The sequence below is a fragment of the Hydra vulgaris genome, chromosome 08 (genome assembly GCF_038396675.1).
Source record: "Hydra vulgaris chromosome 08, alternate assembly HydraT2T_AEP".
Taxonomy (NCBI): domain Eukaryota; kingdom Metazoa; phylum Cnidaria; class Hydrozoa; order Anthoathecata; family Hydridae; genus Hydra; species Hydra vulgaris.
This window is the reverse complement of record NC_088927.1, coordinates 38,798,757-38,860,000: the sequence shown is the minus strand read 5'-3', so window position 1 is coordinate 38,860,000 and position 61,244 is coordinate 38,798,757. Positions and strand designations below refer to the sequence as shown.

Genomic DNA, 61,244 nt, shown 5'->3' with positions numbered 1-61,244 from the left:
ATACTGTAAATATTTAATTGATAAACATTAAGCACTCCAAGCTTTCTAAGCAGTGGATTGGCACAGGTGTATTTATTAGCATTTAATATAAGGCGGCTTGCTTTTGTTTTTATTTAAGATACGCGTTAATTTTGATGGGTAAGTGCTAGCCCACGCAATATTACAATAACTGATACAGCTATTGATAAATGAAAAGTAGATAAGTTTTAAGCAGTTTTTTCCCAACATAGGTGAGACCGGGGCTAGTTGGCCGCAGGGGTAAGTTGACGAACTGCGTTTATCTTTAGAGCCTTTCATCAGAAAATGACAAAAATTACTCAGAAACTTCCTTATTGACCATTTCATCATTCACTGTAGTATTGTCAGGATTCGCGCATGCGCATGGGAGATATTGAGGTTTATGCGTTTTTTGGATAAAAACGTAACTTTTAGAACATCGCTTCCTTTTTACTTTACAAAGAAAATAGTTAGTCGTATGAAAAAAAAATTATTGTAAAAGCTCCAGTCACAATTGGTTTACTATATCCAGTCAGACTTTTTTTTCAAAGCTGCCGTTTTTCAGGATCTATAGATTGTTTATTAAAAAAAAAGCTTTCGGGGTAAGTTGACAAATTTTTCACGGGGTAAGTTGACTCATAGCATTTACTATGGAAAAAAATAAATATTTTTATAAAATTATTATTATTTTTTTATCTTATTTTTAATAATATTGAAAAAAGTTATGCTTACAAAAAAATTAAAAAAAAAATTTTTTTTAGTTTTTTTCACAGATAAAAAGTGGGCTACTGTTTGGCTTTTATACGGACAAATATTTGGTACCAAATAAAAGTAATATTAAATTTTGGGATAAAATTGTTGCAAAAATTAATAGTAAAAAAAGTTCTATCAATTTTGCACTTAATGGTGCATTAATAATCATTTTTATAGTTTGCGCCAACTTACCCCGTGGTGGGGTAAGTTGGCGCATGAAACTTACCCCGTGGTGGGGTAAGTTGGCGCATGAAACTTACCCCGTGGTGGGGTAAGTTGGCGCAAAATTTTTTTTTTTTTTTGAGGGCCCGGAAAGGCCCAAAGAATTTTTTTTTGTAAATGAATGCAGATTTTATAAGTTACCCTAATCCATACTCTTTAAGACTACACTTTAATATTTTTTTAAAAATGTACTGTTAGGGCAACAGAGCTCATAGAGTAAAAACCGAGCCAACTAGCCCCGGTCTCCCCTATATCTTGTCTTATACATAATTCTAATACTCTTTGAAATTTTATTTTCTATTAAATTAATGTGGTCTTTCCAACTTATTTGTTCGTCAAGTAAAACGCCTAAGAATTTAATGCAGAATGTCCGTTGTAAGTTAGTTTTTTCTATTTAAATATTTGGAAGTTTTAGGGGCAAAGTTTCAGATTTGGAGGATTTAGAAAAAAGAATATGTTTGCTTTTAGTTTTGGTTCAGTGATAGTTTGTTGACTCTCAACCATTCATTAAGGTTGTCAAGCTCACGATTCATAGAGATAAAGATTGACTCGTTTGAGTGGGTATAAAAAACCTGAGTGTCGTCAGCAAAAAGATTGAAGTTTAATACACTAGAAGATAAGTAAATATTGTTTACATAGATAATGAATAATAAAGGCCCTAGAATAGATCCCTGTGGAACTCTGTAATAAATATTTGCTAGTTTAATACAGATTTTGTCATAAGATACACATTGTTTGCGATTATTAAGGTAGGAAAAAAACCATTTATAGTTATTATTTTTGACTCCATAATTTCTAAGTTTGTAAAGAAGGATATTATGGTCCACATTATTGAAGGCCTTTGAGAGGTCAATAAAAATCCCAAGAGTATATTGGTTGTTTTCAAATCCGTTTAAAATTTCATTAACTAATTTAATTACTGCATGTTGTGTCGAGTGCCCTTTTCTAAATCCGTACTGATTATTATTAAGCAATTTATGTTTTATAAAATAATTGTATAGCCTATTATGCATTATTCTCTCTAGAATTTTAGAAAAACATTGAAGTATTGAGATAGGTCTATAATTAGATAATTTAAAACTAGCAAGAATAGTTCCAATTTAAAAATTGGAACTATTCTTGCTAGTTTTAAAAGGTCAGGAAAAATTCCATTATTAAATGAAAGATTAAAAACTAATTAGTAAGGGATTTTCAATAGTATTAAAAACTTCTTAAACAACCCTAGTGCAAATGTTATCAAGACCTGAGCTTTTATTTGGTTTTAACATATTAAAAGCAAACTAAAGTTCATCAGGAGATACTTCAAGCTCATCCATCACACAGTCTTCTTTTTTCATATATGATTTAAAGTTTTAACTTCCGGGAGTTATTTTATTTGCTAGGTTTTTACCGACTTTTATAAAAAAATTATTAAAACTCTCTGCAATAACTTTTCCCTCATTAATTACTGTCCCTGTCATCTTCAGTGTATACATATTTTGGTAAAGTATTACCATGATCTTGTTTATTTTTTCCTATCATTTCCTTTATTATATTCCAAGTTTTTTTGTTATTACCAATATTATTTTGTAGTGATTTTGAGAAATAATTTTTTTCATCTTTTCTTTTCAGGTTTTCACCACAAAAACAGGTTTATGAAAATTTTATATTTTTTTCGTTTTGATAAGTTTTATTTTTTAAGAATTTTTTATATAGTCTTTGTTTTTTCTTTGAAGATTTAATAAGCCCTTTTGTAATCCAGGCACTTTGCAGGCTTTTAAGCTTAATTTTTATTTCCTTCAACGGAAACGCTTTATTGTAAGCATTAATGAACTCATTGTAAAAAAAATCATAAGCTATATTAGCATCTTTGCAATTATTGAGTTGTTTCCAGTTTAATTTGAGTAAATAACTTCTAAACGCCTCAATATTAAATTGATTAATCTGCCTTTTTACTTCTCTCAGTACTTTTCTCTTTTTTCCTTTGAAATGAAAATGATTGGAAAGTGGTCGTTTATAATGCTTTTTATGATTCCACTTTGAATGTTGCATGTTGTAAAGTTGTTAGTAAAAATATTATCAATGAGAGATTTGGTTTGAAGAGTTACGCGAGTAGGTTTATTAATTAAGGGAATAATATTGTACTGAAATAGAGTGTTTGAGGAACGTTAAAACCATAAATGCTTGAAATTAAAATAAAAAATAAATTTTTTCTTTCAAGAACATCACAAAAACAAATTTACTTTTTTTATGTCTAAAAGTATTTTTTTTTTTTAATGAATAAAAAATTAAGTCTAAGATTAGTATATTTATTTGAAAAATCGTCAACTTTTAAAAAATATTCAGCACTCAAGATCGACGATGATCACAGCCACACTTTTCATGGTAGCTGTAGACATTATCAAAATATCAAAAAAAAGAAAATAGAATTGAAACAATATGTTAATCCTCCATCGAAGTTGAAATTTACGATTTCTGTAATGAATTTTTTACTTTCAATGTATAAAAAATGTAGTACCAACTTTTTGAAGAAATTATTTTTTTAAAAACCTCTTTTATAACATTTCTAATGATGTATATATTGTCTATTTTTCATTGGTTTATATATCAACAAAATAGTAGATACTAAAACCCTGCCAGTGGTGCCATTGGAATTGGCATCACCCACGGCTGTATACTCTTGGTTTCACCCCTTTAGACAAATCGCCTTAGGCAAGTGTTCCTGTACTATAAATAATCATTTATAAAGTATTTGTAAAACAATTCAGAAGGTTATTAAAGTACATAAGAAAAAAAAAAATTTAGTGTATTTGAAAATATTGGGAGAGACAAAATGAAGTCCCATTCAGCTATGAACTTCAGAACATCAGGTAGTGACCAGACTTTGACATGGTGAGTATCAATATTTCGTGTCTTTATGTGTCTCAGCCTTCATATTTATTTAAAAGCTCAACTTCAGATAATTCTTTTTAGAAAGTGATTAATTTTGGAACCACCAGCAAATCTTTTTTGCTTGCTGATGGAAGACTCTTAATTTAAACAAATACTTCCTTGATTGCTGTGAATGAAAACAATCAATAAAGGTTAGAGCAATAAGTAGATTAAATATTTTTTGTGTTTTAAGTTTCATAGTTTTAGCGTTCAAAAAGTATGCCCATACAAAGTATGATCATACAAAAAAAAAACCTCAATTTAAAAGGGCTATTTTGTTTCCAGGCATCAATCAATTATTTTGCAAAACATTCTTATTCGACATGAGTATATACATACGAATGTTTGAAGTTTGCTCCATCTCATATCTCAAAGACCAAAAAATGCTGGATCCGCCCCTGCTTGTGCGTACCTTTGAGTCCACATTTTAAAGAGGATCAAATAGAGATTTGATTGCCGTTACATATTCATCAAACTTGTTTTTTACCGGTTTAACATTAGCATGCACCGAGTGCTCCTATCAATAGCACGATAGAGTGTTCAGATTTACACTCTAGCGTGTTGTTGATTTTTTGACTGAATTTGCAATTAAAATATCCCAAATATTAGAAAAGAAGGAATACATTCTTTCAAGAGTTTTGAAAAATGTTACTCATTTTCAGCAAAAGAATGTTGACCGCACTGTTAAGCGAAAGTTAAGCAAATTTCTTATTCTTTCTTTTTAGAACGGCCTGAACAACCTGACATTATGGCAGCATTATTATAATCTTGAGCTTTACACATCATCATGTCAAGTCCATCACTTTCTAGATTTTACGAAATTTCAGAATTAGGAAAATTAACTTTTTTCTCCTTTAAAGGGAAAATTTCTAAAAACACTTCTCTCCCTTCAATTTCAACCAAGAAAATTAATAATCAATAATTTTTCTATAATCAGATGAGCAGTAATTTATCATATAAAGAAGAGTTATTAGTAAAGTTTGTAATTTTTATAATTCAAGTACTTTTTTAATGATGTGTGGTAGTGTTGGGGAGTAGGGGGCATAAAAGGACGCTTTTGAAAAAGACTTTTGTACTGTTTGGTATAAAGTTGTAATTTTTGTTGAAAAAGATATTTATAATAATTATAGTTGCTTTTTTTTTAAAACAAAGCTACATATCGTCCAAAAATATTAAAAAAATGGGCAGTTTTGGACAACATTAGGGCAGTTTAGGAAATATAATAAGTCGGAAAATAAAAATTAGAAGATTTAACAAAATTAAAGTAATAGAAATAAGAACAACAAAAATACCTATCAATCTAATTTCATATACATACCTTTAATTCCTGCAAAAAGGAGCCATACCCCCTTGCCAAAACCAAATCAGAGTTAAGATGGTCCCGAATTTGAAGATTGTTCAAACTTCTTAAATATAATTTTTAACCATATTTAAACTTTGCTTAATTTTTTAATTTCTAATCATTTAATTTGCTGATAAGATTGTCTAGAGACGCGTATCCAAATGTGCCCCATGAAATTACAAGACAAAAAAACTTTTATATATATATTTATGTCTTATCAAAGCAGTTTACTAAGCAGACTAAAACAAGTTCTTGATTTTTTAGTACCTCTAAAAAAGAATAAACCAGTATTCTTAAAATATTTTTGAACTTGTTTTTAAAATTGTGAAGATTAACATTAGGAAGTATAGCCACTTCTTGATAAAATGAAAAATTGAGAGACCAGCCATCATTTAAATGCTTTCAAATTGAAAAAACTTCACATGTGTCAAAACGAAAGTTAGCTAATAAGAAATTAATATATATATATATATATATATATATATATATATATATATATATATATATATATATATATATATATAATATATATATATATATATATATATATATATATATATATATATATATAAAAGCAGAAAAAAGTGTTTCTTGATATGCGACTATATTCGAACAAAGAGTTATAATTATATCTCACGTTTGTGCATGTTTAACTTTATTTTTACACTTTATTTAAAAATTTCAATATACTTCATCAGTAAATATTACATTAGCATAATTTATAAATGTTGAAACATAATCTCTATTATTCACTTTTTTTTTCCTTCGTAATAAAGAATTCCTATTGTTAAATAATTAAGTTGTACTTTGTATCTTTTCATTTTAAAAACTTTTTTTTATTACTGTGGAATACTTCTAGTTTTTTATTTTTTGGTTTGAAAGAAATGTTATCCCAAAAAAACTTGTCAAGAATCTCAAATGGTTTACAAAGTAGTTATAGTAGACAAAAAGTTTCAACAGTTGAACTTGATGGTAAGAAATAAACATTATTACTTTTTATATCACACGCATAAATTTATTTTATATGGATTTTGCTTGTTATATTATAGAAAATCGTCGATATCATGGTGATAGCTTCGAAAGAAAAGAACCATGGAGAGACTTTTTTGAAAAACTTATTATAGCAGGCGAGCTTGACAGAGAACTTGAGAAAAGAAAAAATGAAGAAATGCTAAGAGAAAAACAAAAGAAAGAGCATCTCAATGTCTACGTGAAAAGCGTAATTAATAAAAATGATTTTTATATTAAAGAAGTTGAGGCAAAATGTTCAAGCCAAAAAATAATTGATTCAAAAAGAACTAATGCAAAAAAAACAGATATAAAAAGAACACCAAACAAAATAAAAATACAAGAACTAAATAATTTTAAAACTAATAATAGTTCTAAAGATTTAACCAAAGACATTAATAATATCAGCTACGAAAAAAATAAAAAATGTATTGGTCTGACAAATAAAAATTTAAACAATAATCTTAGGAGAAACAGTGCTGAAAAGATTATAAAATACAATATTAAAAGTTATAACACAGTTATAAACAATCCTAAACCGTCTAATGAAGCCGATAGTGAAGGTAATGAAGCCGATAGTGAAGGTAATGAAGCCGACAATGACCACATTAGTAATGATAAAAATAAAAAACAAAAGACAACAAATAGTAAAATAAATTTATCAGCTGAAACAATCAAAAAGCGCAATAAAAGTCAACAAAAAATAATAAAAACTGACTGTAAACTCGACAGTAAACTCGACAGTAAACTCGACAGTAAATTCGACAGTAAACTCGACAGTAAACTCGACAGTAAACTCGACAGTAAAGATGACACTAACAGAGAAAACGACACTAACAGTGAAAACGAAACTAACAGTGAACACGACACAAACAGTGAACATGACACTAACATCAAACACGATATTAACAGTGAAAACGACACTAACAGTAAACACGACACAAGCAGTAAAAACGACACAAGCAGTAAACACGACACTAACAGCAAATACGACATTGAACACGATAGTACAGAAGATAAGAAAGACAAATCTGAAAGTCAACGAGAGAGTATTTTAGTTGAGAATAACTTTAGAGAGACAGATTGTAAATTAAACATTGAGAATGTGAAACTAAAACTAAACACGTTAGACACAAATAATCAATGTATATATGAAAAATCTTTAGATAAATTATGCATAAATGAACAATGTAAAAATAAAACATGCGCAGAAAAACAATATGAAGAAAATAAGCAAGAGTTGTGCGAAGAAGAGTTTGAGAATTTAGTACGACGACATACAAAACGTGAGTTAGTAATACAGCAAGAAGAAGTTAACAACCTAATAGATGAACTCAATGTTAAAGTTTAACATAATTTTGATTTAAACATAATGTGATTATTAAAATGACGATTGTAAAAAAGAGTTTTAATTTTTCTCAAGTTGATATTTAGAATTATAATCTAACAAACGAGTAATTTCATGTTTACTCAGTACATTTTTCAAACTATTTTAACGATAAATATTTGTTTATTTAATTCTGTTTGGTTCAAAAACTTAATGAATAAATTATCTTGACCAAACCTGAACAGTAGTTCTCAAGATAAACAACTTTTTAATACTTTTTACGGCAGGTTTACATTGTAATGAAACAACTAAAGTAATTAATCTGCAGAATTCGGTTGGAAATGAGCTAGCGATTAGCTAGCAACTAGCAAATTTTTTTTCTCACGCTATTTTTATTATTTTATCTAATATATTTATGATAATAATTGAACTTGTAACATTGTGATTTTATTAAGGTACCGCATTTTTGTAGCTATCTCGATATTACTACAATAAATCGTTAGTTGCATATTGTAGCATTATAGCTAGCTACAACATAACAACAAATCTGTTTCCCGTTAATGGCTACATATCGCAGAATTTTAGCTAGCGATATTATTTTTATATATTGATAGCTACATTTTGTATGTATGTAACTAACTACTACGAACCCGGGGCTGATGCAGTATTTTTATGAAGCTTGTGATAGCTGACTTCCAGACATGGTAAATATTGTAAATATTTGAAGTTTGCTCCATGTCTGGAAGTTAGCTATACCAAACTTTAAAAAATGTGGCATCTGCACCTGCATCCGCGCCGACAAATCTTAAACTAATTGATGGCTACATATCGTTACTTTTAAGCTAGCGACCATATATTAATAGCCACATAACTTAGCTTTGTTACTAGCTTTTAAATAACGACAATTCTATAACCACTATCTATTGCTGTAGCGATTGCACTACCTATTGCTGTAGCGATATGCTTTTACATTAGGTTTTACATTAAGGGTAATCTGGAAAAAAAAAAATAATTTAAAAAGCCAAACCCTCTAGATATGAAGCAAATATCTTAATCTAACTCCCAAAGTATTTAAGTACCATTGAATCCACTCTTTCCTTACCCTCAAGAAATAAAAAAGGTCCTGAAAATGACTAAAAACGGCCTGTTTTAAGAGTCTTAAGGACAAGACTAACATAAATATTTTTAATAAATATTTATTTTAGGGCATATCTATTATTGTTAACACTACAATTTTATCATAATATAAGTTTTTCTAAAAGACCATATTAATAAGCTATAATTATAGTTATATTAAGCTATAACATGTTATTTATGTTATTTATTACATAAAAATACATAATATAATACCTTAACATATATTATATATTAGGCAGTGCAATGTTGCATTAATAAGCATTACAAATACTAAATTTAAAGTTGATTGTTTGGATTTTTACAATGGTTTCTTAACCTTCGCCAAAAAAAAAAAAAACATACAATTAAAAAAGTAAACATACAATTTAGTTATTCGTTATATGTCGAAGTAGGCATATAATTAAATTAACCTTTTTAAATTGCAGGTAAGATTATTGTAAAATATTGAAAGTTGAATCTCTAAACAAAATTATTTTATATTGAAATAATTTAGATAAGACGTCTTCATCTCTCTCTTTTAGTGAATGTATCTATATATATTTATATACATTATATACATATAAACATTTTAAAGATAAAATTAAGGTAAAGTATGACATCAGCAAAGAGTTATAGAAAAATGGCAATACTGAAAAAGATTGACAGGCTTAGCTTATTTAGTAGATGTGTTTTTTTACCTTATGTTTAACTTTAGCGGTTTAACAGAAGAAAGGATAAAACAGTGGCTTTTATTTTTTTTTATTTATTTTTTTTTAAGGTTATTTAGGTGCTCCCAGAAGTCCTTACGGTCTTATCACGGAGCACTGCGGAAGAGCATTTAACTGGAAGTTCACGCCTCCTTCCTTACTAAGGTCGCTTATTGAGCTAGAGCCGGCGTCGAACCTCGGACCTCTGGGTTCTGAGCCAGAACACTAACCACTGCGCCACGGCTGCTCAATTTTATTTTCACTGCTGTACTGGCATGGTCAATCTTTGTTTAAAGTAAAAGGTAACCTTTAAGACATCAATGACTATTCGGAGAGAGCTGTCCATATGATGCAGCAATATCTTGATTGTCACAAACGATTGATAAAAAACTGAACAGACTGCTTTCTGCGCACAAAGTTTGTTATGCTTTCAGAATCTCCAGAAGAGCTCCTCCAGAAACTCCACCTCCTAAGCAATAAAACACTCTTATAGTCTTTTCTCTTTAACAAAGAAACAAAATACATAATATGCTAGATAAATTATAGAAAACAAATAAATAATATGCTATATAAATTATAGAAAACAAATACATTATATGCTAGATATATTAAAGGAAAAAAAGTTAAAACTTCTAGAAAATCTTGTTAAATATTTAAATTTTTTTTGTTAAATAAATTGTATTGATAACTTAAGTTAAAATATTAGTAATGTTAAACATGCATAAAATGAGTAATTTATATCTGATTCTGACTAAAAACATTTGCAAATCTTACTTTGAATCTAAACGAAAACGCCGTTTCGCGTAACAACTAAATTTCAGCCATTTAAAAATGTAAATTATATTATTTTTAGAGGAGAAAAAAAATCATACCATTTTAATTGAAAATTTAGATATTTATTTATGTTCTAGAAATAAAAATTAAGTAAATGATTAATGTTAGTCTGGCCCTCAAAACCCTTAAAATAAGCCATTTCGAGGACTTTTTTGTTTCGAAAGTATGTTCTTTTAGGACCAGGAAAGAATGTTTCAATGGTGCCTAAAATCTTTGGAATTATTTTAAATATTTATGCTTCAAATCTAGAGGGTTTGGTTTTTTAAAATTCAAATTTACTTTTTTTGAACACCCCTAATTTACATATCGCGGGCAAGCAATTTTAAAACAGTATATTGGTAGCTACATACCGTCGCTTAATATACTGCTAAACATAACTGTAAATCTATAGGTTGTTGATAGATATATAGATAGGTTGTTGATAGATACGTAGATAGGTTGTTGATAGATATATAGATAGGTTGTCGATAGATATATAGATAGATTGTCAATATCGTTTTCGTTTCGTTATCGTTTGCTAAAAGTAGTGTGTATAAACACCACTTTTTAGTTACCGCTTTTATTTTCTTCTTCTTTTTTTTCTTTCTCTTCTTATTTTTTTATTATTATTATTATTAATTTTATTATTATATTTACGTAGCAAACTATAATATAACAATAACTCTATCTATTTGATAGCTACATATCGTAACATGCAGCCATCAACATGGTTGTTTTCGATAAAACTACAAAAGTAATCAAATTTAAAATAGAAAATATCGCAAGCAAAAAATGGTACAAGTTTGGGTGCTATGAAAAAAAATCTAAATTTATCTGGGTTTTACTTTTAGATTTATCTATAAGCGATAAAAAGGATCTATGGAAACGGGCAAAGACTTCTCGGCAAAGTTCCGGTGTCGTGAAATAAATTAACCCCCATAATAAATTAACTTTCGTAGCGTAAAAAATTACCCGGGGAATTAATATATTTCAAAATAGATTAACTTCCCTTGAAATAAATTAACCCCTATCGGCAAAACGAATTAATTTTCCATAATATTTTAACTCCCTTGGAACAACAACTTAAACGAATTACAAAAAAAGTATTTCAACTTGATGTTTTCCTGTTTGTTTTTAAATCTGTTAATTTGCTATTGATATGGATATATTAACGGTAGTACTATATATATCTTAGGCATTCTTAAATACTTATACATTGGATATATATGTAAATGTATATACATATATATCGAATACTTTTATACCACTTTTAAAACTACTCTTGATCGATTTTTAAATCGATCAAAAGTGGTTTTCTTTTTATTTGTAATATCTAAAAATGAATTCCATAAATATGGCCCACTTAATTGAGTATGAACTCAATTTTAAACTAAATCTTGAGACAGCAAAGTTGTTGACTGAGAATCTTGTGCTGTATTCACAGCAGATTTCACTAAAATAGGATTCAAATATTTTTGACGATATTCCTAGCTTAGTTCTATACATAAAAACTAAAACTTCATGTAAGTTTATTTTATTAATATTTAAAGTAAACACAATAAAGGCTCACAGGGTTCTGCTCTATTTGCTCCAAATATAATTTGGCATGCGTGTTTTTGTTTACAATAAAGCTTTATATGAGTATGATTGGTACTTGCCCAGGTGATATTACAGTATGTTTATGATTATATATTGCTATAAAAAAAACAACCTGTATAATGAATTCGAAAACGTTTTAATATGAAAGTCTTTTTAAAAACATTTCAGATAAGGTATTTAAAATAATTAATCAAAACACGATCGGACATCCTAAAACGTCTAACAGACGTCCATTAGATGTCCACTCGACGTTCGTTGTATGTCTTCGGACGTCCAATGCCCACCTGAATATGACCCTTAGAAAACTTTTGTGGATAACTTTTAATAAAGAATTTGGAAACACCTTATATGTTTCCAAGTAAAATTAAAAAAATATTATAAAGAAGTTGAGCCTTAATGAGAGCCTGTTTCTTCTTCATCTAAGATGATAATAATATAATAAGAAAAGTTTGGAAAACTCTACAATATTCTTGGAGGAAATCAATTTCATTTTAAATATTATTTGTTTAAACGAAACATGGTTAATTTAGCGAAAACATGCGTTTTCAATTAAATACTATGGAGTGCGTCAGCAGAAAAAATCGAAAAATTGGTGTTATAGTTTACATCCAAAATAGTTTGAGGTATAAATTACGAAAATATTTATGCATACGTGATTACGACAAGAATTTGTTTCTATTGATATCATTAACAACGGCTCTAAAAATACCTTAATATTATACTGTTATAAACCGCCACAGACATCAACTGAGATATTTTTAAATCATCTTCAAAATTTTATTTTTGAAAAAAAAAGATCATTTGTAATGATCTTTTTTTTTCAAGAGATTTTAACGCTCTAAATTATGACAATAATAAAAAAACACAATATTTTTACAGTTATATATTCTGATTCCTCATACAGATTAAGTCGCGGTTGCCACGTGATTGTAATCTTAAAACCGTTTGAAATGCAAGAACCCGAGAAAAAAAATTTTTCTGAGTACCTAATTAAGCTTTAGCAAATGATAAATTTTTGTTAATTTGTAAGTAACTTTTTTAGTAAAATATTTTAAATGTTGAATGGGTAACTTGTATGTTTATAATGCATATATGTTTATAAGCGTGTCATAATTTAGCAATAATAAAAAATAAGCGACATAATTTACGTAAAATGTCATCTATACCTTCCTATAAATAGTTTGGCAGTTATTTTAAGCAAAAAAGTTGTCTAGAAATCAATTTAAATAGTTCGAAAAAAGAAAAGAAGTGTTTAAAATAGAACTTAACATAACTATCTTTTATGTCAATTTTCAGCACAACAGATTTCAGGCACTTTTATTATCAATTCTTTTACATGGCTCTTATATACCCACTTCTTCGCGTGATTCTTAAATTCTTAAATTCGTGCTTTTTAAATTCTTTTATAACCTCTTCTTTACGTGAAACAATCTTTCTGAACTCATTTATAACCGCTTCTATATGTGATATAATCTTTTTATCTCTTATACAGCTAATTAGCTGGCGACTGTTTTCGTTTGACGTCGAGCGACTTATTAAATAGGCCAATGCAAATTACACGAAATTCAGCAACATTATTAAATAAAATTATAGTATATATACAACAGAAAAGAGTATTAAATATAAATATCAGATCGTTTTCCGATATTTATTTCACTGCCTCCCTCGTCAAATTCAAAGAAATTTGAAGTTTGAATACCTCAAACTGCATCGGCTCTGATAAATACTTCAAATAAAATTAAAATAAATCATTTCGAGGCGGCATATTTCTTTGGTTTTTCTGACAGTCAGGTTTACTTTAAAAACTAGTTAGTGAATATTGACTGGTCAGATTTAGAATCCTTAAATGATAACAATTTAATGTATAAACAGTTTATCGATTTTTTTATAATTTTATAAAAAATACTTCCTCAAAGTAACAAAAAAAAATTCAACTCAAAGACTTTAATTTCACCTTGGTTAAGCTTTGGTCTAAAAAGTCCACTGGCGTACCTGACCCACGTTCGTTGCGTGCACCGCACGCAGGCGGCTGAATTAAACGGCGGCCAAAAAACTATAAGAATACATTACATTTACTCCACATAAGAATACATTACATTTACTCCATTTACTCCACTCCAGTATAAAACTGCGAAATAAAAATTCATATTATTTTAAACTTTGTTGTATTTACTTCATATACAGGAATGTTTTTTTAAGCGTTATGTATAATACCAGTATCACCACTTTCTTGCTCGTATTAATTTTTTTCTTTACGTGAAGAAAATAAACAGTTTAATTAACGTAATTACGTTAATTAAACTATTTATTTTGTTTTGTGCACATGTCACTAAGAATGCTGCCGGCATGGCGCGGCGCCGACGTCTATCTATGAAAGCCAATTGCAGCGAATGTGTTACACACACTAATACCAATGAATTTATATTTGTAAACTCGATGCTAATACTATACCATTTCTTTAATTTTACTCCACATGGTCTTTTCTGTATACTTAGTGTGTGTAGTTTGCATCATTAAAATGTAAGTACTAATAACTAAAGATATTTATTTTTTAAATTCTTTATGTTTTAGTAAAAACAATAATTTTTGATATACATTTTATTAATATTTAATCAAAAATAAACCAAAAAATTAATAAAATAAGTGAATTACTTACTAATTGGAGCGTGTTTGACACAAAACCCTTGGCATCCATTGCAACCGACGTATTGGCGAGAAAGAGTCGCAGCTTTGCTTTTTAAGAAAACATGAGCGAACGTGAAACTCGTGCGTACGTAAACTTCATATTATGTAATGTTAAAACAAACTTAAACATATATCAAGTTTTACAGTTTGACTTCAACTTAAAAACTAGATTGCGTCAACCTCTTCTTAATTTTTGATCGACAGCATTTATTTCCGTTAAAAATAATTTTTATATAGTTTTAAAATTTCAATGACTAACGAGCCAGCATGGTCGGGTGGTTAGCGCGCCAAGCTTCTGAGCATAAAAGCCGTGGTTTCGAGTCCAACCACCTGTGATTTCTTTTTTAGATTTTTTTAAATACAAATTAGTTATGAAGTTTTATAAAAGTTATAAACAAACATATCTAACAATATTATACACTTTAACAAACGAAAAGATTTTTAAAAAAGTTAAAAATTCTGAAAATATTAAAAAACGAGGGGATATTTGTTGCACATGTGTCATGATTGAGATACTTATGTTATTTTAGTTTTTCATTTCAAGTTTTTTTCCAACTAAGTTGAGTTTGCGCAAGAAAAATGAAATATTTTTTTCTAAGTAACGAATAGAAATCAAACAAACAAATAGTAATTCTTAGGCCTAAAAGCAATATATATTATGTGTTTTAAACTTTTAAATTTGAAAAAAGTCAGTAATTGTAGATTGTCTTTTATGAGCTAGTAAATTTATGTCAAAGACACGATTTATATCTTTAAGAGCATTTGTCAAATTATCTCCAAATTAGTTTGCTGTTTCTTAAATTAGTCATCCTTAAATTAGCCATCCTTCCTTTAAGTACAGCTTTATTTATTAGGTAATACTTTCAGCCGTTTAATCAAACTTCTTTGAAAAAAAGCGTCAAAGATTTTATCTTTATTCTTTTTCTAGGTTGAAAGAGTGTTTGATGGAATATCAAAAATAATCGAAACCTCTTTATTTGTTTTTCCTTTCTTTAATTCTATTAGAGTTTTTTTATTTTCGCCTCATATTGTTTTCTTTATGTCTCTTTGATGCCATGATTTTTTGTAAACAGTATAAAATAATTTACACTTATTCTTTTTTCAAAAACTCACATTCAAAATTTGAAAATTTTTTTTGACGGTTTTATGAGCTTTTAAGGTGGTAGACCACTATTAAAAATCGGAAAAATCATTTTTTCAATTTTAAAGTTTTTAAGTAATATAATTATCGTAGATTACAAATTTCATATTTGTTTTAGATAAAAATAAAGTTAACCCTATTAAAAATCAGTCTTTAATAATGCGCTTTTGGCATTTTCATAAATTAGTTCCTAGCAACAGATTGTTTATACCGTTGCTATGTAGCTAAAAAGGAAGTTATCTCACAAAATACCATAAAAGTTAATACAAAAAAACTTCATTTGTGGTGACCGTTACTCTAAAACTACTTTTTATTTATTATTAAATGCTTTTGGTGCAGTGTGTTACATGGTTTTCAGCGGATTTCTTCAGTAAATGTCTAATTACTTTACAACGACCACAATTTTCTTAGGCTAATTTTCTGTCTTCTATACTTTGGTTAAATAGTAACTAAAATAATGGGAAATAAAGATAAAAGAAATAAAATAAGGTATAACAAGAAACGTAGACTCTTCAGAGGAAACCAACATAAATCATCAAACGTTGTAGCTGAAGAAAATCTATCTAATTTAGAAGAATTACAATTCAAATGTAGCTCTGCAAAAAAATAAAGATATTGTCATCCTGTTGCAGTAGTAAATCTTCCGTCGATATTGTAAATAATGATTTTATAAATAAAAGTAATTTTTCTGCTAATGATGATCAGTCCAATGACTGCTATATTTTTATGAACACTAACATTTTAGAAGAAATAATTACTGCCATAGACTGCTGTCCAAAATGTTCTGCAAATGTTAATTTTAACCATGATGCTAAACTTAAAAAAGGTTTATCACACTGTATATTTTTTTCATGTGCATCTTGCCAATGGGAGCAAAAGTTTTATCCTAGTAAAACTATAAAACGAGTCTTTAAATGCTTTGGTTTGGAAACGTTGTCCAAAAGATGTTTTTGTTGGAATTGATGTATTATATTTAGGTTGCTGTTCTGCAATCATTAATTTTAATGATCGACTTAATGGTATCAATAGAGTTTTTGAAAAACTTTATTTAAAACCAGGGCATTATTCTTCAAGTTTTTTGGCATCGTCTGATTTGAAAAGAGTTAGAAATATGGAAAAAAATGTAATAAAAAGGTAAAAAGCGGGCGAAAGCAGTTACGAAGTATTCGTAAGGGACAAAGATGAGGAAGAAGAGAGTTTATGTTACGGTGCAGGCGAATTTTAGTCTTTTTATTTATTTACAATAAACTTTTTATTTATTTACTATAAACAAATATTTAATTAAGTTTATAATTTTTATAATCGCAAATCAAAAGAAAAACTTTTTTTTTCTAACTGAAATACTACTTTAATAATAGTATTGTTTATTAATATTATCACTTTTTTTAAACTTATTTTTTTTTAATTTTACGTTAGTTTTACTCCACAACACGTTTATAACAAGATAATAATTTTCAATAGGTTTTTTTTTGTGTTTTTCTATTTTTATTTGAAGTGTTTAATGTTTTTTTTTTTGTTTAAATGTGTTTTTCTCAGTTCGTTAAAATTCACGACTTTGCGGTAATTATCTCTTGATTCTCTTAACCGATTTCCATAAAATTTGCAGGAGTTGCTCCTTTAGTTATTATGAATGTCCCCTACCACTTTTATTGCATTATGATAACTCGATAAAAAGATATTAAAGTCCAAATATGGTCAAAAATGCCCCTTTTTTGTTTTCGAAGTGTTTTTTTTATTTAAAAAAAAACTGTTTAATGTTTTTCTTTTGTTTTGGTACAGGATCTTTTTCATTATATTAAAAGCAAGCCTTAAAAAAACATCAAGTTGATGCCATACATTGTTTTTGAGAAATTCACTGCAACGAAATAACCCTATTTTGGGGTTTTCGGGACCAAATTTCTCAAGCCATTTAATATTCAAAAAAAAAAAAAAAATTGTCATTAAAATGTAAATTTTAATCAACTTATATAAAAATAGTTTCTAAAATGTAATTTTTGAAAGATTTTTGTTTATTAGTGGTCTACCACCTTAACACGTCAAAAGTTAAAAAATTTCGATTTACAGAGAGAACCTTACTGATGGGACTAAAAAAACCATTCGAAATGTGGAGGTTTTCGAATTATAGAGATTCGAATTATAGAAAGTTAAGCGTAAGAGTTTTTTAAAAGCGTTTCACGGCGACTTTGCATTGAATCGGTTTTCAAATTAAGGAAATTCGAATTAGAGATATTGTACTGTATTAATATTTTTAAACATTTTAGTCAAAATCTTTAGAACGTCTGAAAGAAAAACGAAAAGATTGTCCAGAGCATAGTATAAAAGAAGGCGAGAAGAAAAACAAAATGAAGCTAAAAAAAATCTTTGGTTCACTAACAAAATATTTGGGAAAAGCAAAACCATCAGAGATGGAAAATGCTTGTACTGGCCAAACAAACTTAAGTAGTGAAATTTCTTCTGATAAAAATGAAAATGAATTCTTAGCAGAAAATACAAATGACAATATTATTAGTTACGATAAAATAGGAGATAACAAATTTACAAATATCGACGATATCACGGGAAATGCTTAAATCCAAGTAGTGATTTTTTTCCCGAAAATACAAATGCTAATGACAATATTGCAGTTGCAAATATCGACGATATCACTAAAATTGATGAAGCATATTCTGCTATGTGTCTGGAACTAAATGATCCAACTTGCTGGCTTTTAACGCTCACCAATAAAATGGTGGATACTTTAATCGAAAAAAAATCGATGCACATTGAAAACTGCATTCGTTGGAAAGAATTGGAATTAAATTTAAAAAGAAAAACTACAATTGATAATAATATGCAACGGTATTATGATGCATGATATCTGCGGTACAATTTATAGCAGGACAGTGTTTAGCTTTTAGAGGTTCTTTCTGCAAATTGTACGAAAAAAAAATTTGGCAATTACAATGATAGAAAAATTTGATGATATAATGGCGCATCACATAAAACACGTACAAAAATCAATCGCTTTAAAGAACCACATGCAACATTACCTGGGAAATCGCTTTCAGAATGAATTAATCACTATCCTTGTAAATCAAATTCGAAAATATATATTAACATCAATAAAAAAAGCAAAATATTTTTCAGTCATTTTAGACTGTTCGCCGGATGCTGGACATGTCGAACAAATTACAATGATTTTAAGATATGTACATATTAAAAATAATAAAATTGAAGTAAGAGAAAACTTCATTGGTTTTTATCAAGCTGAAAAAAGTACTGGAGAATATTTTTATGATTTCTCAATTCAAAAATTAAATACTAACTTGAACTAAACACAACAATGGGTCTAATATGTCCGGAAAACATATTGGATTGCAAAAATGAATTTTAGACAATTATTTACGAGTTTTGTTTATGCCATGCAACGCGCATACATTAAGTTTGATGATTAATGATGCAACTAAATTTTCGTTTCCAACGGTGGATTTTTTTAGTACTGTATCAGCAATGTATAATTTCTTCAGTGGTTCACCATTTAGATGGCAAGTTTTAAAGAAAAATTAAAAACCTTTAACATTGAAACAGGTTCGTGAAACTCGGTGGGAAGCAAGAACTGAAGGGATTAGACTACTTTGACATGAATTAAGTGAAATTTACGATAGCCTTATAGAAATAGCTGAAGAATTTTCAACGCCAACATTTTGAAATGTGGCTGAATGTTTGGCAATGAAAATTAAATCTTATAAGTTTATTTGTTCAATAATAATAAGAAACGAAATCTTGAAAAAGGTAGATGTCATTAGAAAAATGATGCAGAAAGTTTCTTGGAATATTAGTTCATATGCTGAATCAATTATGGAAGTTTTGAAGTTTTTTAAAAGCATTTGAAATGATAAATGTTTCAAAAATTATTTGAATATTTCCAATGAAATTTGTAAAGCAGTTGAAACAGAATCGGATTTTCCAGCTGAAATTTGTGTACATCGCCGACGTCACCGAAATTAATTTAGCTATGAAGGAGAAGAAGATATTCAATTTACTTCAAAAGAAAATTTTCAAATTAATTTTTATTATTTAATAATAGATACAGCTATTTCATCTCTTACCACCCATTTTGAAACTTTGTCAAATTTCAAACAATGTTTTGGATTTCTCTACGAATTTATTGGTATGGACGATGAAGAAATAAAAAAATGTTGTTTCGACTTCATAATAAATTTAAAGATGGTGAATCCTGTGATATCAATGGCGCAGAATTGTATGAAGAAATAATTTCTTTAAAAATAATCATAAAAGACAAAAAGCAGCCCGAAGAACTCCTAAATTTTTTATATAAATACAACTTGGAGACTTCTTTTCCAAATATAATACTTTTTCTGACCATTTTAGTTTCCGTTGCTTCAGGAGAGCGAAGTTTCTCAAAACTGAAAATAATTAAAAATTACCTAAAAATATCCATGACACAAGAACGTCTCAGTAATGTTTCAATTATTGCAACGGAAAGTGACATTGGTGATTCGTTAAATATTCAAGAAGCGATTGAACATTTTGCTTCCATAAAATCGCGTCGGTTAATTTTTCCTTTCATTTCAATATGTAAATGTTAATGTTACATGTAATTTTGTATATATAAATCAAAAATTAAATTTGATTTTTTTTTCTTTGGTATTTGTTACCTCGAAGGGCGGCCATACATATTAACACTCAGCCGGCCAAATGCCCTGAATCCACCAATGGCACGGCCCTGAATCCACCAATGCAAGATAAGATGCAAGACTCTGTTGTATTGACTAGGGATTAAAAAGTTAGCAGCAATCCTAGGTAATAGAGCTTAAGCTTAAAAATAGGGTTTTAGTTAAAATAATAATACTTTTTTTAAAGCTAAATGTTTTGTTTTTTATTTACAATTTACAATTTTAAAATTTACACACATGCAGTGTATCGGCTGCACCAATCTTCAGTCCTACCATTTGTCCCAATTTTAATAAAGAGTATTTCATCCCTCTCATTTATTTTATTTTTTAATAATTTTTTTTATTTAATTATTTGAAATAAGCTTTACAATGTTTACAACATAACAACATAAATTTTTGAAAAATTGATTTTTGAAAAATCGAAAAAACAAAAAATTAAAACATTGCGTCAATATATAAGATATTAAATAACAAGGTTAAATAAAAGTTTTAAGAATAAGTTAGCAATTGTTTATAATCAAAATCGAATATGTGTTGTTTTATTGCAAGTTTAAAACGTAGGATGGAAGTTATTGTCATTATGTTTCTTGTTAAAATCGAGTTCCACAATCGTGGCCCTCAGTAAGAAATTGAGAAGTCAGCTTGTATAATATTATTAAACTGACCATACTATGATCTGTTTGCGTTTAATATTAGGCGACATGCATGTTTTTGCTTTTGTAAATTAAGTTTAACTTTTTTGGATAAGTACTTGCCCAGATTATGTTACAGTAATTGATCCAGCTGTGAATTAAAGTGCAATAAATATATTAAACAAATTGTATTCAGAAGATGCTTAGATTTATACATAATTCCAATAATTTTAGATATTTTCTTTTTTAATTTTTGATATGATTACTCCAGCTAACAGTTTCATTAAAAATTATACATTAAAAATTGATTGGTTCTCTTTTAAGTTAAACTTGTTGCTCCCCGCAGTGACCTTGTTCATCAAGGTTAGTGTTTTGAAGTTAATAAAGTGTTGTAACCACAAATAAAATAGCCTCCTTTTGCTTTAGTGGTCTTCGTGGCCTTGGGAAGACGGAAATAAAAGATATATAAAAAGTTAAGTTTTGTCAATAAGCAGTTCAGTAAGTTTTCAGGGAGGGTGTTTGAATCAGAAGACTTAGTAAAAAGAATATATTTGCTTTTTTCTAAATTTAGCATAAAACTCTCTAAAACCAGATATCTTTTTTATTTTGAAAATTTGAAAAGGTTTTAGCTTTAAATATTTATTCTATGATTAATTTACTATAATCAGATGTCATTAAAAAATTTCTCATAACATGTGCATACAATAGACTTAAGCTACTAAATTACTTAGTTGAATTAAATTAACTAAATTAAATTAAACTAAATTACTTAATTGAATTTGACTACTCACTATTTTTTTATAAAAAGTAGTGAAATTAAAAAATCTTATTTTTCACAAAGTAAATGTTTCAACAGATATAATGCATGTGATAAAGTAAAGCTTTAAATATATTTTGATTATTATATAGTTTATTCAACAATTAACATGCTGCCTAGATGTCCTAATTTTATCAGGTTTATTCTGATTTTGAAAACTCTTCCTGATTTTAAAAATGCTAGTTTTCTAAATAATTTAAGTTAAGACAAAGTTAAGACAATTTAATAAATTGTCTTAACTTTGGACTTATGACATCTGTGTGCCTTACTTTAGAATCTAGGAAAAAATCTAATCTGCTACATTTTTTACTAAATTTTAATAATTGCTTTTGTTTATTTTAATTTTTTTAAATTCACCTTCTCAAGGCCATTACAGTCAAGGAGGTTATTTTTTAGTTATGGTTACAACCCTCTCTCAACTTTATAACTCCAAAACACAAACCTTGATGAACAAGGTCTTTGCGCAGAGAAACAAGTTAAGCGCTGGACTACCAGGGCCGTGGTAGGGATTTAACTGAGAACTTCTCGCTTATGAGGGGAGCGCTCTACCACTACCACATTTCAATTTAATTTCAAGAATTTTAAGTTTAATTTAATTTCATTAAATTTAGTTTAAAGGTATTTCTTTTTTAAAAGCAAGTTAATCTTTATTCTAAAACTGCTTATAATATCCTGTACTTGTTTCATTAAAATTTTTTAATTTCATTGAAATTTTCAAAGCAATTAGTACAGTCTTAGCTTGGAAAAACTAGTAACTAGTCTACTAGTAAACTAGTTACTAGTCTACAAAAGACAATTTAGTAATATTAGCTATTGAGTTAATTTAGTAGCTTAATAATTAGTATAGTAGCCTAATTTTTTTTATTTGTAGTATTTAATAGCTAGGAAAATAATAGTAGCTAATTTAGTAAACAAATAGTATAATAGTTACTGTAATAGTTATAAGTATGTATAATAGTAACAACTAGTTTAATAATTATAATAGGTACAGTAGTTGTGGTTACAGTAGTTGTGGTTACAGTAGTTGTGGTAACTAAGTAGTAGCTATGAATAGAAATTTATTTATTTGCATACTTTTATGAATTATATCATTTTATATAAAAGTTCATTTTTTTTTATATACAACCAACTTATGAATTAAAACCATTTCAAATCTTAATTGCAAATGATGTTATTATATTTTTTATACAATCGTTATTCCAAAATTTCATAGTTTAGATTAGTAAATATTAATATACCCTATTTTTTTGTTTTTTTTTCATAGATATAAAAATGAGTTTTAGAAAAAAAAAAGTTCAACCGAATATACAAAATTCAAAACGAATAAATAGTGAAACTGTTGGTAAGTTCATCATGTTACAAATTAAAATTCAAAGGTAAATTAAAATAAAATATAATAAGTAATGGTTTAAATAGTATAAAATAAAGGTTTAATTTGTTGTGTACGTTTAGTTTTCTGTAATTGAGTCCTATCAGTTGATGTGTGCATTATGGGAAACCAACCAAGTTTGAATAAAATGAATGGAACTATATTTTTACTTAAGACCAAACAAAATTCAATTTGAACATTGAAACTGCTAGATACAAACCAAACTAAACAAATGGTTCTTAAGCATTGATGATATTCAAGTGTTGTTAATGTCTTGGTTTTAATTTATAGAATGCATTGAATAGGGTTGTCCCTAGTGAAGGAGGCAAATTCGGATCTTTAGTCTGCAAGTTTGGACCTATAGTCTTCAGTTAGCAAATGTCAGCAAACAAGGACCTTTTTTAATTTTTTTAGTAATAGGTACTTTATGCCCCCCCCTCCTCCTTTCCCATTTAAGATCTTTTTATGATGGCCCTAACCATGATTATACCCTTAGCTTATATCCAACTGAACTGAACCCAAATTAAAACTTTAGCTAAACCAAACACAAAAGTTAGATCTTATCAAACCAAACTTTAAAAGGCTTTCTTATCTCTAGTGTAAAGTTTAACTCTATGATTTTTATCAAATTGAAAATTGCTTAAAAAAAGAAATTCTTCATAAAATGAATATTTAAATTCTATTTAATGAATATAAAAAAATTCTGTAATATCTGTAATATCTGCTAATAATATATTTAATAATCACAAAAAATATATAATACAATACAAAAAATCTTCACAATTTTTTGTATTTTATGACAAGCACTGCAATTAATATTTAAAGTTAATCCAAATTCATTTTTTATTTGTTTTTAAATAATTTATAAAATTCTTTTAACTAAAGTTTTTGTTTTGAGACAGCACAAAAAAAAATTGAGTAATATTAAATAACTTTTTAAAATATTTTTAAAATGGTTTTTACATTCACTGTCTACTTATCTGTCTGTTCTACTTATCTCTTAAAGCAATTTTAACATGTTGATTTTCCTATACAATCCAGTATTTTGCTTTTGGGTATTTATATTTTAGAATGGTCAGGCTGCCATTGAATGCAGATTTGAAACAAATAGATTGTTTAATTGAAAATTTAGGCAACAACTCTCTAATTGTCTCAAGAATAGTAAATGATCATCAAAGTAACAAAATGCTGCAGATACTAGAAAAATGTTAAAACCTGTTAAATTATCAAAAATGTGATTTATGTTGCGTTGAAAATTGCAAAAAAAAAGTTATAGAATAGTCAACTGTAAGTATAAAAAAAAAGATGTTTCTGTTTAAATTTGTGAAATTGTTTGAAAAAAGAAATTACTTCAAGCATCAGCTAATGATTTAAAAAATTAGGCAGATAGTTATGCGCTAAAAGCAGAGGAAATAAAGAAAGTTATCAAAAAATAAATTTTTAAAACTAGAAGAACTTGATAGTTTAGCTTTATGTTTAAAAAAAGATTCTTTTGTTTAAGTTTTGCATATTTTTAGTAAAAAAAATTTATTTTTGCTTATATAATTCCATTATAGAGTGTGGTTTCATTAAAAAATTCTATTTAATTATATATAAGCTTGGTCAGAAAATGGGTGTGGTTGCACTTTATTCCTGACAATGCATATAATATTTAGTTGCAACAACTTAGCCACAAATTTTTAGATGTTTTGAGAACATTTAAATTTATGTTTCCATATATGTCAGAAAAAAATTTTCAACATGTTAAAAGAATTAACTTCCTAACATTAATTTTTTGTAATGTTTATGTATTAGCAAAATGCTTTTATAAATAGTGACAATTTACTTTTATTGGTTGTTTATAAAAAGAAAATTATTTTTTTTTAATTATATAAAGTTGAAAAAGTTTTATTAAAAATAATATAAAGTTCACTAAATTATATAAGTACAGATTAATATTTTATTATTTAAAGTATATATTTTTAATGTCAAGTTTAAATCTTTATGTATTTTTTTATGTTAAGTGTAAAACAATTTGTATGATTGATTTTATAAAAACAATACTTTCAACACTCAACATCAGTGATGAGGAGTCCCAAAAGGACTCCAGCTTTATAACTTTATTTTTTTATGGTCTCTAGTGCCCAGAAGCTCTAAACATGTTGGTTGATCAATGATCTGTTATAAGAAAAAATTTATGATATATAATGACTTAGAACTTATTGTTTTTAAACCTGGAGTCCTGAAGTCCTGGAGTCCTTGCTGCCATTTAAAATAAAATTTTATAAAACTTGTACCACGTGTAACCAAGCTTGTACCATGTACCATTTTATGTCAGCTATTTAAAACTATTAATTACAGGTGATTATTATTTTTGTAAATTACCTGACAGACACTTATAGCTGTTACAGTATAAAGCGGTATTATTCTTAACGTCATGCCTGGTAAATTTGTCTCGTGTGTGGATTATGCTAAAGTTTTTTAATTTTATATTTGTAAACTGACATTTAACAAGCTGTGTGGATACTTACAAATGATTAAATATACTAAAAGCTATAACAACAAAAAATTTGGTTTGGAAAATTTAATTTTTAATTTTTATAAAATTAACTATTGAAAATGTTACTTTTCAGGAGAAAGACTCTCATGCATATGTCGAGAAAAGAAAGAAATTTGTTAACATTTTCAAAAATGTAATATTAAATTTTATTATTTAATATTTAAAAAAAAACTAAAAGAAGATAAACATTCCCTTATAGTAATAATAAAATGAAGTTAAATAACATTTAACTAGTTTTGTGGTAATTAAAATTGACACAGATAAAATATAATATTGAACCAAAATTTTTGAAGTTATATGATTCCATAATATATACAAATTATATATCCATTTTTCCATAATATATACAAATTATATACAGCATTTTCAAAATTTTGACTTATTAATGACCTCTTATTGGTTTTAGAATTTTGTTAGAAAATGTATTTTAGTTAATACTAGCCTATACTATATTATGATTTATCAGCAATTATCAACTTTTTTGACCATTTATGTTATGATTTATCATCATTTATCAATTTTTTTGACTTGAGTATAGAAATTATTTTTATAGATTGCAGTTGGATTACTTTGACTAATGACTTATGTACAAGAAATCTATCCAAACTGATCATATTTCCTATTTCTTCAATTTCGTTCAGCAGCAAGAGCATATAAAAAGATGCGAAGTCAGCCTCCTCAGAGCATAGTTCAGTGTTAACGGGACTGGAAATCTGAAATAATTCTGCCTTGTCGAAGCAATTTTTGAGAGATGAAGGTTGAATTGATTTCCAAGCCAAATCAACATACTTAGCAGCGTCAAGAAGATGCGCAGGCTTCCCGTATTCCACTTCTGCTGCACCTCTTTGCACTAAAGACTACTTTCTTTCAGACATTTGTTTGTATTTACATCGAGGCTGTAATATAACAATATGTCTGAGAGATATAGATATTTATATTGCTTCTTGAGTGCCGCAATAATCCCCATATCACATGGTTGCTTCCAACTTGTGCAATTTGGAGGTAGGAAAACAACTTTTACAAGATTTCGCTCAAACACCTCAAAATGTCCAGGTGCATTGTCTAATAATAAAAGAACAGGCAAGCCAGTTTTGCGTTTAACTTTAGGATAAAAGACTTCATTGAACCATTTCCAACATATAGAGACATCCATCCATGCATTTTTCTGACAAAAATACGGTATAGGCCATGTTCTACCGACTATACAAGCAGGCTGTGTAGCTTTTCCAATCATAGAACAGGGTATTTTGTGAGATCCTGTTGCGTTGGAGCAAACAACTAAAGTCACTCTTTTTTTAGATTTTTTTTTACCTCTTGTAGTTACTAAGCTTTCAGTAGGCATTAACAGAGAATATCTAGGCAGCAAGCAAAAAAAAAGTCTAGTTTCGTCCATATTATATACATTTTTGGGTCTGTACATTTTAATATTTGAGTAAAGGTCCTCAAGTTGCTGAAGAAGAACAGGATCATCTTTGTCAACTTCAGCTCCTTCTTCAAAGAGATGCATTGATTTTAAGCCTCGACGATGATGAAAGTTTGCGAGCCATTGCCAAGAAGCTTTAAATTCTTCTTCTTTTATATTTAATTTTTGCGCTATTTCTTTTGCTTTCATAATTGCTAACGATGGAGGCACTTTAATCTTCGAATGATGCAATGCATCAATCCAAATATATAGCTTATTTTCTATTGCTTTAAATTTTCCAGACGATAATCGAAACACTTTTTTTCTAGCTTTTTCTGTCATTAGTAAACTTCTTTTTTCTATTTGATCTCGATTATTCCAGAAAGATCGAATTGAATTTTCAATTACATTATATTCTCTTGCAATCGCTCGTTTGCTTGGCGCATCAATTTTTTTAAGTTTAGCTATAATTTCGACTCGTTGATCTTCTGATAATCTTTTTCTTTTGCCTTTAGCCATAAGAAGTAAGGATAAAAATGTTGGAATAAGAGAACTGTGAATAGACGGCTAAATTTAAAACAATGTTTTTTTATGAAAATTTTTTCAATGAGACTTGACTGATAAATCGTTAAAACTTATTATTATCTGTTTAAAACAAGATTTATCATTTACTTTGATTCAAATTTGAATTATTTATCTATTTACATTCTGATAAAATCATTATCTCAAAATATTTATGATAAAAACTAGTTTTTAACTCAACACAGGAAAATAATAGTTATGTTTTCTGATCTAATTACACTTTCAACAAAAAACTCAGTAAAAAATTAAAACACAAATATTTTGGGCCTAAACGTGCAATTAACTGGGATGCGCAACTAATTGGGTGCGCAATTAAGCGAGAGACTACTGTACTTATGCAACTGAATTACAAACAAGTTCGCAAAAATGCACCAAAAAAACCATCAATTATTTTTGATTCTGTTACAATTCAAAATGATGTGAATCATTTAATGTGAATTTCTAATCTATACATTTAAATAAATGAACATTCAATTGATATGGATGATTTTCTAAGAATATAAAAACAGGATGCACAATATATTTCAATTTGTCATCAGTTCATTCAATATAGTTTTTAAAAGAGTGTTGGGTTTGCCATTTAGATTCAGTTTGAGTGAAATAAAAATCATCGCTGTTCCAAAAACATATGCATTATTTTCTATTTGAGTAAACTTTTTATTTCCAAAATATTTTCTTTAGATCTTGATGAATTAATTTTATAAATAGTATTTGGTTAGTTTATGTAAAAAAAACTTCATTAATGATCGTTTTGTCTTGTCAACATAGTAAATAGCATTTGGGCAATTAAGAACATACAGCAAACCATTCTTTCTTAACATTAATGATAGTAATTTATAAATAATTTTATTAATGTTTAAATAAATTAGTTTCCATGATTTTATTATAAATTACTTAAAGTACTGTAGATTAATGAAAAAAATGTCTTCAAAAAATAATTGCTTTAAAAACAAATATTTTTTCAACTGAAAGTCATTTTAAATTTTGTGAAAATATTTTAAATAAAAAAAAATTTGTTTAAAAATAAATATGTAATAATAGTTCAAAATAAATATGTAATAGTAATTTAAAAAAAAATGTAAGAAAAATAGATTTAAATGACCTGTTACATCACAGGGCTGTAGGAACAAAATTAGTTATTTGAAAAATTATTGGGGGAGGCCAAATGCCCCTGCTGCCCACCCGGTTGCTATGGGCCTGCATCATAGTACACTTGACATTTACCCAGTGAGCACAAGACATGTTTTAAATGTCTATAAATCATATTAATACATTTAAATATGTGTTTTAAACATCTTCAACTTGTTCTGTACCCGCTCGGTAGTTTCAAAGTTTATATTCAATTTCATATTACATTCAACATTCAATATCAATTTGTATCCTTAAGTATCTTAAGTTAAGTATTATATTTTATTCATTCAAAATTTTATTGAAATTTAAATATAAACTAATTTTCCTTAAATTTCAGTAGAAACTAATTGGTTGTATATATCTTTGTTGATTTTATTTTATTGTATTTTTATTATTTATTTTATTAATTATTTTATTTTATTCTTTTAGAGTTATTAGAGAGGTCAACATCTGATGCATATGATGGATACAATTCATTTAATGCAGAAGGAAAACTACAAACTACAACAAATTTATCTACAAGTTATAATATTATAGTGTCAGAACAGGCTGAGCAAATTTGCAATACAACATATCCCAAAAATATTACTGGCATGGCTCAGGAAACTCCAATAAAGTTATCAAATGAAGATGTTTCTCTTTCATCTGACATTTTCATTAAAGATTTTAAACCTGTTAAAGTTGGAGAATCAATTTTTTTAAATGATGCTGAAAAAACTCAAAAAAATACAAATGAAAAAGTTGAAAAGTTATTGAAGAAAAGGGTAAAAATAATCCCCAAGGTTTCATCAAGAAATTTATCTCGACCTGTTGATAGTTTGAATTGTGAAATGGATCTAGAAAAAACTATTTTAAAAAGTGAGTTATTAAAAAATGATTTAGAAAAAATAATTGAACAACCTGCTGTTTCTAATGACTTATTTTCAACTAATAATCCTTTATTTGTTGACAACAAGCCTGAAGAAATTCATTCCGAGGGAGAGAAAAAATTAAATAAACGAACTAAAATAGTACCTAATATTTCTTTAGCGAATAAAACTAAAACTTTAGAACTTTCAACTAAACTTGAGACAAACTATTTCTCTGAACCTGTTTTGAAATCAGAAAAATCTTCAGGAAATTTGTCTGATTCCATTGCAAGGAATGAAAATTTAAATGAAGTTATTAATTGTCAATCAAAGTTTCCTGATACTCTTGTGACAAAAAATTATTATTTGACTAATGAAGTTGTAAATAAATGCGATGTTACTGTTGCAATAAAAGACAATAATTTGAGTAATAAAGCTGTAAATAAATGTGATAATGATACTCTTGAGGTGAAAAGTGATTATATGAGTAATAAAGTTGATAATGAATTAAATACTGGTAAGTTAAAAAGTAAAATCAATAATTTAGAAAACGTGAATGATTCAGATGAATTTTCTTCAATAAAAGTTCAGCTGATTGATGCAGAGAAGTTAATCGATTTGCCAGAAAAAATGGAAATGAAAGACAGTAAAAAATTACTTACAAAAAGAATTAAAAGAGCTCCAACAGCTTGTTTTAGAAATAAATCTCAAAGCAAAGTTGATATTTCAATTACAAATGATGATGTAACTAAAAAAACGTTTCTAAAAAGTCCAGAAAAAAGTATAATAGCTATTGAGTCTTTAAATAATGTTACATCAGAGGATGTTGCATTAAAGGATGTTGCATCAAAGGATGTTGCATCAAAGGATGTTGCATCAAAGGATGTTGCATCAAAGGATGTTGCAACAAAGGATGTTGCATCAAAGGATGTTGAATCAAAGGATGTTGCTATTGATGTTGACTTTGATGTTGAAGGGCTTGTTGATCTTACTGTTCTTGAAGGACAAGACAAAAAAAAACATGTAAGATTTAATAACCATACAAATTTTGAAGAATCACACAAAGCTAATAAAGAAGCAGAAAAAGAAAACCTGAAAGATAATGAAACACATAGTGATTACAGTTCCCAGTCAGATGGAGAAGTCAGTTCTAAATTATCTATTTCAGGGAAAAAAGTGTTTAGGCCAAATTTTGAAGTACAAAGACGAAAAAAACGATTATCTTCATTTTCTGCATACTCCTCTTGTGATGAGGATGAAGATTCTTCAATAAAGAAAAAGAAAAAAAAGGTTTTAATTTAAGTTTATAAAAAGTTAATGGAAATCATTTTTAATTGATTTTAAATTGAGAAATAAAAATAATAACTAAAAATTAAAGTTATAATAAGTTATCATTATTTATACTTTTATATAACATGTTTCTAATTTAAATTTTAAAATTGTTATATAACATGTATCTAATTTCAATTTTCGAATTGTTATATAACATATATATATATATATATATATATATATATATATATATATATATATATATATATATATATATATATATATATATATAATTTCAAATTGTTATTTTAAATGTTCAAGCAGCTGTGGCACAGTGGTTAAACCGCTTGCTTTAGAAGCAAGCTCTGGGCATATTTTGGGCCATTGGTAGGGAAGAAGATATGAACTTGCTAGTTAAATGCTCTTCTGCGTTGCTCTGTGATAAGACAACCTGCCTTGCCATGTCATACATACATATATTCATACATACATGTATACATACATATATACATACTTCTTGGGCCATCTATAAAAAAATTTAAAATATATATATATTTAACATATATATCTAATTTCAATTTTTAAGTTGTTATATTATATTAAGTTGTTTTAAGTTATGTTATATTAAGTTGTTATATATCTAATTTCAATTTTTTAATAAGCAAATTAAACTTGCAATATAATTGAGTTTGTTTTTTGATATTAAAACATCAGTAAGCATAAAATAAACAGAAACAATTTCAATCACATAAGCAGCTGGTGTTTTAAAATATAATGGGAAACATTTATGTTTAAAATTTTAAGTTTGTTAGGATTTTTTTTTTGCTTTTATTTTAAAACAGTTTTTATGCTTGTTTTCAGAATTTAAACGTTTCAGAAATTGACCATTGGGAGTAGTGAAAATCCGAAATTCTGTTTTGGTTTTGGCCAAAATTTGAATTTGAATAAATACCAAAATTTCGGCTTTGGTACTTTTTATGAATTCGGTAGGAAACAAGACTTGGTTGAAAAACATACCAGAAACCAAAATTTAAGTTGTATGATTTTAAATTTTTTAAGTTTTAAGCTTTTTTTGGGCAATTTCCACAAACCATTTCTAAAAGAAGTTTTAAGTTTATCTTTGGCAAATAGCGTGCATCCATTTGCATGATATTTTGATTCTTGTACATCATATTCTTTTATTTAAAACAAATTTGGTTTAATAAGTTAAATAGAAAGTGAACAAGGATAAATATTTCATGGGTATAAGCATTTTTTTAATTTTATAAATTTTTCTATGAGAAATTTCATTTTTCTTACTATTTATTTATGACTCATAATTTATTTTCTAAAATGAAAAGAAGTCAAAAAACTTGGCAAGCCATTAGTGGCTCCAAATAATTGCAATCTCACAAATCTGTGAATCTTTTAGAATTAGATCTTACAGATCTAATCTGTGATTTTTTTAGAATTAAATCTCACAGATCTAATCTGTGTTTTTTTTAGAATTAGATCTAATCCTAAAAAATTTCAGTATTAGTTTTGGTATTAGTTTTGGTATTAGTTTTGGTGTTTGCCAGAATGTCGTTTTTAGTTAAATAGTTTATCCAAAATTTCGGTTTATTTTGGTTTCAGGGTATTTCCTGTTTTGGTCGATCACTTATTAGGAGTTATAAATAATTTTTATCTTTTGTAAAATAACTATAATATCATTTGTTTTAAACAACACGTTATTTACATTAGTTTTTAAAAATTATTTTTAATTTCAGGTTTCAAAAAATAAGCCAAAGATAAGATCTAAGAAGGTAACATTGAAAACTCGGCTTGTGTTTTGACTATTTTTAACAAACTAAAAAATAATACAGATAATCATATCTGGTTTTTTTTGTTAACAAACATGTTTTTGTTTTGTCTAGACAGTAAGTGAAATATCTTCATCTAACAAAGAACAAAAAGAACAAGAAAAAAAACAAAAAGGAGAGAATTTTTCTATTGAAAAAAACATGTCTGGTTTAACAATGCAAGAGTTGATTTCTTACAGACCAAAGAGGTAGTTTAGTTATATTAATTATATTGGAATTTACAAAATAATTTTTTTTTCTATTCTTTTTTTAAAACTTTTTAAATTATAAATCATTCTAAATTAATAATAAACCTCATCTACCACTGCTATGTATAATTTTCTCTATTTTTGATTCATTAGGACAAAATGCGTTCAAATATTCTTTCGAATCATTAAAAATCTACTTTTTAGTAATTATACAAAGTTTTATGCAAACTTTTTACTAATTATGCAAAGTTTTATATATATATATATATGGAAGTCTGCATATCAAAAATCTTTCTTCTTATTATTACATGTTGAGTATTCTTTTTTTTGTTTGTTAGTTTATTACCTACTTTAAAATAGATGAGGCTCCTTAGCCGTGGAATATCAACCAAGGAGAAGAAAAATAAGGATGTTTTATTAAGTAGCTCTGTTGAAGTTCTTAGAGTTCTGTATTGTAAGGATTTCTTAAAGCACCTATTTAACTAATAAAAAAATAAAATTGTGGGCAATGGTGACCCCTTATTTAATTGTTGGTAATAAAAGCATGTAAACCTTAAATGTTAATCTTTTTATTTATAATATCACAAGTAGTATCTGCATCACAGAATGAGCATTTGATTGTTAAAAATAGCTTTAAATCTTCAGCGTCACATTTAATTTTTTTAAAATTAACTGCAAGGACTCTTTCTTTTAATGTGCAACTCTCTTGACCTTAAACTCTGAAATACTTTTGTTAAACAAGACTGGAAAACAGGTTGGGCAAAGTAGTTACAGAGGCATAGGATGAATTTTGTGTTCATTGAACCTTTAGATTTAGAATTGAGTGTTTTATCACCATGTAAAAAAATTATGGTGTTACAGATACCATGGATGAATTTAAAAAAATGGAAATGATATAATTCCTTACTAATAGAAAAAAAACTTTGGTAATCAACAATCAAATCTTATAAATTTAGATTATAAAACAAAACAAAATTAAAATCTTTTATCATAGTAGCATTTTTTTTTAATGGTTTTTTTTTTGTTAGCCTTTACAGATCATATTAAAATACAGTTAAATCAATGCTGGCCTGTTTCATGAATAAATTTTAGGAAGTAAAAACAAAAAAAAATTTTATAAATTGCCTTACACTTAACTGATAAGTTTTTTAAATATTTTTTGAATATTTTAAAATGCATTTCCAGAGGTCAGGATGAGCATAGTTTGAATAAAAAAGCAGTGTTTGAGTTAAATTAAATATCACTTATTATATTAGAAGAGGAAATATTGCACGAGGTCAAAGTCTTGCTCCCATACAAAGCCTCCAGCATTTGTTAGATTATCAAGAGATTGATATTTACAAGAGCTTTGGAGGAATTCTCAAACCATTTGTGGTATTTCAATGCAGAATTTAGCTCTAGTGTTCTTTGATCCCTCAGTTTCAGACAAAGAAAAATAGGGAATGACAAACTAAGTCCCTAACTCAGGCTAAGGCTAAGACAGAGTAAATTTAAGAATCGTAATCTCAAGTTACGAAGAGATTAGTAGAAAAAACTTGTTAATGTAAGGATATCTGGTTTAATTACCAAGTGGATTAAGAATTTCTTTGAGCGTTTCCAGACTAATGCAGATTTTCTCAGAGAATCCCCCAAGTAGCTGGCCTAAAAATATACATTTTAATGAAGGATTGTGGATTGTGAAATCACTCAAGGTTGTTAATGATGCAGGAGAACAAGAAGTGAAATTAATTACAAATTTTAATAACCTCACTAAAAGATGACAAGCAGAAACGATATGTTTTACCATGGCTTACTTAAATACATGGCCGGACTTGCTGCTTACAAGTCCAATAATTAGCAGGCCAGTTTTTAGTCAAGTTCTTTATTTGTTTCATTTGGTTCTCAAAAGAATTATAACTCTAGTTATTAGAATAAAAATTTTTATTTTTATTTTTATATTATTTGTTTGTCTTATAAAATGCCTAAAAAGTGCTGTGTAATTGCTTGAAGAAATGGTTACAAAAAGAAAAAAATGACGATACTGAATAGGGTTTTATAACTAAAACAGTATTTAATTTTCTCTCAGACATAGATTTATGCTCCCGGTGGATCAAGTTCATAAATAGAATTAATTGAAAACCATCTAAATTATCTGGAATATGTATTGATCATTTTGAAAAAATTTACTAAACAAGGCAAACAAAATACAATAGATTTTATAAAGATTCCTATTCCAACAATTAAAATTTTTTAAAGCCTTCTTTGCTACCTGCACCTTTCAGAAAGATTCCTACAAAAAGACCTTATTCTCATTTATTGCTAGGTGAAACAGCGGTTTTCAAAAAACATGATAAGATTTGTTTAATCAATGACTTGGCAGAACAAATTTGTCCTCAAAGTGTTTTTTTATAAGAAAACGTATGGTGGCATTGTTTATTAATGTGTTATTATTGAAAATATAGCATCATCAACTAACATTAAAAGCATTAATGTTGATACCAATCTGCATATAAAATTATACCATAAAGGAAATTTAATACCTCTTCCCTAATGGTTTTGTCAAAACAAAAAATTCTCGCCATCATCACAAACAACCATTTAACCAATACACATGCATTTAAAAAATTAAAAAGTACAACTCTACAGAGAGCTTTTTTTTTTTTTATTATAGACAAAATAAAATCTACACATTATTTGATAGTGTACATATTTTAAAAAACATCAGAAATAATTTATTACATTCAAAGAGGTTTATTTTTCCAACATTTCATTTAATTGTTAGTTGGTAGTTCACAAAGTTAATAAAAAAGATAACTTGCTAATTTAAAGACTTATAAACTTACTCCAACTAGTTTACATCGAGGTAAAAATAAACAAAGTGTTTAGCTTGCTTTGCAAATATTCCATGAATTAACGTATTCTGCTAATAAAAGTTATTTTTCATAAGTAATTTTCTATATTTAATATATACTTAATATATACTAAGTATTTTTCTTTGTGGACAATTTTAAGTTCAAAGAATATATATAATACTAATAATAAATTAGGAAATTTGTTGTTTTAAATAAAATAAGAAATACTGTTGTTGCAAATTATTAAAAGTCTGAACTTTTAAATGCTTAAAGGGATTTCACAAATTGTCACTTTCAGCTCAGACATCAAATGCACTAATTGTCACATTAAAAGGAACTGCATCTTTAATTGAAGATTTACTATCAAAAGGATATTATTACATTTTATCCAGCAGATTTCAAACTGATCCTCTTAAAAACATTTTGGAAAACTTAGGCAGATGAGTGGTGGAAGGTTTGTAGTTAGTTTGCGTGAAGTTGAAAGTTCTGAAAAAATAATCAGCATAAAAGCTCTAATTAAAGAATCTCTAGTTATGTTGTTTGTTGTTATTCATGTTGCTATTCAATAATTAAGTTGTTATTCATGTTGCTGGGTATATAACAAAAAAACCCAAATTTAAATGTTCTTTGTGTCAAGATCTTCTTCAAACTAACAAAATATCTTCACTTTATATTGAAATACTCTCAAGGGAAAGTTTAACTGAACCTAGTGAAACATGATAGAGTATGTTTGCTCCTTATTTTACATATTAGACTATAGAATTACTATTAACTCAATACCAACAAACTAAAAACCAACAAATCGAAAAGTTCAGCTTTAGCTGCACTTGAAGTGTTTAAAAATAACATTTGTTTTATGTGTTCTGACCATTTAGAAACAGGAAGACAGTATATTCACACAACTGTTATTATAATATTAAGATTCAAAAAGATGAAGTAGAAGCCTTTAAAAATGAATACAACAAATAAACTTATTATATTTATTGTTTGCTATAGATGTTTTGTTTGGATTCAACAATAATTCAGTTTAATGTTTCTTAAAATTCAAATAATAATATTTGGATTTAATTTTTGTTTTTATTTGCTTAACTGTTTCTAAAGCTAATTTATGCTGGACTAGGTTTTGCTTTTGTATTTTTTATTAAAGCTATTTAATTTTTTTAATAAGTTATGTTTTTTCATAGCTGTATTTCTTTTATTATATTTTTCTCAAGTTATATATTTCTTGAAATATATTTGCTTGCTTTAATATTTGGATAATATTAGTTTATTAACATTATGAAATTAAATCCTAAAAACTGACCTACTGTTTATCGGACTTGTAAGCAACAAGTCCAGCCATGTATTTAAATAGGCCATGGTTTTACAAATAGTACACAAATGCAGAAAGCTGTATTCTGGTGTTTCTAAAAACACTTTGAGCAAGCATTTAGAATGGATTATTTGTTTTTACATTATTCTTAAAAATGGCAAGTGATACATATTTATGTCACACTCCTGTTCTGTTACTATATATATATATATATATATATATATATATATATATATATATATATATATATATATATATATATATATATATATATGTATATATATATGTATATATATATATATATATATATATATATATATATATATATATATATATATATTTATATATATATGTATGTATATATACTGCTAAAAAAATATTTAAAATACCCTTTGCACCATTAGATATTCGTTTTGCTACATTTTTTTTTAGTTTATTCCATAAATAAAAGTTTGATAGGAGAGCGATCTGGTGATTGAGCAAGCAAAATCATACTATTCAATACTTGGTCATTGTCTAATTCACTCAAGTAATTAATACAAAGTTTTGTAGAATACTTTTATATGTTATCTTCTTGAAAAATGAATGGCTCCCCATAAATTTGACCTGAAAGTATGGTATGACTTTTTAAAATGTCTAAATACACACTTTTTTGCCAATATTCCCTATTATTCTATTCCGTATTTTTAAAATGTGGTATTCCATCCGAAACAGCCCCAAAAAATAATGCTACCCCCACTATGTTTCACAGTTGGCAAAGCATATTGTTTTATCATCCATTCACTGACTTTTCTTTGGAGAAATAATCTATTATTGGAACAAAAGATTTAAGACTTTGTCTTGTTGGTGTAAAGAACATGTTTCCAGTCATTTATGGTCTATTTTTTGTGTCAAATCTCATTTTCTAGCCATTTATCATGTAAAAATATTAACAATTTATATCAAAACTTACTACAGCAAAACTATAGCATAAATAAATATCTTGAAATAAATCTCTTGAAATAAAACTCCAAAAACTGATAAGTTGATACGTTATTTGGCTTTAGAGGACATACAGATATCAAGCTCACAAATTCTTACTCAATTGCCGCCTAATATAAATGTTAGTGCCCCCACAGTTCAAAGGCATCATGCCTTTAATCTTCGATTATATCACATTACATTAAAAAAATAGTTATTATTGCTTCAAGATTTGAAAAGTATGCAAGGATGGAATTGTTAAAATGTGGCGGTGTGTCATATTTTTAGACAAACATTTTTCAGGCACACACACACACACACACACACACACATATATATAAACCTAGGATCCGTGAAAAGTTCCAAGCTTAAAAAAAGGTACACCCACAAGATTTTGTCAAAGGTGCGATTGTCTGTAGTGTAATTTTGCAAGGAAAATTGTGCATCATTGGTGATATTTTACTTTTGGCAATCAATAGCAATAATATTTTTTTACTTGTGGTAAAAAAAAAGAAAAACTGCAAAATTTTACCAAGAAATTATTATATACTTAAAAACAAAAATGTAAATAATTTTCTTGCAGTTTTAAAAAAAGAAGATATGATTAAAAGTTGCAAAAAATATTCTTTATATATATATATATATATATATATATATATATATATATATATATATATATATATATATAGTGCATGTATATAATGATAACAAAAGCATATGCTTAAGTTAATAAAGTTTCCTTTTTTAACTTTAAAAGTCATAAAATTTAATAAACGTAATAGATATTTACCCTCTTTCTCAGATTTACATAACGGTAACATAATGCTAGATTTTGTGTTTTATAACGGATTATTACCCAATCAATGTATAATTCATATGAAAAAAATATAACGACAAATACTGTTATGTTTATTTCAAATGAATTATACATTGAACATAACGGTAATTACAACAACGGTAATAAATCAAAATCTAGAGTTACGTTTTTTAAACAGGTATTTTTTTACTGCGTAGCTGTGTAATTTCTTTGTAAAGTTTTTACTTTGACGTGTTATGTCACTCTGCTGAAAATTGTATCCTGAAAACTTTTATTTGAAAATTGTAACTGAAAACAGACATGAAAACTTTTATTTATTTTTGTTGGTTCTAAGTCTTGCTCTACCTTGTGGTTTTTTCCTTATTTTGCTTTATTTGCATGCACAATCAAATGGAATTTCATTTGATTGTGGGTGCAAATTAATTATTTTGGCTCCACTCTTTTCTCCCAATCTTAATAACTTTGTTCTATCCCTTTGTTCTACCCCTTTTGCCTCCTTGTTCTACCTTTGACATATAAAAGGTTTTGATATCATCCTGGTCTTCTCCTTAACATAGGAAAGTACTTTTATATAATAAAGGCTAGGTTTTTAGTGCCACACCATTACATTTATGCTAAATAACCATATGTTTTTATGCTGGTTATTTAGCATAAATAACCAGAGATATGATTATTTATGCTAAATAACCATATCTCTGGTCCACAATTTTACTTTCATTTCCTTTATTGTGTTAATGGTTATTCAAATACATCAAATAAAAAGCTGCTTTCAATATATTTTCATACAATTTCTTATCTTACACAGATTGAACTTAAATTTAATTAACATGTTAATTATATCTGTTGTGTTTCTGTTGACAATATTTTATGTTGACAGAAATATCTTATATCTCTCATATCATCTCACTAATATCTTGCAATTTTTAATTTAGCTTTAAAAAAGTTGAGTTAAAAGCAAAAAGGTATTTCAACAACAGTGTTACTAATTACTTGTTTAATCTTTGTTATTTTTAATATTTATTTTTATTTTTTGTTATTTATTTTTTAAATGTATTTTTTGTATTAAAATTTAATATTATTTTCAAGAATAGTTTTACTTTTTTATTCATATATTTTATATTTCTTTTATTTTAAGTTCTTAATTAAGTTATTTTTGACAGTTCCTTTGAAGAAGGTCGTGTAATAGAAACAGCTAATACTCTTCCTATAGCAGAACCAGATATAATGGTTGAAGATGAAAATGATGTAATGGCTCCTCAAATTATGGTTAATGAGGATGGTGAAATAGTGATCAATCAAAATAGGTTAAAGATATTATTGTTTGATATTTAGGTATATTAGGTATTTTTTCCAATAAAATAAATAAATTATTTTATAATAATTTATAAAGTATTATCATAAATTATTTAAATTGTGTTTAGTTTAACCATAAAAAAGAAAGTCGATAACTCTATGCTTAAGAAAAAGTAAGTACTTTGTTGCATGTGTATTTTTAAGATATGCCTATAATGTATTGTCTATAATTTATTTTTATATGCGTATTGTATATAATGTATGGTATATATGTATGGTATATAATGTGTTGTCTATAATGTATTTTTAAACATATGTAATATATAATGTATTGTCTATTATTATGCTGTATTTCAATTGCAAAACAAATTTCACAAAAATTTCAATTTTTGTAAAAGTAACTTACCTAAATGTATGTGTGATAAAGTATGAATGTATGTGTGATAAAGTACTTGTTTTGTGAATAATCAAATAAATAATTTAACAGATTTTTTTGAAAATATAATTGAAACAAAATTAAAATAATTAAACACAAATTAATCAACAGGTGTTGATAAAGTACAGCCAAGAGTATTGAAGGAATACTCACAATGTTTATGTAAATCATTACAACCAGAGTTAATATTTAATCAATCATTTGAAAGTGCAACTCTACCAAACTTATGGTTACATGCAAATATAACACCATTGCATAAGAAAGGTGACAGGCTTGAATCAGCTAACTAACAATTTCATTAACATCAATTGTATGCAAAGTCATGGAAAGTATTATCAGAGATGAAATAATGAATTATCTTAACAATAATAATTAAATCTCAGTGCACCAACATGGTTTTGTGAACATAAAAAATTGTTGTACATATAAATAGAAACATCAGATATTGTCAGTAAAACATTTGGCAATAATATTCCAGTTGACATTATTTTTCTAAACTTTGCTAAGGCATTCGATACTGTGCCACATAAAAGATTGTGTATAAAATTAGCTGGGTATGGTATTATTGGTGATTTGTTGAACTGGTGCAGAGCTTTTCTAAAAAATTGGTTAAAACAAGTAGTACTTGGAGAAAATATTTCTGAATGGACAGATGTTATAAGTGGTGTTCCTCAGGGATCAGTACTTGGGCCATTATTATTCATTTTATAGATTAATGATATAATCTTGAAAATTGGTTAATAGAATTTAATAATGACAAGTGCAAGATTATGCATATTGGAAAATATATTCCTAAAAACGAATACTTGATGCAATTATTGCTTAGTAATTCCAAAAATAAAACACATGCCAATAAACTAACAAAAACAACTTTAGAAAAAGATCTTGGTATGTATCAAATGTCCTTAACTGAAATTACCTCATTAACTATACAGTCAATAAGGCTTACCAAAAATTACTATTTACTTTATTTGTCAGACCTCATCTTGAATATGGATCACCATCATGGAATCCACATTTGCAAAAACATATCAATATGATTGAACAAGTCCAACAAAGAGCAAATCGTATCCACAGTTTAAAAGGTCTATTATGGGAAAATAGATTAAATAAATTAAATCTTTCAAAATTGAAAAATAGTAGGTCAATGGGTGATATAGTGCAACTATACAGGTTTATGAATAACTTAGATGTAATTAATTAGTACAATCCTCCTATATTTATAGAAAGTTGAATTATAAGAGGACACAATATAAGAATATGTAGACAACAAAGCAAAAAAACAAACGGTCAACATAATTTTTTTATAAATAAAATAGTGGACAAATGAAGCTGTTTGCCACAAGATGTTGTGGATGCAAAAAATTTAAATACATTTAAAACCCTTAATGACAATTATATGCAAAACTGTGAAAAGCTGTTACAGTCTGACATCTACTGTTGTTAGACTCTATACACTGTTATGTGTATCATAGCTTGTTTGTTTATTTTGATTTATTGTAACTTTAAGTGAATAAATCAGCAAATATATTAAAAAAATAATGATAATAATGTGAAAATTAGAATTAATGGTAAAAGACATTTCCCATCTAAATATATAAATTATCTTGGAGTATTTCTTGACAAAAAACTTTTTTTTCATGGTACTATCAACTAATTCAATTAAATAAAAAAACTATGGTTAAATAAAAATCATGTGTCAATAGTATTTTGTCATTAACATGACACTATGTTCCCTAACATATTCTAGTATCAATTTGCTATTCTTTATTCTCCTTCCGTCTAAGCTGTTGTTGCAACAAGGCAGTGATAAAGCTTCACATGACCTTGAAATTTTAGAAATTTTAATTCAAAAAACCTATTTTGGATATTATATTGTAAAGAAGAAAATGTCATAATTCTTATTTTGACCTCAAACAATGCGTGTTTGAGGTCAAAAAGGAAGTTTTATTTTAAATTGTATAAGCAGTTTACAACAAACTTCCATAAGAATTATGACATTTTCTTCTTTATGATCTAATATCCAAAATAGGTTTTTTGAACTAAAACTTCTAAAATTTCAAGGTCATGTGAAGCTTTATCACTGTCTTTTTGTGTTTGATTTTCTCCAAAGGAATCTACCAAATTTGTTTATTAATTTTTTTTATTATATAAAGTGATAATACAACACATAAATAAATGCTAAAAATATTAATTTGCACCTTTTCTTTTTCAACGCTGTCAAATATGGCAAGCTTATAAACATAAATGTATTTCTAACTGGAACCAATCAATACCATAAAAGGAAAGATTTTAACTAAACACCCTTTATTACCAACATCTTTCATCTTAATGGAAACAAATTAGGATGTTTTTGTTTAAGTATATATCTATTGAATATAATTTTATATTTATTATTATTGCTTTAATATATTACTTTATAAATAAAACTATTATTTTTTTATTTTACACTATTTTTTTAAACTATTATTTTTATTATTATTATCATTAATAAATCTTTACTTTAGATGCCTTATTAATAATATTTATAATTATAGTGCAAGGTTTGAATTAAGCGTTTGCAATTTGCAAAATCTGGAAAAATATCTAGTCTTCAAAATTTATATTTATGCAAAGCCATGTACTTTGTTTTCAAGGAGCAAATTGTTATAGGTTTGTTAGTGAAAAAGTTATAAAAAACAAAACAATAGACTTATGACTACAAAATTAATAACACTCTAATAGTCACATTATGAAAGTTATAAAACTATTATAGTGTTATTAATTTTATAAAGCACTTATTACTTCTAAAGTTCGTTCTTTGTTCAAACGACATTCGTAATTCCAAACATTAGTAAAAGTAGAAAAGCATCTAGAAAAAATAAAGTGGATATTCAAATATTATTAAAAACTTCAGGAACTTTTAGAAATACACTAAAACAACTTTATAAAAACATACTTTATACAAAGTTTAGCATTATGAAAAACGTTACTAGTAATCCATAAAAATGTGCGTTAATTTTATAATCAACCAATAAAAAATTTTTATTGGTTGATTTAAAAATTAACATCCATTTTACGGACCATTAATAACTTATTTCATATTGCTAAACTTTTCATACAATTCGTTTTTATTAAGGAACTTAAACAATTTCCTTAAGTTTTAAAAATTATTTGAAATCCACTCTATTTTTCTAGATGCTTTTCTACTTCAATTAAATTTTGTGCTTATAATGTTTGAACAAAGAATGAATTATAAAAGTTGTAAGTGCGTTATAAAAGTAATAACACTATTATAGTGTTATTACATTCATAATGCAGTTAGTTACTAGAGTGTTATTAGTTTTGTAGTCGTAAGTTTATTGTTTTATTTTTTATAACTTTTTCGCTAACAAATTTAAGTTGATTTGTCCCTTGGAAACAAAGAACACGGTTTTGCATAAACTAAAATTTTGAAGATATTTTACCAGATTTTGCATTTTGCAATTGCTTAATTCAACCCTTGTAGTGGTAGTTATTCGGCTTGTAGTGGTAGTTATTCGACTTGTAGTGGTAGTTATTCGGCTTGTAGTGGTAGTTATTCGGCTTTTAGTGGTAGTTATTCGGCTTGTAGTGGTAGTTATTCGGCTTGTAGTGGTAGTTATTCGCCTTGTAGTGGTAGTTATTCGCCTTGTAGTGGTAGTTAGTAGGCTTGTAGTGGTAGTTATTCGCCTTGTAGTGGTAGTTATTCGCCTTGTAGTGGTAGTTAGTAGGCTTGTAGTGGTAGTTAGTAGGCTTGTAGTGGTAGTTATTCCATTTTAGTAAAAGTTTTATAGTTATTATTATAATTTTTGTTTTCTTTATTTTTATAATTACTGTCATAGTTATAAATTTTAATATAATAATTTTTACCTTTTTTTTTTCCATTAGTTATAATTTTTATTAAATCTTGTTATAGTTTATTATAATTTGTATTAAAACTTTTTTATTCATACTAATATTATTATTGTTATTATTATTTCTATTATCATTATTTATCAGTGCTTTATTTTATTTATTTATTTTTTCTCTTCTTTTTTATGTTAGTTTTTTTTGTTTATTCTCTTCTTTTTTTTTAATTTAAATTTTTTCCATGTTTTATTTACTTTTTTTTTTTTTTTTTAGGTGTCACTCCATTGACTAGTTTTTAACTATACGAGTGACACCTAACTTTATTTATGTAAGTTTATAATTTATTATTGTAAATTTCCATTTTTTATGGTGAAATAAATGGACAAAAAAGGGTTTATTTATAATGTTTTTAACTATACGAGTTTAATATTATGTATATTATGTATATGCGTAATTATTCAACACCTTATTTCAGGCTTATTTTTGTCTTTTATGTATATATGTAATTATTTAGTGGAATACTTTATGAAGACTCATTGAGTTATCATTCTGGAAGAAAAAAAAGAAAGATAAAACATTGGGGAATGGATGGTTAATATATTGATTGTTTTTATTAAAATTGAGTACTTGGTTATGATTTTCAAGATGAATTATTTTTTAACTTGACAATTTTTAGAAACTTTGCGTTTTTATAAAGCCCTAAGTGAAATAGGTACTGATTTTACATTGATGGCAAAAGCGTTTGGACGGTTTACTAGAAATGAACTCAAGGTCTTCTATTTTTCATTGTATTACATTAGTACTGTTATTATCATTTTAAGTTTTTTTAGTTGTTCTGCTTATAATTTTTTTCACATATTTTTTTTTTTTTTGCAATTTAGAAAAAGTTTAAGCAGGAAGAGAAGATTAATTGTGACTTAGTTGATAGAGCATTAAGTAAGTTATATGAGTATTATTATTGTTTTTGTTGTTATTATTGTTAATATTATTAGATTAGAGTAGATTAGAGTATTATGAGCAACTTAAGAGAAAATTTGAATATTTTCAAGAATACTTATGCTGAATTAAAATTTTACCAAATAAACAATTTTTAGGGATCAATATTTATGATCCAGTTAGATATTTGGCACTCTACATTTTTTTCTTAAAAACACAGAGGTTTTAAAAAAGTAGTTAAAATGCCCATATTACCCAGACCACTTGGTAATATGAACACTTTTAAATTTGCTTCAAAAAATAACATTAAGTTAAAAAATACCAGCCTGAAAATTAAAACTGATTTGTAAAATATAATGATTTGTTATTAACAAAACTTATCATTAAAAGATCAAATTTTAAAACACTTTTTATTGAAACATTACAACTTTGTTTTATGCAAAAAAAATTCAATTTGTTACTTTTTCAATTTTATAAACTTTTAAACAATAAAAAATTTTAAAATTTAAATTACAGAAAGCTTTAGAATTGTTAAAATAATAAAAAAGTTTTACTTTGGCTTCAATTTAAAAAGCATGCTCATATTACATAAAAATGCTGTTTTTAAATGAAGTCAAAAATAAATGTTTCTATGCATTTTTTTCTAAACAAAAATGGAACGGATTTCTAGCTAATATATTTTTCTTTAAGAAAAAAAAAGTATCTATATTTCAGCATCAAAATTTTGTGCCACAGATTCTTTCATGTGTAATCATAATATTTTACCAATGCAGAAAAATTGAGTCACTGAGTATAACTTTATGCTAATTATCCTGCTTTCTATTATTATCACATAAAGGCGATTATAAAAGTACAAAGTAACTTGAACTTCATTGCTTACATCTTAGAAATCTTTTGGTGCTCTCATATTATCTAGGTCTCATATTACCTGAATTATTATTACTAGGTGCTCATATTATCCGAATATTATTGTTACAGATACTGTTTATATGTTTATTTTGTTTTTAAAAGAAAATTATTGTGGTTATTTTATATGACCATAAAAATTTTTATTTAATAATGTATTTATCACAAACGTTTGAAAAAGCATATAATAGTATTTTACTTTTAATTTTTTGATGGTTTTTCAAATGTTTAAATTAAAAATAAACAATTGAATTTTGAAATTATTCAACTTTTTAATTAATGTTTTATCATTGTTCCAATAGATTAAGTTAAATTATATTTTGCCAAATGTTTTCAGAGAGTGGTGAGTTTTCTAACTGAAGCTAGTGTTGATCCTAGAGATATATTTTGTAGTAACCTGGCAGCCTTCAGAAAAATGAAATTGGCAAATGAAAATACAATAAATATAGCTAAAGAGGATGTAGAAAAGGCAATCCAAATATTATTTATTTTGATAGAAAATGTTGTTCATTTCAGTAGAAAAAGTCTGCAGCCATTTTTCGAAACATTTTAAGATGATTTTTATGTATTTTAAGAAAAACGCAATTAAACTTTTTAAATTACTTTTTTCTTGAAATACATAAAATATTCATTGTAAAACGTTTTTTGAAACTAATAATTTTTATGAACTTTTTTTATAATTCTTTAAAAATATTTATTCAATAATGTTTGTAGGTATCTAAATTAGCTTATTTTGTAAAAAAGTCAACTTTAATTTTTTTGCATTTAGGCCTTTTGAAAAATGGCTGCAGAACTCTTTTTAAAAGAAATGCAGGGAAAAAGTTCAAGAATGAACCACAAGCTGACAGTTCTTTTGAACATTGGGAGTGAGATGGACAGGGCAAAGCATCAAATCTATTAATACACTTTTGAGTTCGAAATACACAATTCAAACATACACGTTTAAATTCGAAAACAGTTATTTGTTGATGCTTGACTCACTTTACAAGCACATTTGCTACTTGGACTCAATTTAGATTTCTCTATGAGAATTTTTGTTTAGCTCTAGAGCGTTGACAGAAGAAATTACTGGCATACCCCATTATTGGCATACACAGGCTTTGTTCAAAAATTTTGCAAAGTATGCAATAGTCGTCAATCCTTTGAAACCATTTGAAAATAACTATTTGCATGGTACAGAAGGTGATAAACAGCACAGGCTACTATCTGAAAAACTTTGCAGAACAAATTGCTATCTGCTGGCAAAGTTTCTTTTGCTTTCAAAATTGCTAGGAAAAGCATCACCAGTTAAGCAAAAGAAATTATCAGTGATAAATATTTAAAATATATTATAAAATAACTTATAATAATATCTGTCCAACAACATCTGTAAATACAATGAAGTATAATCTGTCCAACAACATCTGAAACTTTATTAGTGTTTAATAACATCTGTGCAAAAATTAAGTGAATATTACAGATGTAGTTACATCTTTTAAATTATCAAAGTGTAATAACATCTGTGCAATTACATCTGTAGATTTTTAAGATGAAGTTAATTTTAAGATGAATTAACTAATAATGCATTATTTTAACCAAATGTAGTTACATTTAGGAATTTTTTCAGATGTAATTACATCTGGAGAAAATTCTTACAGATGTTATTGGACTCGGAGAAAAATTGCCAGATGTTTCTTTTGATGTAGTTCAGTTGATATTGGACAAATGTCGTTAGAGTAAAAGGAAAATACAGATAATATTGGACAAAAGTGTGCAGATGGTCTTGGACTACTCCACAGACGTTGTTGGACAGATGTAGTAATCTTTTGCCATTTTGGCAATTAACATTTAATTTAATTAACATTTTTAAAACTTTAACATTTGTAAAACATTAACATTTTTAAATAAACTTGCATGAATAACATGTTTATCAAAGATATTTACTTCAAGTAAATCAATAATTTTCATGCAGTTAATTTAGATTTTAAAACAAATTTTTGAAGGTAAGTTAAGACTAAGTACGTCTAAGACTAAGTAAGACTAAGTTAAGACTAAACTTTAAAACAACCAAAGTTTGTTTGTATTTAATAAAAGTATTTTTTTAAATTTTTTTTTTTTGTAAATTTAATTTCTAATAAGATTAGTTTTCATTTTATTTCTAATTAAATTGATTTTCGTAATTATTTATTTCGTAGTTTTTTCTCTTTATTTCATTTTATTTTCAACTAATTTTTAATTTTTTTAGCATTTTAATTTCTTTAAAATGTTAACTTTTTACCAATTTTAAAGAGAATTAAACTTTTCCATAAGAACCGATTTTTTTAATATATTTTCAAAATATTTTTTTTCCGTTTGTATTGTAAAATATGATCTATTTTATTCTAATCTTTTACCTCAAGTTACTGTATTGTTTATCGTTTAAGTTTATAAATCATACATTTTTTTAGTGAATCGTCTTCCGTTAGATATGAACACTTTTTTAGCCGGTAGAAAAGAGAGAAAAATGCTTGAAGAAGCGGAAAACGAAGAAATGAAAAATGAAGACTTTAAAAATGAAGCAAAACACCTAGATTTTGTTATTAATTCGAATGAACCCTTTTTAACTAGTCGGCTATCAGAATTGTAAGCATCTCAAAACGTGTAAAGGTTTAAAAAAATTTTATATTTATCTTTTTTTATTTATCTTTTTTATATTTATCTTTTTTCTTAACCTAACTTTTACCATACTAAACTGTTTTCGGTTACTAATTTGAGGGAGGGGAGGGGGAGAGGGGTGATGTTAGGATAGCTTTATTTTTTTTTTTTTATTTTTCCCATACCTCTTAAGTTTATTTTACTAATTTTTAAGCTAAATTCGTTTCATTTATATTTAGGTCACAAAGCACCATCATTTCGGAGAATTATGTTATTGACAAATCAAATAATTGGCTGCTGGCACTTTAACAAACCTACAAGAATTCACGATAAAAATGTATTTCGTACACCAAATCTTCATGTGACAAGAGTTAACGACAATGAATCTTACATAAATTATATTTATTTTATTGCTAAAATAAATGCATGCATTTTTACGCATTACTATTACTTATTTGTTGACTATTTTTTGTACATTTATATAAATTCATATAAGTTAAATATAATACATATATAAATCCATATATTTCATAAAAATATTTTATAGAACGTTTATTTTTTGTACAAAATTCCAACTTATACTACAATTGAATAAAGCATCCAATCAAAAGATCTTGAACTGACCAAATTTGTAACTTGAGTAAATTATTTATATACATAAATCTGTTATTTACTTTCAATTTAAGTTCAGGCAGTGAATTGCTTTGCTTGAGTAAAAGGTACTTAAGTAAAGTTGTTCCTATTAGCTGCAGCCTGAATATTTAAAAAAATCATCATCTTTCGTCTGCAGATGTTGAAAGGTTTCTGGCGCCTAACAGACTTTAGTATTCATCAAACCCAGTCTTTTTAAGTTTTCGATTAATGCTGCTATGCACCACGTCCGCTTCTTGAACACAGGCATTGCCTCTAGTAGTTTTTAAGTATATCTGGGACTATTAAAAGACTCAAAATCTGGGTGTGTATTTAAGAAAAAATTATTTACAGTGCTCATAATACTGCTTCTGTTATGCAGATGGCAGAAACTATAAATGGAGGTTTTTAAGCTGTGGGTATGTGGTGAGTACAGACTCGAATATTTTTAGAATAGCAGATACTATATCATTTCCTAATCAGCCGGACTGGCTTTCAGACCAGAAACAATAAACAGCTTCATCCAGGAAAACTTTAGGCAGTGTTAAAACGTTTTGTAAATTAAAACAATAGGATGTCTTCTTTTCGTTCTTTATATGCGTCTTTTTTTAATATGATTTAGATAATGAGCCCACAATAACGTTATGTGCTTTTAGCACTTTTCGTTTTAAAATTTTACATTTATCACGCCTTCTCTCACGCTATCTCTTTTTTCTTTGTTGGAGTAAAACTTTAAAAAAATTCTTGTTAGAGCTCATACAGTTGACTATTGGCAAATCAGGTTCAAAGTATTTCCTTTCTTTATTGGAGTGCTGTAGGGTTAATCTATAAAAAGATTACAATTTATGGGTACCCTGACGCCGTCTTTAAATGCGTCAGGAATTTTCTCTTTTGTATGTTTTCTTTTTATTCTTGGGGTAGATTTTATCAGTTAAGAAATACTTATAAAAATATGAAATTCTTTGTTTAAGAAGGTTAAAATTGTGTTTAAAAAAATGATTTGCATATTCTGATGAGAATGTCTTGAAGGTGATAAAGTAGCCAAATCCGCTTTAATAAAAATACCTGTGTGCTATAAAATTGTGCTTCAAATTCAGCATTGAGTCTCCAAACGTTTTTAAACAGTAACTTTTGTTGTTTATATGAGAAACGACTGTGGTATTTAAATTTACAGTTAGTGCTTTCCGTTACGGATCTCTCTTTCTTCTTATAACTTTATTTTCAATCTCATACTTCTACCCATCTCATACTTCTACCCATTTTTTTTTTTACTAACATTGCATTTCAAGGTATCTGGATTCCTGATTCATTTGCGCCTTTTTGATGCCGAGACTTGCTCAGATAGCACAGCTGTTTCAAAATCCGTATGTTGTACCTCAATATGGAAACTTGAATCAATACCGTAAAAATAAAGTATAGCTACATTTAAAAACAACATGATATCAAAAAAACATTAAACAATTAATTGATGCGCCTTTGAAGTTTCAAAAGTATGGTAATAAGTATGTAAATTGTTTTGTTTTTTTCTAACTATGCAGAAATAGTTAATTTAAAGAAATCACTTTAACTCAAATATGTTTTACATGAAACATTTTTATTAGGGCTACCTAATGCTATTATCTGAAGAAGAAGGCAAAAAAGTCACAATTTTCTTTTACTTGAATTAGAATGATAACTAGGATAAGGATCAGTTATTCAAATCATTTGAATCAGTAACCTTATGAAGATATACAGAAACATACAGTGTAGATATACAGAAACATACAGCGTAGATACACAGAAACATACAGTGTAGATATACAGAAACATACAGTGTAAATATACAGAAACATACAGTGGAGATATAGAAACAGTTTCAATTAAAAACTCTAGTTTAAATAATGAATAGTGTCAATAGTAATTTACGTTTTAAGGAATAGATATTATTTTCATTACTTTTTTTAGTTAAAATTTCACTTATATAGTCGAATACTATTGCGGTCTAAAGCAATTTTATTATTAATACTATCTTAAAATATTTATAAGATAGTTAAAACATGAAAATTATTGATATTTATTCATATATAATACAAAAAAACTTGAACTTAGCTGATCCTAATATTTTGGATGCAGTTGTGAATGGCAAAAAACTTAACTGCAAATAGTTACCTGTCTAGTTTCATAAAATATCTTTGAAAAAGGTATATATGCAAGTACTCTAAAACTTGCATTGAAAACAAAATGGTTACAAAATGAACCGATTTTTTTTTTATATATATATATTCGTCATTATTAATATAAGTTTTGTACAACATTTTACCGTGAAATATATGACTGGAACAAGTAGAAGACAATAGTCTTATCATCTTGCCCCATTTTTGTCGTTGACAAAATATAACAAAATATAAACCAGATACAAATATAATAAAATATTTATAATACATATAATTTTTTTTTTTTTTTTTTTTTTTTACTTATTTTACAATGAACATCATTAAATAACTAAGCAAGTAATATAATAGAATTTCAAGAAAAAGTGAAGATTTAAATTGAAAAAAGAAAAATTTTTAAAATAAGAAAAAATTTTAAAAATAAGAGATTGTTTCATTAATGTTGAGGTCTAGTAGCTGTTGCTTTACAACGCATTTAAAATGTTGGAATGAGTTTATCATTTTTATTTTGTTTGTTAGAAATGAGTTCCACAATTGGGGTGCTCTGCTGGATATTGAGAATTTAGATTGTCTTAAAGAGGTTTTCGGAATATAGTAGTTCTTGATAGAGTATTTTTTTTGGTATTTGTGATTAATAAGGCGAAAAAAGTTATGGAAGACTTCAGGGACCAGATCATTTTTGAGTTTAAACATGAACTGAAGAATGCAATAGATTTTTTGTTCGTAGATATTAGGAACTCTCAGTTCCTTCATTAAATGTTTAAAATTGGCATTTCTATTTGCGTTTGTTAATATACGGCATGCTTGTTTCTGTTTTTTATATATTAAATCTAGTTTTGATTGGTTTATTGGTTTATTGCATTATTTAAAGTATTTTTGAGAAGCATGGGAGTATGGAGATGGGTCTGTAGTTAGATAAAGTTGAGTCATCTCCGCTTTTAAATACTGGAACTACGCGTGCTAATAACCGATATAACGCGTAATAATAATCCGATAATTGTTTAATTTGTAATTGATAGTAACAACAACAACAACAAAAAGCAATATATTTACCAGAAATATATAGATGTTTTACATAAGAATGTTACAAGTTATAAAAAATATTTGTACAGTCAACATTCTGGATGGTTCACTCTCAAATAGCCAGGCTAAATCGAGGAGAGCGACCATGAACAAAACAAAACAAAAGAAAAAAAAAAGAAAAAAAAAAAAGAAGCAAATAAAATAAATAATACACTCACAGAAGGTTGCAATTAGTCTACATTCATATTTGTATCTTATATATTTTTTATGGTGATTTATCTATTCAGTGATACTACTGTTGTTTCTATTTATCTTGATGTAGCTTGCTACATCAAGATAAATACATGATGTAGCAAGCTACATCAAGATAAATACTTGATGTAGCAAGCTACATCTTGATGTAGCTTGCTACATCAAGATAAATAAAAACAACAGTAGTATCACAAGTGATAATAGTATTTGATTTTGGTTTTGAGAACATATTTTTTAATGTTGTCAAAAGGGATTGATTTTAATTTATTTTGAATTTGATTCCAGTCCATTAATGCAGAGTATTTAAAGGAATGTTTGTTGTAGGATTTTGATAAATCGTTATAATGGTAATTCCCGGCTAAGTTTTCGTCTAGCTTTATACCCAAGTAGTTTACAAATTTTTTGAACCAAAGTTTTTTCCCATTTAACTTAATTTTGAGCTGCTGATCTAATTTTTTATGACAACTTTTAAATAATATTAAATCAGTTTTTTTGGAGTTTAGGGAAATTTTGTTGGCATTTAGCCAGAGGCATAGTTTTTTAAGATCATAATTAACATATTTATTGATTTTTTTTATAAACTTATTAAAATAGAGAAGGTTTGTGTCATCTGCAAAGTGTTGGACTCTACAAAATTTTAAAGCTTTAGACATTTATATAAATAATAAACAATAAAGGGCCAAGGACAGATCCCAGAGGAACACCTACTTTGATTTCGTTTAGGTCTGAGCTCATCCCACTAATGGATACTAGTTGAGTTCTATTAGTAAGGAAAGATTTGAACCAAGAGTTTGAGACTTCTCTAATACCAAAGTAGGATAGCTTATAAAGTAAAATGTCAACATCTACAGTGTCAAATGCCTTTTGAAGGTCGATAAAAATGCCACATCCAAACGTTCCTTCATCCAGAGAATCTTTTTCTGTAAGACTTAACAAAGCAAGTGATGTAGAGTAGTTTGTTCGAAAACCAAATTGTAATTCACAAATCAGTTTATTTTCATTGAAGAATTTGTATAAGCGGTTAAACATCAGCCTTTCAAGAATTTTATCAATGTTGGAGAGGAGGGAAATTGGTCTATAGTTTGATATTAATAGTTTTGAATCAGTTTTAAAAATAGGTACAACTTCGGTAGTTTTTAAGTTTTCTGGGAAAATACCACTTGAGAACGAGATATTAAAAATGTTAGAAAGAATTCTTAAGAGTTCCGTTTTTAATAGTTTTAGAATTTTAACAGGCAGACCATTTGGTCTAGAAGCTTTATTTGCATCTAAAGAGTTGATAATTTTTGAAATTTCATGTTCGTCAGTAGGTTTTATAAAGAAAGATTTTTGAAAAGGATTTGATAAGTAATATGTGAAATGATTTATGGATGAAGGAATTGTTGCGTGGACATCCTTACCAATGTTAGTAAAGTAGTTGTTGAAAGCATTAAAAATATCAAAGGGGTTTGTTATTGTTTTATTTGTATGTATGATTACATTAGGAGTCGTTTGAGAGTTACTTTTAATATTAATAATGTTTTTAATGCCTTTACAGGTTGATTTTATTTTTTTATGTTTTCAGTAAAATAATTATCATAGTATTTTTTTTTTGCTTTCTTTGAGTTTAGGAGGTTATTACGAAATTTTTTATACTCATTATGAAATATGGTTTTATTTGTTGAATTTTTAGACCTAATATATTTTTTAAAGAGATTATTTTTGTGCTTTATAGAGTGCTTGAGTTCATCTGATATCCATGGTTTAGTCTTGAATTTAATTTTGAAGGCGCATGGATATCGTGCAGTAGATTAATGTTGGAAATAGTATTCTCAAGAGACTGAGTACAATTATCAGGGTATATTTTTGGTTCTCTTTTTTGGTTCTAAACTAAGATTGTGAAAATCGTTTCTAAATGCAACTTCATTGAACCTTTTCCAGTTTTTATCCTGGATGAAGAGCTTTTTATTAGGTGGTGGTTTAAGAACATTATAAGCTATCAGAAATTGGGGAAGATGATCTGAGATTGTGGTGGGAAGATTCTCTGCTTTATATTTATTTGGTTTAACATTTGAAAAGATGTTGTCTATTAGTGTTTTGATGTTTTACAGATACGAATAGGGTGGACAATGTGAGGTAGAAAGTAATTTGAGGTGAGTGAATCTAAAAAGTCTCTAGTATATGAATCTGTGTCATACTTAAACAGACCAATGTTGAAATCCCTTAAAATGAATACAGTTTTATTTTCTTTTGTTAGGTTTTTGAGTAACGGATTAAGATAAAATGATAGGAAGTTGTCAAAAGACATTTTTGGATGCCTGTAAACACAACCAACGATAATATTTGATTTTTTTGGATTTATAATTTCAATGTTGATAGATTCTAGTTCTTTTGGTTTATAGATGTGGAGATTCTGGGTTTATAGGTGAGCCTGTTATTGATATATAATAATGCACCACCTGCATATGATTCAGATGGTGTGTGTTCATAGGAATACCCATTAAGTGTTAAGTTGCTATTTTGTAGGCTTTTTTTATTCAATCTGGTTTCCAATATACCAGTTATGTCAAAGTTTTGTTGATTGGAGTAGATTTTCAAGGTCATCAAAATGTTTTGAGAGTGATGATATATTGATATGAAAGACATTGAGGATTTGTCAGCTGCTATACATTTTAAATCCTCAACATTGGTGTAGTAACTATTTATTGAGGTTTTTCGAGTTTTGTTGCTGTTATCAATATGTGTATTAAATGTGTTGAAGATTGAGTGAAGACTCTCTATGGGAAAACCTGATACTTGATAAGTTTTGTTTATCTTAGTGTCACCATTAGTAAGATTTTCATTGTCAGTTATAGTTTCGTTATTGAAGGGAAATATACTAGCTAAGCAATTTATACAAAACCATGAACAATTTTTTGAGGAGTTTTTTAGTAATTGGTAGTCAATATCATTAAAGTAATAAGAAAGTTCTACTAAATCCATTGAAAAAGAAAACTCTGCTCTTATTCAGCTGTAGTATCTGGCAGGCTCCAGGTGAATTTTGATAAGTATTAAAGCAAAGAAAAGAAGATTGACGTCATTAGTTGCATCATATTCATCTTACAAACTATTGTTTGCATCAGGTTGCAGTTTGTGCCAAGATGGTAAAGAAAATAAAGCTATAATAATGCTGTTTTGCAAATATTAGAATATGAATTTTGGTTTGAAAAATAATTTTAAATCAAAATTTTTATATTATTATATACACAAAAAGCTTTAAGATTTCGGTTCTTTTTTTATATGGATTATGTAGTAGTTTCATGAAATATAAAAGGAGCCTTGGAACTGCATAAAAATGCTTAAAATTAGTAATTGGAAATGTGTTAAATTTTTTTAATGCATAAAATAATTTTTAATTAGACTGCCACATTAATATTAGTATAGTTTATAACATTGATGCTTTAAGAAAATTTACTTAAGCTGGTAACTATGCAAAATGAACCGTTGCCAGGCATTTCAGATGTCACCATCAACCAAGTAAAAAATCCATACCACAACATTTGTAGTATAAAAATACTCAAAGTGATAATTATGGGAGTAATCCAATGAAATTATTATCTTTTACAGTTTATATTTGATAAGGTTAATAAAATATGTAGTTGCTAAGCAATTTAGGTATCCAAAGCAACCCAATATGAAAACTAATGTCACCATTAAAACCCCAATCCTCAAATTAGTAAACAGTGCAAAAATGGTTCTAAAATCTTTTTTTATATGTTATTAGTTATGTCCAGTAAAAGTGAATTCTGGTCCGCTGTGCATTGTCTTAAGCTCTTTTACGCGGCGATTTTAATTAAACTTAATGTGCTGTTTTGACTTTTTATATGACTTGAGACTGCAAGGGAAAACTTTTAATCTTCTTTGTTTCGTCTGTAAAACATTTTTATTGGTGAAATTTAGCGTTGAGTAATTTATGAACAATCCCTTATCAAGTACATTTCACTTTTTCGTTACGTCTGTAAAACATTTAACAAGGCTTTATATCTTATTATTATTATATTAGTAAATTTAAAAAACATTTGTCCGATTTTTTTTTTAATTAAAAGTGCTAACGTAATTCCGTATAAAATATTTAAAAAGTTTAAACTTCTCAGAAATATTAATTTTCCGCTTTGCGACGCATTGTAAACACACTACATTGGGTGTTTGCTTTGGCTAAATTGGGCCGGTGTGTGCTCGTTATCAGGGTTATAATCTTAATAAAAACAGATTTTGCAAAGTAACAAATACACTTTCAAGCCGCTAGAAAAGTTTTCAAGCCAATTGCTGAACTGATTAAGGACATAACAAATAAATTATGAATACTATTTAAATATTTATACATTTAATATCATCATTACTTTGTACACCTTTGTCAAAAAAAGGAAATAAATACAAAATGAAAAAAATGTATCATTATAAATAAACTCGTCACCAAAAAATAAATATATAATACAAACACACAGCAATTTAGAATTTTTGTTATAAATACTTAAAAAAATTAATAATACGCAATAAATACTTTAAAAAAATTAATAATAACAAAAAAATTTGTAAAAATTATTTTAAAAACTTGATAAAAAAGAAATAAAGTTATTACCAAAAAAATTTACGTCAATGTTTCCTCGACATGTGTGATAAAACATTTATCTACTAAATTTTATGAAGTTTGTTTAATTTTGCCAAAATTAAACAAACTTTATAAAATCTAAATGTTTTGACCATTAGTAAATGGTTGTTTTTAAAACTTCTTTAAAACCGCTTTTTTTAAGTTAGGTCAAAAATCACTATTTACCTGGTTCAAAGTAATTACTAAACGCAACGCAAACGTCAAAAAAAAGCAGTTTTGCCCTACTTATAAAATAGACAGTAAAATTTCCATTCAGAAACTTTTAATATCATCAATTGACAAAAAAAGAGCTTTCCTGAGGATTTTTTAAATTCTTTATTTAATCATCATAATTAAGCACGTACAGTCTTTTTGCTATGTATTAAAATTATTATTTCATTTGTTAGCATGTTTTAGGTAAGAAAGAAAACGATTACGGTCTTTTTGTTTTGTACTATAAGAGAATGTATGTTAATGAAGTAAATTCCGGTCCGAAGTCATTTTTCTTTTTTTTTTCACTTACAGTCTATTTTGTAAGTAGGACAGAGTTGTTCAGTAGCGCGTGACAAAAAAGCTTTCAGTGTACTTTGAGCCTGTAAAGAAATGAAATGCAGAATGGCTATTAAATTAAAGTATAGGACAAACGATATAGCTTTTTGCGTTGTTTTATTTTCTTCTCATAATTTTTGATCATTTCTTCGTCTAAGGCATCGTTATTGATCATTTTATCAAGGCCTGTCAGTAAAAAGCTAAATTTTGAGTCGAGATCGAATGTATTATATGGTAAAGCTGGTAAAGGTTTTTGGACTGTTTCCATTATTTGCACTTCAATTGCGTTACCTTCGTTAAGATCTTTCATTTCAATGAAACCGACACGTCGATTAGTCTTAAAAAAAGATAACATGTTTTATTATACTAAAACAAATCGTAACGTAATAACACGGTAAAAATCATAAATTGAAAAATATATAACAATTTAAATAAATAGAAAAGTGCCAGTCAATTAAAATTATAAAAAAATGACAATGTCATGCTTTTAATCCTCTATTTAGAGGCATTAAATAATGGTTAATAGTAAATTAATAATAGTTTAATAATGATATAACTTAATAATTCTTACTGATGATATAACCAATAGGAATTATTAAATTATCGGTAAAAATAAAAAGTAATCTTATTCTTAGTAATAATATTTTTGCATTATAATATTTTTGCAATTTATTATTTTTTTAAAGGTTTTTTTTAAACAGTATTTGTAACTTTCATTTACTTTTCTAAACTAATTGACAAAACATTTCAATTAATTAACAAAACAGTTCATTTATTAATTAACATAACATTTTAAATGATTATCAAATTTGATTAATTAACGAAACATTTAATAAACAAAAAAATTTTAATTAACAAAACATTTCATTAAAGTGAAACAACATCTATGTAAATAATAAAACACACATGCGCAACACATCGCAAAAATAGAAAATAATTAAAATTTAGATGCTTTTTTTTCTTGTTCCATCTTTTTATTTCCTGTTCTATTTTTCATTTCTTGTTCTGTTTTTTTTTCCTGTTCTATTTTTTATTTTTTGTACTATTTTTTTATTTCTTGTTCTTTTTTTTGTTAAAAATTGAATGTGAAAAAAATATTGGAATAAAAATTGATTTACTTTTATACTTTAAAAAGGAAATTTGTGAGATGAACAAAAAAGAGACTGGAAACACATTATATTAAAAAACAAACTCTTTTTAGAAACAATTATAAATGTTTATACTTTAAGACAATGCATTCAACTTTTTTTCTTAAGTTTTTGCTTTTAATATTTTCATTTTTTAGTTGTACAAACGTGTTTATATTCTATATGTATTACAAAATCTATATATTTAAAAGTTAAAAACATTTCTTTGACATTTTTTTCAATTAACTAGTACAAATTTGGCAAGCTTAGGGAGTTGATATTTTTAATTTCAAATTTTAATTTAAAATACAAACTAAAATTATGCATTTAAAAAACAGATATTGATTTATAACTAAGATAAATTTAACAAACACTGATTTTCAAACAGTTTTATGTAGTATCTAAGCACTTTTGCCAGTAAAAGTTGTTGCATCAATTTGTCACAAGGATGTCAACTTAATTTCTGCAGATAAAACACTTAAACTTATGTTTTAAAGGCTGAGTGAAATTAAGTCATTTTAACACACTAAATAGTTTATTGCTCATCACTGAGCAAAAAACCTTGTGTTAAAAGAACATAACATTGCAAGAAGAAGTTCTTAAAAGAACATACCAAAAAGAACCTTGCAAGAAGAAGTTGTATAAAGAACATAACAGAAAGAACATTGCAAAAAAAAGTTTTCAGATTTAATTAGTTATCTGCATAATGCTCTTGAAGATAATATTAGAAACACAAACTTTATAAGTTTTAGTTTTCCTATCATATCTAAAGCAAGTCTCGATTCACAAGCAAATTCTTTACTTAAAAGTTTGTGAAGTTGAGATTAAGTTATTATTACTATTATTGTTACTATTATTCCACTAGCAACAATATTCCACTGGCAACAATATTCCACTAGCAACAATATTCCACTAGCAACAATATTCCACTAGCAACAATATTCCACTAGCAACAATATTCCACTAGCAACAATATTCCACTGGCAACAATATTCCACTAGCAACAATATTCCACTAGCAACAATATTCCACTGGCAACAATATTCCACTGGCAACAATATTCCACTAGCAACAATATTCCACTGGCAACAATATTCCACTGGCAACAATATTCCACTAGCAACAATATTCCACTAGCAACAATATTCCACTGGCAACAATATTCCACTGGCAACAATATTCCACCAGCAACAATATTCCACCAGCAACAATATTCCACCAGCAACAATATTCCACCAGCAACAATATTCCACTAGCAACAATATTCCACTAGCAACAATATTCCACTAGTAACAATATGCCACTAGCAACAATATTCCACTAGCAACAATATTCCACTAGCAACAATATTCCACTAGCAACAATATTCCACTAGCAACAATATTCCACTAGCAACAATATTCCACTAGCAACAATATTCCACTAGCAACAATATTCCACTAGCAACAATATTCCACTAGCAACAATATTCCACTAGCAACAATATTCCACTAGCAACAATATTCCACTAGCAACAATATTCCAATAGCAACAATATTCTCAAGAAAAAAATTTCCAAATCCAACTAGATGAATGAATACTTTGTATTCATTCATCATCATGTAAAAGCCATGCAACATTTTATACCAGAAATAATCTCTTCAAAAGAAAACCAATTTCTACTCTTATTAATTCATTCAAAAATAATATTAAAAGCATTTAACCAAAGATGTCAATCATGGCTAATGTAAATAAAATATTATAAAGACATAGTGAAGTTTTAGCTTCAAAATCCTCCAGGTGTGCCAATCATTATTTAAGAAATTGCATCTTGTGTTAATATTGCATATAAAAAACTCCAGGAGAAATTAAAAGAGAAAACTCCAGGAGAAATTACAGGAGAAATTGTGTACAGCAATCTAAAAGAACATGGAAATAACAAGAGAAAATGAAAATGATAAAAAAGTTAATAAAAAGTTTTACCTTAACTGATTTGTTAAATTTTTTCCATATGTGATTCAGCAAATCTAATTTTTCTGATTTTTTTCTGTTAGCACA

At 27.0% G+C, this 61,244-nt stretch overlaps 3 protein-coding genes across 6 annotated transcripts in view; 2 read left to right on the top strand and 1 right to left on the bottom strand.

Annotated features, from left to right (window-relative positions):
• The first annotated feature begins 6,063 nt into the window (after nucleotides 1–6,063).
• Nucleotides 6,064–8,065, top strand: LOC124817764 (putative uncharacterized protein DDB_G0267716). Its single transcript, XM_065803672.1, has 2 exons — nucleotides 6,064–6,196; nucleotides 6,274–8,065. The coding sequence occupies exons 1-2, from the start codon at nucleotides 6,109–6,111 to the stop codon at nucleotides 7,581–7,583; spliced, it is 1,398 nt and encodes a 465-aa protein (XP_065659744.1). The 5' UTR covers nucleotides 6,064–6,108; the 3' UTR covers nucleotides 7,584–8,065.
• Nucleotides 8,066–20,077: 12,012 nt separating this feature from the next.
• Nucleotides 20,078–49,311, top strand: LOC101241459 (uncharacterized). Of its 3 annotated transcripts, XM_065803670.1 has the most exons (13): nucleotides 20,078–20,423; nucleotides 23,010–23,087; nucleotides 29,198–30,906; nucleotides 32,637–32,672; nucleotides 32,784–32,917; nucleotides 39,770–39,799; nucleotides 39,998–40,141; nucleotides 40,259–40,303; nucleotides 44,930–45,006; nucleotides 45,092–45,186; nucleotides 45,297–45,351; nucleotides 48,684–48,882; nucleotides 49,110–49,311. In XM_065803670.1, the coding sequence occupies exons 2-12, from the start codon at nucleotides 23,018–23,020 to the stop codon at nucleotides 48,860–48,862; spliced, it is 2,574 nt and encodes an 857-aa protein (XP_065659742.1). In that variant the 5' UTR covers nucleotides 20,078–20,423; nucleotides 23,010–23,017; the 3' UTR covers nucleotides 48,863–48,882; nucleotides 49,110–49,311. The 3 variants fall into 3 exon arrangements, 2 of the variants coding, with proteins under 2 accessions (XP_065659742.1, XP_065659743.1); XM_065803671.1 differs by lacking the exon at nucleotides 23,010–23,087 and having other exon boundaries at nucleotides 20,289–20,423; XR_010640119.1 differs by lacking the exons at nucleotides 44,930–45,006; nucleotides 45,092–45,186; nucleotides 45,297–45,351.
• A 7,939-nt stretch (nucleotides 49,312–57,250) lies between these two features.
• LOC101241823 (uncharacterized) overlaps nucleotides 57,251–61,244 on the bottom strand; it is a 130,481-nt gene continuing 126,487 nt past the window's right edge. For both annotated transcript variants that reach the window (XM_065803668.1, XM_065803669.1), the window contains 2 exons: nucleotides 61,170–61,244; nucleotides 57,251–58,417 (listed from right to left, as the gene is read on the bottom strand). The exon at nucleotides 61,170–61,244 is cut by the window's right edge and continues 198 nt beyond it. In XM_065803668.1, coding sequence (XP_065659740.1) covers nucleotides 58,154–58,417; nucleotides 61,170–61,244 — 339 coding nt within the window. In that variant the 3' untranslated portion in view covers nucleotides 57,251–58,153. The remainder of the gene's footprint in view (nucleotides 58,418–61,169) is intronic.

Bases quoted from the DNA above. Each gene is read 5' to 3' on its own strand.
- LOC124817764 (XM_065803672.1), top strand. From the start codon at position 6,109: ATGTTATCCCAAAAAAACTTGTCAAGAATCTCAAATGGTTTACAAAGT. The intron at 6,197-6,273 runs GTAAGAAATAAA...GTTATATTATAG, and splicing joins TTCAACAGTTGAACTTGATG to AAAATCGTCGATATCATGGT.
- LOC101241459 (XM_065803670.1), top strand. From the start codon at position 23,018: ATGAGTTTTAGAAAAAAAAAAGTTCAACCGAATATACAAAATTCAAAA. The intron at 32,673-32,783 runs GTAACATTGAAA...TGTTTTGTCTAG, and splicing joins CAAAGATAAGATCTAAGAAG to ACAGTAAGTGAAATATCTTC. The intron at 45,352-48,683 runs GTAAGTTATATG...ACATTTTTTTAG, and splicing joins CTTAGTTGATAGAGCATTAA to TGAATCGTCTTCCGTTAGAT.